Source organism: Gymnoscopelus braueri (genome assembly GCF_963280865.1).
Source record: "Gymnoscopelus braueri genome assembly, chromosome: 15".
In the NCBI taxonomy this organism is placed as follows: Eukaryota; Metazoa; Chordata; class Actinopteri; order Myctophiformes; family Myctophidae; genus Gymnoscopelus; species Gymnoscopelus braueri.
This window is the reverse complement of record NC_137620.1, coordinates 37,541,727-37,597,545: the sequence shown is the minus strand read 5'-3', so window position 1 is coordinate 37,597,545 and position 55,819 is coordinate 37,541,727. Positions and strand designations below refer to the sequence as shown.

The 55,819-nt window shown below is 39.6% G+C and overlaps 3 protein-coding genes across 3 annotated transcripts; 1 reads left to right on the top strand and 2 right to left on the bottom strand.

Annotated features, from left to right (window-relative positions):
• Positions 1-15,430: 15,430 nt before the first annotated feature.
• On the bottom strand, positions 15,431-21,865 carry LOC308101148 (uncharacterized protein). Its single transcript, XM_080450512.1, has 6 exons — positions 21,764-21,865; positions 20,764-21,021; positions 19,737-19,997; positions 17,869-18,012; positions 16,710-16,793; positions 15,431-16,300 (listed from the first exon to the last, which is right to left on the bottom strand). Exons 1-6 carry the CDS (start codon positions 21,792-21,794, stop codon positions 16,101-16,103), a joined length of 978 nt encoding a protein of 325 aa, XP_080306638.1. The 5' UTR covers positions 21,795-21,865; the 3' UTR covers positions 15,431-16,100.
• Positions 21,866-26,569: 4,704 nt separating this feature from the next.
• LOC308101892 (uncharacterized protein) lies at positions 26,570-32,330 on the top strand. Its single transcript, XM_080451426.1, has 5 exons — positions 26,570-26,892; positions 29,876-30,253; positions 31,230-31,313; positions 31,461-31,579; positions 32,056-32,330. The coding sequence occupies exons 1-5, from the start codon at positions 26,802-26,804 to the stop codon at positions 32,164-32,166; spliced, it is 783 nt and encodes a 260-aa protein (XP_080307552.1). The 5' UTR covers positions 26,570-26,801; the 3' UTR covers positions 32,167-32,330.
• A 41-nt stretch (positions 32,331-32,371) lies between these two features.
• On the bottom strand, positions 32,372-49,061 carry LOC308101507 (myosin heavy chain, fast skeletal muscle-like; the record flags this gene model as incomplete). Its single annotated transcript, XM_080450926.1, has 39 exons — positions 49,013-49,061; positions 48,775-48,918; positions 48,331-48,487; positions 48,215-48,242; positions 48,016-48,124; positions 47,792-47,884; positions 47,640-47,703; positions 47,388-47,486; positions 47,201-47,304; positions 46,540-46,678; positions 46,118-46,236; positions 45,394-45,543; positions 45,132-45,302; positions 44,420-44,723; positions 43,892-43,956; positions 43,529-43,616; positions 43,240-43,357; positions 42,990-43,113; positions 42,757-42,893; positions 42,124-42,379; positions 41,428-41,670; positions 40,849-41,025; positions 40,613-40,758; positions 40,421-40,511; positions 39,947-40,336; positions 39,699-39,825; positions 39,481-39,599; positions 39,194-39,390; positions 38,918-39,101; positions 38,663-38,828; positions 38,409-38,533; positions 37,810-38,118; positions 37,507-37,710; positions 37,300-37,425; positions 36,467-36,637; positions 36,282-36,386; positions 36,090-36,185; positions 35,473-35,601; positions 32,372-32,530 (listed from the first exon to the last, which is right to left on the bottom strand). The coding sequence occupies exons 2-39, from the start codon at positions 48,883-48,885 to the stop codon at positions 32,372-32,374; spliced, it is 5,700 nt and encodes a 1,899-aa protein (XP_080307052.1). The 5' UTR covers positions 48,886-48,918; positions 49,013-49,061.
• Positions 49,062-55,819: the final 6,758 nt, after the last annotated feature.

Genomic DNA, 55,819 nt, shown 5'->3' with positions numbered 1-55,819 from the left:
ATTTTCAAATGACACACACATACCATTCATTACAGTACACACAATAAGAATGTGCTGCACACCATTTACAGCACACTGCAGGGCAAAATTGAAAACACAATCATAGAAATGGACCACACCATATGAATGACATTGACAATTTCTTTTGTAAAATGACTCAGTGTATGTGGCCTACTTTTTTCATAGTCAAACATAAAACAAAACACAAATATGCAGCCAAAAATGTTTTATTTCTCTACATGATTTAGGCATCATGCCTCCGGTTCATGTCTGGCCAGAGGGCCTCATTCACATCATAGGCAATGTTCTCCCTGTCCAAGCAGCGTTGGAAGAAACGCCTCGAGTGGCGTAAAGCCCTGACAGGCCTCAACAGTGACTAGGGCTGCAATCGGTTTTCACGATTTTTGTATAATGACATTTTTCAATTTTGAATTGAAAAAAAACAACATATTTTACTGTAATCGAGAATCGTTTGTTTTGAAAAAATCTGAAAAGAATCGGAATTGTGACCCCAAATCGTGAGATAGCAGAAGATTCACACCCTAACAGTGACGTCGCCACAAGCCTCCTCCATGGCCTGGAGCAGTGGGAACCGGCTCTGTGGGTTCCGTTCATACTGTATACCTTCCACCTCCAAGCTCAAAAGAACTCCTCAATGGGATTCAGGAAAGGAGAATAAGGTGGAAGGTACAGAACGGAAAAATGTGGGTGGTCCTGGAACCACTCACGCACTGGAGCAGCCCGGTGGTGCAAATTGCTCACCAGACCTGAATTTTTAGAGATTTGACTATTTGTGTGTTGTAGGTTGATGCTTTGGGATTTTACGTGAGAAGTGTGTGCAACAACTGAACATTGTGTGTAGTGTTTGGACAACATGGTGTGTTGTAGATTGATGCTGTGAGATTTTATTTGAGAAGTGTGTGCAACAACTGAACATTGTGTATAGTGTTTGGACAATAAGGTGATAATGTAATTGACATCAAAGTGTAAAGAAGGAAAGTCAGAGTCTAATGCAGATAAGGGAGTGTGAAGTAGTGCCAAATTGGGTGGAGCGATTAGTACATGAAGTTAAGGTTGTGAAAATTGTGCTGAATTTTCGCTTTTTGTGAGTTAACAATTGTGAAAAACTGTAATGAGTCTTCCAGTTTAGTTGACCTTGTATTGTGAATTTGTACTTCCATGTACTGTGATTCTCATGTCTTTCTAAATAAAAGTACATCAATCAATCAATCAATCAAACGCCTAGAGAGCCAGCTCCCTTGGAGGAGGAAGTTATACAGCCACCTCTTTTGTGGGGTCGCTACACTATGAAGCTATCTATGAAATCTATGAAAAAGTTTAATCGGCAACACAACTATACAATATGTAGCGGGGGTCCCTGTTTCATCTCTCTCTCAGCTAAGGGGTCCTTGGGCTGAAAAACTTTGAATATTTTACTTTGAAGATTTAATTAGCAGTTTTAGCAAACTGCTAATAAAGTATTCAATCAATCAAAAGACCCTGGATATAGACATTGTGACAGTATAGGTCACTGTTACTCTGCTGTGTTATTGTGTTCTAAAAGCGTAATGCATTTCTATATACATTTCTATGACAAATTGCAGTACGGGATGAAGTTGTACCTGTCTGAACTCTGATTTTCTCAGTGTGAACAACCCAATAATTCATTACATTCACAAATTGTGAATCACAATGATAATCTACCAGTAAAGCTGGTATTTCTGTGCGGTTCTACCACTAGAGGTCATTGTTTAATCATACATACCTGAGGTATCCACAAGTCAACACAATAACTGGAGACTTCTCTGTAGCTAATGTAAATGCACATGATTTATAAAAGGTGCTCAATGGTGTAGCCTATTTATTCATATAGTATACATAAGAGAAGTATATCCACATTTATTTGTTTTATATACTGTATGAGTTCCGAGTAATTAAGATCAATCATTTGATCAATCGTGATTTTTCAATGTATTCAAAGAGTTTCATTTCTGACATACAGAATTACAGACAAAGGCATTTTAAATAATGTGGCGTAAAATGCCTTCTCCATAACGGTGAACTTAAAGCTGCTAAAACACTGTAGGCTAACAATGAACAGTAACAGTGTCATGCAACATCTGTGGTCATTTAGAACACCATTACGTAACCATGAACACATTGCCTCAAAGCATTCTGACTCATGAGAGTCATGACCAGTGTGTTTACATGTCAGCCTGTCTGCCTGCTCTGGGTAGATGTTTCTGGGCCTCTCTGCCAGTTAATTTGTCCCAGGTTGAACTGGAGAGCTTCATGTGTTTTAAACAAATACATGTCCCTTGTCGCGTGTCATTGTTCCGACAGCGCATTATTCCGACCCATTACTAACCCTATCCCGACCCATTACCCTATCCCTAACCCTGACCCTATAGGCTAGTGACAATGGCTCCAAATAATTGGGGTACCCCTCCCGGAGGTAGGACCAAACACAACATGTTTTTTCCTCATCTATAAGGCCTCCCATACATGAAATGGATTGTTGTATAAAAATATTTTACTGCAAAAGTGGTGAAATTGATATATAAAGTTATACACCCCAAACTAAAAATAAAGCCTGTCCGTCTGGGCGTTGAGGCATATAAACTCATGTAGATTCACAATGGAAGCTCTAATAGGTTTAAAAATTGGCATACTTGAAGCCAGGACTTCCTTCTACATTCTAGAAAAGACCAAATGTCAATATCTGAATGTAGACATTTACAGTCATTTGAACACATACTTACAATAGTATAAATCTAAATAAATGTTTTCTTTACTTTGTAGTGAATCTGACATGGATTGTCATAGCAAGACATATTATGTTGTGTTGGAAAGGTGTGGTTCTACTGAATCCAGCCATACCAATTATGCAAAAGTAGCTTTAATACTCATGGAGCTATGCCACTAAACATATATGGTGTCCCAAATGGGGAAAACATGAAACTATCTATAATCTACAGTATCACACCGATTAGTTTTATTTATTTGATGCTCAAAGTTATCCTCATAACAGCAAGTCATTCAGTTATGTAGAGTTTATACAATTTAACATATTTGGTTACAGTAAAGTTATATTACAGTATTGGGCTCCACCTGCTCTATCTTATTGCCTACATGGGCTTCTTCATAAACTGACTGGTAAATCATTGCAAATATTTTGGAATGTGAAAAGATGAGAAGGACCTTGCCAAATCAAGTAGTTAAAGGTAGGGTAAGTGATTTGTAATTATTCAAATAATTGCAAAATGGGTCTATGTTCTGATAGTACTCGTTACTATAGAGTGTCCTGTCCATATAAGGAGTCTCCCATGTCTCTCCAGCTCTTTATTAAACAGAAAATGCATTTACAGTGCTCTCTCCTGATTGGCTCAAATGTTGTCACCTACCTGAAAATGTACTATATTATGTTTACTAAAGAGCTGGAGAGGCCCTGTGACCGAACAAACACTCTGTAGCAATGATTACGATCAGAATATAGTACTTTAAACCTTTAACAAAAAAACAAAGAAATTACAAAAAAATATCACTTACCCTATACCTTTAATCAGCTAGCTGAAGAGTGACCTAGCTTAAAGTTTCATTTAGTGTTACAGAGCATGTCATTGACACATGAACATTGACAATAGCAAAACCCTGACTCTGTTTCACAAGAATGGAATAGAGCCTTAATTAGTATCACTGGCAACAATATGGTTACTGTACATAGAGCCTAACAGACAGTAGTGTACGAACATAGATACTGTGCAAAATCTGAAGTGTATCTTTTTAATTTTACCGGAATGGAGTGTGATGTACAAACATTGGATCCAAATCTTTGTATCATCTGTGGTAAACATTTAGAAAAAGGAAAGAAACAAGATCCATATGTCAAAAAGCACACAGCAGAAGGCCTTCAATAATGTTGCTCAACAGAGAGATGATGATGTTCATACAACCCTGTCTCCAAATACAGATGATAAACTTTCCTTCAAAATAATGTATCATGATAGAGCAAACTACTCCAGTAAGACCAACAATAATGAGCAGTTGCAAATGTTGATAGTGAGAGCAAACCTGCACCAGTCTCCTCAAGAAGACTGAGTAGGGTTGATACAACATTGTTTAACATACAAAAAGATTGTTTCATTTGTGGAAAGGCCAGTACAAGACCAGAACATCTGACAACCATTATGACTGGTACAGGTAAGAGTACCAGAGACAAGGTCCATCATGTAGCATCAGAATGATTGATGAAGTTGTACATCATCGGGTGCTCTCGTATGCAGATCTCTTTGAGTATGATACCAGATATCATAAAACCTGCCTTAAACACTGCATCTCTAAACGAAATATAGCAGCTTCCAGATGATAAAAGAAAAAGAACAGTAGACCAGTACAAAGCCTTTATTAAGCTCACTGAAGTCATTGACAAAAATGTTTTCTCTAAAATAATCAACATTGTTTAACATACAAAAAGATTGTTTCATTTGTGGAAAGGCCAGTACAAGACCAGAACATCTGACAACCATTATGACTGGTACAGGTAAGAGTACCAGAGACAAGGTCCATCATGTAGCATCAGAATGATTGATGAAGTTGTACATCATCGGGTGCTCTCGTATGCAGATCTCTTTGAGTATGATACCAGATATCATAAAACCTGCCTTAAACACTGCATCTCTAAACGAAATATAGCAGCTTCCAGATGATAAAAGAAAAAGAACAGTAGACCAGTACAAAGCCTTTATTAAGCTCACTGAAGTCATTGACAAAAATGTTTTCTCTAAAATAATCAAAGTGATGACACTAAACTAAGAGTTATGATGACATACTGAAGACACTGAGGTCTGAGGTAGAAGATGAGATGTGCCAACACACAAAATGAAGATCCTGGCAACTGAAGGAAAAGCTCATACAGCATTACAATTTGTAGAACGAGCTGGAAAGTCTTATGTGGTATGCTCTGTATTTGCCTCTTAAAGAAGCAAATTAATACTACAAGAGCTGCAGATACAGTATATTGAGAAAAAGCATGGACCAGTGTGTTTAGTACGTCATCATAACTCTCAGTCAAGAAGTTTTGTGTCATCACTTTAATTTCTTCAGAGAAAACAGTTTTGTCAATGACTTCAGTGAGCTTAATAAAAACTTTGTCAAAGATACTGGTCTGGTGTTCTGATTATTTTATTAGATTTTCGTCTGGCAGCTGCTATATTTGGTTTAAAGATGTCGTATTTTAAGGCAGCTTTATGATATCTGGCATCATACACAATGAGATACGGGTATGAGAGCAACCGATGATATACAACTTCATCAACCTTTCTGATGCTGCATGACGGACCAATTGTCTCTAGTACTCTTACCTGTACCAGTAATAATAGCTGTCAGATGTTCTGGTCTTGTTCTGGCCTTCCCACACATGAAACAATCTTTCCATATGTTAACAATGTTGTAAGAACCCTACTCAGTCTTCTTGATGAGATGGTGCAGGTATTGTTTGATCTACATGATACATGATAAGATATACTACCTTTATTTTTGAAGGAAAGTATGTAATCTGTATATAAAGACAGGGTTTTATGAACATCATCGTCTGTCTGTTGAGCAACATTTAGTATGAATTGAAGGTCTTCTGCTATGGGCCTTTTGACATTATGGATCTTGCTTCTTTACTTTGTCTAAATGTTTACCACAGATGATACAACAATTTGGATCCAAAGTTTGTTCATCACACTACATTCTGTAGAAACCCTTGCCCAAAAGTTAGAAAAAGGTTACTGTTAGGCTCTACAGTAACCATATTGTTGCCAGTGATACACCATTCGGGTGAAACAAAGTCAGGGTGCTGCTATTGCCAATGTAGGCCACTGGACAGGCTCTGTTACACTAAATGGAACTTTAAATAAATAGTTCACCCACAAAATGACAGTTTTGTGTGTAATTGAGTCCTTTTTTGGGTAACTACTCCTTTAAGCTAGGTCACTCTCCAACTACTCCTTTAAGCCAGGTCACTTTCCAGCTAGCTAATTAGCTACTTGATTTAGCAAGGTCCTTCTCATCTTTCCACATCTCAAAATATTTGCAATGATACCTGGCAGTTTATGAAGAAACCCATAGGCAATAAGATACAGATAGAGCAGTAGTACAGTAGTAAAACTTGACTGTAACCAAATATGTTACATGATATAAACTCTACAGAATTGACGTTATGAGGATAACTTTGAGCATCAAATGGTTGGAGCTTGGCTTTCCTCAGCCAGATTTGCTAAATAATTGTTAGTAGTACTGTAGGCCTGCATTGTTCTCTGCATTGTTGAAGTTGCATATATTTTATAAATATTTTAACAATTTCACATTTTCTCAAGTTTGGGACATTTATACATTTTAGGTACTTCTTCACTAAGTGAATGTGTTAATATTTTTCCACCCTTGATAAGTGAATTGAAAATAAAACTAATCGGTGTGATACTGTCGATTTCATTAGGACTGCTTCATGTTCTAGCCATTTGGGACACCATATACGTTTAGTGGCATAGCTCCATGAGTATTAAAGCTATTTTTTACAATTGGTATTGCTGGATTCAGTAGAACCACACCTTTCCAACAAGACATATGTCCTGCTATGACAATCCATGTCAAAACACTACAAAGTAAAGAAAACACTTCTTTAGATTTACATTTCCGCCTATTGTAAGTATGTGTTCAAATGACTGTATCTCCTAGTTACATTCAGATATTGACATTAGGTCTTTTCTAGAATGTAGAAGGAAGTCCTGGCTTCAAGTGTGCCAAGTTTTAAACCTATTAGAGCTTCCATTGTGAATCTCCATGAGTTTATATGCCTCAACCCCCAGACGGCCAGGCTTTATTTTTAGTTTGGGGTGTATAACTTTATTTCTGTCAGATAACTCACGAATAGATTGAACCAATATTACAGACCAAATATATGAAACAATATTATAGAATGAGAATACAAGAGTGGATGTAATATATTTTATTTTGGCGTTCAGGCTCTGCTACATTTTTCTCCCTGCTCAGCATAATTAAGACAACCATCATTAACCTTTAAGAGCAGGGAGATATATATACAAAACAACCCCCCATGGGGAACAGAACCAATAGCAGAGCCCACTGGTGGTGCTGGGGCGGTGGTGGGAGTAAACGCTGCATGACAACACCTATGAAACACAGAGCAGACAGAACACAGATGAAGGTGAGCTTAAATAACCCGCCCGATTGGACAGCTGACTGCCACGTCAGAGTATGACGTACTGTATGGGTCTGCATGATGCTGTAACAGCCCCATAGAATCTCTCTCGAGTGTATGCTGCCAGAACTAACTCGCAGGCTACGTATAATATGTCAATTTCACCACTTTTGCAGTAAAATATTTTTATACAAATCACCAGGTATCAGGAAAGTCCAAGGCATGCAAATGTAACAATGGAAACAAAGACACACCCTACAAGCTACACTTGATTTGTTTTGATTTATTAGGCATAATAAATACATGTTAAATGCTTCTCACAGAAATGTCAAGGATGAAATGCCAATGGAACACTGGAACAAGGAAACTTGAGAGACAAAAACGATATGTGGGCCTACATGATGAGTGATTAATGAAGGGCATGCCAGGATTTTAATTGAATGCAGTGTCACAATAGTTAAATCTGCAAAGGCAGTAAGGCACCTATAACTTTGATCAGAGGTGAGCTAACTTTTAGGCTGGAACCAGGCTGTGGATGGAGGGTTTCCAAGGATTATGATTGTGGAGTGCTATTATAGTTGTTAATGCCGTTGACTTCAATTCTTTAATTGTCTAACCACACCACACACACTCCATGCATCTGTTGTCTTAAAAAAGAAGAACAATTTTTTTTTCTCCAACAAAGGATTGAAAGCATATTTAGCAAATTTCACAGAATTGAGGCAGCTATTAGCAATCATTTCTTCTAGCTGTCTTGTCTTCACCTGATGCAATCACGTGTACAGGTCAGGTTACTCAGGTACCATGTGCAATACTGCATATCTCCTGCAACATATTAATGAGCATGTTACTTTACGAGTCACCAAAGTTATTCAAACGCATTTTAATATGTTTATATTATAATGAAGAAAATATATAGGCTAGATTTTGAATTTGTTTTCAAAATAAAGAATGTGCAAATACTATATATGAAAAATAAAACAATCCTAAACAATGTCACAGTTGTCAGTAGTATACTAACATATTCACTGCCATCCAGCTCTGTGGTGATTCTTCTCCAGAAATTGAACACTTGTAGAATCCCTCATCAGACTCAGATACAGCAGGAATGATCATCTGTCCATTGGTTTTAGTTTGGACCAGTTCTTCATTTCTATAAAATTCCACGTTGGACAGTGACTTGTCTGTTCTGTGTTGGCACTCAAGAGTGACAGAACTTCCCTTAGTCACAGGGTGAACAGGACTCACCAGGATGACAGAACCAGCTGTAAAACAAGTAAAAAAAAAAAAAAACAGTCCACATGTTAGCACACCCCATGAAGCATTGAATTCATGGAGATTTTTTAGTTTTTATCGCATTCCTGAGCCAATGATTTGATACCTCTATAACTCTTGAACTGTATAGGCCAAAACGTTAATCTGCCTGATACAGCGCCACCATGAGGCTGATTTAAAAAATGTAGGGTGGCATTTCTTCCTTGGCCTAGTGGTGATGTACGTACAAAGTTTCACGAGAATCGGAGGCTGCTTTCATGACTATTTACCAATGGATCGAATGCCCCCGCCCCCCAGTTAAAAATCACTAAAATCACGATAGTTTTACACTCATCTTTTAATTATTATCATTACAAACTAAACATATAACCCTTGTTGTAAAAACAACAAGTTGTCCTTTAACATTTATTTCAACCAAAGGAAATCACTTACCCTCCTTTTAAAAAGCATGTTTTAATGAGTTGATGGAATGCAGCAGTATTGTAAGGTAGTGAATGAAGGAACTGGACTCACAGGCTACTGTGATGTTGACAGCATTGCTGTACACAGAGGTAGACTGACACCAGAACACACTGCTGATGTCATAGGTGCTGCTGACTTTGCATGTGGTCATAGACGTGGTGGGATATGAACACTGCATGGGCCAGGCTCCTTTCTCAGCTATATACTCTACTGTCCATCCAGTAGGGTTTCCCTCACAGATCAGTGAGACAGGCTCATCGATAAAATGTTGACTTCTGTCTGGACTCACTGTGAGAGCAGCTGAAGAATGACGATCTGAAACACAACACAGGGTCAGAGGTCAAACAAAGAGCACTGTTACATTGACACAGTGGCGGACAAAGTACTCAACTCCAGTACTTGAATCAGAGCATAGATGCTCCTGGTCAAATATTATTCAACTGCAAGGGAAAGTTGTTATATTTGTACACGTGAGTACAGTACAGTACAGTATATTAGACATATATGAAAAAAGAAAACAAGTGAAGTATTCAAAAGTAAAACATTACAAAGCACATTTTCCTTTTAATGTCAATATATTTCTGTATTGAAATTTTGAAAAAAGGAAATCTAGAAACTTTCAAAATAGCCAATCTAGTGAGTATTTTCACGATATTTGAAATAGGGCTTAAGTGGTTAATTCATAATGTACTTTTTCCCTTCCTAGAAATGAGTCAGTAAAACATTTGCCTTTATTGTATTTGTTTACTTGAGTACAGTACTCAAGTAAATGTGCTTTGTTACTGTCCACCACTGTTACAATGACTCAATGAACACAACTCGAGAAAAGTGATAAAAAGATCAGAAAACGCGAAATAAATACAAACAGAAAACAATCTAGAAGAATTATGAATGATGAATTATGAGTCACACTCACCACCAGAAAACACAAACTGTTTGTCACTGTAGTCAGTGTAACTGTTTACAGTGGGAGCTGCAGGATTAGTGTACATAACTCTACACGTATATCCTCCTGTGCCTGTAGTCGCTCCATTCATCATCCAGGTACCATCTGAATTCTGAACATCAAATTCATTGATGTAGTTGCCGTCTGGTCCAAGAACAGCCGTGTAGAACTCGTACCAGTTCACAGATGATTCTTTAACTACACAGGCCAGAAACACTTCGCTCCAGGACGCTCCAGGACTCACCCATGTAGGAGACGCATACAGAACAGCCTTGGGTTGCCCTGTTTGAACACATGAAATGTGTGGTCCAGTAGATTATATCTGGCACACAAAACAAATGGTGCTAAATAGCACTATAAGTGGTTGTTTGGTTGTAATCATGCTGTAATCAGGCTACTGTATATATAGCGGTGGTTCTCAATTCTTTTAGCCTAAGACCCAAAAGAGAAATTAGACATTTGCCCGGGACCCAAACTAGTGAAAATAGCAGATCTATAAGCTCACAGTGAAGATCTATAAGCTCACACGAAGTGACGCGCTGTGAGCTTGTACATCGCTGTGAGCTTGTACATCTGCAATTTGTTAACATAAAAAAAGAATCTTGAAAGTATAGGAAAATGTTGAATCATTTTGAATAATCTTCTCTCCTGGGGGGTCCCTGGCACAAAACATTTTCAGATGTGGGTCCGCAACCATATACATGTCAATTTGGGGGTCCTTGACTTGAAAAAGAACCACAGCTTTATGTAGCAACTAGGGGTGTAACGATACATTTTAACAACGATTCGATACGTATCACGATACTTGGTTGTCGATACGATACATGAACGATACAGGTTAATTTAGAACGATACGATATGTTTCGATTCAGTGATTTAGTCGATATGATACATGAACGATACAGGACAGGTTAATTTAGAACGATACGATTCGATTCAATGACTTAAAATCGATATAGTAACTATTTATTAACCGAAAAATTCTGTGTGAAAAATAAATACCTGGATACTGGATATAAACCCCTTTTTCTCTTTTTTTCTTCTTAAAAGTACTTAGTATTGATATAATTGATTATTTGCATTGCAGAACGATTCGATACGATACAAAGTCAAACGATACGATATTTAGCTGTTTGCATATCGATATAGTAGATCGTTGAAAATTCAAAACGATTTTTCGATGCAGTTACTATATCGTTACACCTCTAGTAGCAACAACTACACACAGAGGTGTTCCCGGCTTGAAAGGTATGACAACTTTTAAGTGTACCAGGTCCAAATGAGTTAAAACAGGTGCTATATATGTCACAGGGAAATTGGCATTCCAGGGAAATTGAAAGGGGAGCGCTTGTTTTTAGGCACAGGGCTGCGAGGCAGGACTTTGATGCGAGGACGATCACGACAACATGGATATATATACATACTGGCCTCAGTGGCGCACTTTGATAATCATTGGACTCCCCATCTGCTACCACTGGGAGTCGGGGTTTGACTTCTGCCTGGGACATTACTTTTTCAAACAACCGCAGACTACTTTTTTTCGCCGATAAAGTATAGTTTTGGACCATGACGGAGGCGCGCCGACTCAGCAGACCTTGAGGCCGAGGAGGCGCGCCCGAGCACCTCCAGGCGCGAGTGCCCGCGCCGACCGGCCGATGGTCTGCTAGTCGACTAAGCGCCGTCCGAGTTATGTACCGATAGGCACAGAATCGTAAATGATGTTGTGGGGACTGCCTTTGCCCCAACTGCCACTCACTGCACTAACATAGCCCGTCAGCCCCGCCCCCTCGCCCCCTTGTGCTTCAACTGCATGGAATAAGGCTGTTCGCGAGTGTGTGTGTGTGTGCGCGCGCGTGTGTGCGTGTGCGTGTGTGCGCATGCGTGTGTGCGTGCTCGTTTGAGCGCGTGTGCATGCACGCGTGTGTGGTGTGGGGCTCATGTCTGGCTTGCATTGCCCTCTAGCGTTGGTTCAACAGAATTGCCTGGGGGGCGGTGAAAACAAGCGCTCCCCTTTCAATTTCCCTGGAATGCCAATTTCCCTGTAACATATATATAGCACTGTTTACCAAACAGTGAGTCGGGAGTTAGAGCTAGTAGTAATAATATTGCTATATCAGAGCTATATTAATAATATTGATATATCAGAGCTATAGTAGTAATAATATTGATATATCAGTGCTAGTAATAATAATATTGATATATCGGAGCTATGGGGAGAATGAATTAACTAATACATTAATATCAATTAAACTATACAACATATCTCTTAGCAAAATGGAAGCACACGATGAAGCCGGTTGATCGGACATTTGGCTTGAGTGTGTGCCGCAAAAACTGTGGGAGGAGTAGCGGGCAAGTACTATAGTCTGGTTTCCCACACTAATTAAATGTCTAATTTCAATATAATTCAAATAGCACACACATAATATTGTTTTAAATAACGCTGTACTGTACGTTACCTGTGGTGCCCAACGCCAGCACAGAGCACAGAATCACTGACAGGGTGAAGGTCTGCATGGTGGCCAAGATGGACACTGTCTGGACATAAGTCATACACACACATTATTTTATTTATTTACACATTTCATTACTCTGTAATTGTAACTTAACTGCTGTGCTGCCTCCCCTGCAGATCAATAAAGGTCTATCTAACACAGTGTTTCTCAAACTTTTTCACATCAAGGACCCCCAAATTAATATGTATTTGGCCGCGGAACCCCATCTGGAAATATTTTGTGCCAGGGTCCGACATAAAAGATTTATGTTTAAAACATATGCCAAGATTTTTTGGAAAATAGCCTATGTACTGTATATAGGGTTAAAGTGGTTAAACTGATGTTGATATCATATTTTTAAATTTTGCTGGAGAGTCACTGATGTGAGAGATGTGGTGAACTCACCGAGTTGGTTTGGTTGCTGGCTGGGTCCTGTGATGTCAGGGCAGTGACTGACTGGTGTTCAGCTTTTTATACATTATACACATGTTGTCACGTCAGCAAAAAGCTAATCAAATATGAAGAGTTACACACACACTTGCACACGCATGCAAGTTTGTAACTTGTGAGGACATCAACATTTTAGGATTTCATGAATGTCATTTTTTTTGGTGCCATTTTTAACTATGAAGCATTGTGATTTTTTTTTATTTTTGGTGCGTGACACCGGTGCACAACTAAGCATGAAACGGGCATGACTCCAACTCTAACCCCTAAACCTATAACCTCTAAATGCCAAATCCTAACACTAACCCCAAACTGAATATTTCACTAATTGTAAGCCTAATTCTAAGAATCTTTTTTCATAAAACGACCATCTCTCTTGTGAGAACCACAGTCAGTCTCTCTGTGAGTCTCTCTCTCTCTCTCTCACACACACACACACACACACACACACACACACACACACACACACACACACACACACACACACACACACACACACACACACACCGTATCATTTACCACCTTATCAACTATCTAGATGTTTGTGTGTAAGTGCTGATCGCTGCTGTTTTTACTAATGTTCAGTGTTAGTCATATGTTAAATCAAGGTCATATTACAGGTATGTCAACAACAGTTCCAAGCTTAATCTGCATTATAAGTGCTAGGCAAAGATTTAAGTCAATATTCAGGTTGATAGTATGAAATGGGAGTGGTTTCAGTCAGATAAAACATCTTTAAAGTCAAACTCAGGACATTAAAGCTGTATTGTATTTTGTCCAAATTGTCAAATGTTTAGACTATGGCAGTATGTTGATACAATATAACTTATACAATTGGGGTGGTTGTATTTGGTCTCCCTGCTCTTCTATTGAGACATTTAGATCCAGTGTTTAGGTTGGAGATGACCTTTGACATGATCCTGAGTAAGCAGTCAGTTAGCTCAGTAGTAAAATGTCAGCACTTTTCACAGCGGGCACCTTGGTGTAGTTCTTTGTTGTACCAGTTCCTTGGTTCCTTAATCCTTACAGAGGCATTGGCATCAAAATATACTTAAAGTATATACTTAAGTATCTCAACGCCTCGCACTGCAAGGCGTTGTGAACTTTTTGGCAAAGAGGAGAAAAAGAGCAAACCAAGTACAGAGCCAATGTTTAGTATTGAGGCGGTGGTTAAATGTCTGAGCAACTAATGTGTCCCTGCTTCATCTCTCTCTCAGCTAAGGGGTCCTTGGGCTGAAAAACTTTGAAGATTTTACTTTGAAGATTTTATTAGAAGTTTTTGCAAACTGCTAATAAAGTATTCAATCAATCAAAATACCCTGGATTATAGACATTGTGCCAGTAGAGGTCACTGTTACAATGATAATCTACCAGTAAAGTGATCTAGTATTTCAGCTGGTATTTCTGTGTGGTTGTACCACTAGAGGTCATTGTTTAACCATAAATACCTGAGGTCTCCACAAGTCAACACAATAACTGGAGACTTCTCTGTAGCTAATGTAAATGTACATCATTTATAAAGGTGCTCAATGGTGTAGCCTATTTATTCATATAGTATACATAAGAGAAGTATATCCAAATTTATTTGTTTTATGCATGAGCTTCCAGTAATTAAGATCAATCATTTGATCAATCATGATTTTCAACGTATTCAAAGAGTTTCATTTCTGACATAAAGAATTACAGACAAAGGCATTTTACATCATGTGGTGTAAAATGCCATCTCCATAAAAGTGAACTTAAAGCTGCTAAAACACTGTAGGTTAACAATGAACAGTAACACTAATGTGTGTCATGCAACATCTGTGGTCATTAAGAACACCATTACTTAACCATGAACACATTGCCTCAAAGCATTCTGACTCTTGAGCAACGTGTGTTTACATATCCGCCTGTCTGCCTGATCTGGGTCGATGTTTCTGGGGCTCTTAGCCAGTTAATCTGTCCCTGGGTGAACTGGAGAGCTTCATGTGTTTTAAACAAACACATGTTCCTGGTCACAAACTTGTGACCAGGAACTTCCTCTTCCTGTTCCTTGCTTCAAAGCTTGTGACTGCAGTCATTTTAGTTTGCTGAACATATCGTAACAGCTTGCATAGGCCTATTATGTCCAGTAATCCTGGGGTTTGGTATATGTACAGTGAAGAGTGGTCTGCTGTTCAGCTTCAGTGGCTCTCAAAGTGGGGTCCCCAAATGGACCTGTCCTGGTCTGTAACTCAGAGGGTGTACAAATGGGTCCTTACAGGTCCATTTGGTTTAATTTATACACTCTGAGTCATGGGCAGTCCATACACTCCGAGTTATGGGGGTCCATGGCCTAATCCACATCAAAATGGGGGTCCTTGGAATTAAAAAAGTTTGATAACCACTGATCTAGATGATTAGAGAACTCGTTAATGTATAGAGTGCATGTGTCAACACCAAGGCCAGGCTTTGATGAACGCTACATCTAGATTACACCTTGTTGTATGGCAGGGTGCGTACAAACAGTATTCTTTTCTTAACGTAATTTCATGTGTGTTCAGGTGGTAATAAAAACGTGCTCTTATATCAATACGCTGGTTAATTAACATGCACAGCAGATACAATAGTGATCTTTTATTAGTATCAAAGTACAACAACATTTTGGGTTAATTCTGAATCTTTGGTGGAACAAAATAACCTGCCACCACAGTTAAACGAATGAATGGGAAACAATCTCAGAGGCAACGGTAAATTCTGGCATCTCAGATATGACTTCAGTTGTTTTTATTCTGGAATAGATTAAAGCAGCACTATGTACCTTTTTTTTGTGAATAAAATATAATTTTGCCCAATCTGTATGGTAGAGTATGTTAAACAATATAACTTATACAATTGGGGTGGTTCTATCTTGTCTCCCTGCTCTTCTATTGAGACATTTAGATTGTGTCAAAGGTCATGTCTCACCTAGACACAGGATCCACACAGACACACAAACTTTGACCTGAAGGTCAAGATTAAATTTATCCCCTGAGCAAGCAGGCAGGCTCTGTATTAGCTCAATGGTAAAAGGAAACCGGGTTCAAATCTGGGGTAGAAGAGGATATAGTGCTGCTTTAACTTAAAATCGTAAATGTACAGGATCATGGCGATACATCTTTGTTAAAACTCAATTTGGCACAAATAAAGTTATCACAACAGCCAGGTAACTACATGGTTAGCTATAACTAGCTAGCTAGATAGACAGATTTGCATCTGAAAATTAAACAGCTAATCATTACATAAATACCGATTTATATGACATTAACATTCATACTTGGAGCTGTGTGTTGATTGTGTGTCTGTTTGGCCGTTCGCCTCCAGAACCACATGAGGCCCTGGTGGCCCGGGGTTCCAGTCCCAATGGGGATATGCTCCTTCTGTGTCCCTCCTGCACCGTGGCACCCCCAGTCTCCTTGATGTTCATCTCAATGAAGAGATAATACAGAGGAGAGACCACCGCCCATCCTCCTTCATGGAAAACACAAAACAAACATAAATATCTGAAAATGAAATGAGTTCAACCACTTAAACCTTGTTGATGTCCCCCATGGGTCTGTATTTTGATCCCCTCATACATACAAATATGCAGATCTAGAATCTCACAACACATCGAGACGTGTTGTGAGCTCGTAGATCTGCTACATTCGCCTACTTTCATAAAATGTTCAATTATGACATAAATTGCCCAGTTTGGGACATAATAATAAACTTGACCGTGACCTTGATGACCTGCCTAGAATAGGAATGCTATAGGGTTCATATGGTTTAAAAAAAACTACAAAACTAAAGCTAAGTTAAAAAATGTAAGTTTGCATAATGATGGCTGTTGGCTACACACATACAAACATATTTTATAATGTGTGTTGAATTTCTGTACCCATCGGGGTGGTGGTGGTCTGGACCGGTTCTGTGAAAGTGATGTCAGTGTAGGTCTGAGCTGTGAGGTCAACTTCACCTCGACCTAGAACACAAACACATCCCCAAGAAAATGGGGGTGGGGGGGGGGATACTTTATAGCTGTAGAACAAATTTAGAACACATGAGGCACCAGAAACCACACATAAATCGTAAAGTTATCGAAAGAACACAAGTATAGTGTACTGTATACTAAACATGAATACACGTCCAAAAACTAAAACTATTTACAGGCCCTGTAAAATAATACAGGCGTTTTCAGTTACTGATTACACCTCTATTTTTATAACAGCTATAAATATATATTAGACAACAGTAGCTGTATTCAGGTCAGTGAGATCATCAACCGCACGTTGAATGCGTGATTGACCTTTGAAACTGTGATACACCCATCATTCATCAATGTATTTCTGTGTAATACGTCTGGGCTTACATCCTGATTTGAGTCTGCGACATTACATTGACACTCTTTATTGAGTGTACAGAAGTTCAAGAAACTGACAGTATACAAGTGTACAGGTTCAGCCACTGAGCCCAGATAATATTCATATGGTCCTAGAATGGTCATGCCAGTGCATTTGCCATGCAGTACATACAATTAACAAGTTGAGTTATTATTTAATACTACTACAACAAGTAAATCAAGACAAGGACAGATATAGCCTACTGTAAAAGGAAGTAGAGGGATAGACGTGGGAGGGGAGAATGATTCACAGGGGTTGGGGGGTTGGAAGGGATTTTTTTTTAAATGAATAACAGATATTTTCAATTGGCACGACTGCACATCGCTTTTTAAGGTGTGTTTGAATTGGCATCAAAATATCAAAACAAACAAGATTTCTAAACTTTTGATCTTGGTTCGGTCAAAATGTCTCCATTATGTAAACACAATTTATAACAGTTGGATTAAGAGGGGGAGATTTTAAGATCATTTATTTGTTTGTTTGTTTGTTTGTTTGTTTGTTTGTTTGTTTGTTTGTTTGCTTAGATAGGACATTGAAGAGTACCAGAAGAATTTTAGATTTATCTGCAATAGAGTAAACTGTAAATGATAAGAACGGTATCAGAGTGGTGTTGAATTTATGTCACCTTATTCAAAGCGTTTGTTGGGAAAGTCTCACCTCTGCGTTTTCGGTAGATTTGTGACCACATCAACATCGAGGCAACCAAGAGACCCATGCCTCCCAACACAGGAAGTAGAATGTACAGGAAATGTGACGCCTCCTCATTCGCAGGCGCAACTACTTCAACACCCACATTCCGTCCTGAAAACAAGAACAACAATGCTACTCACATGCGGGGGTGGTTATGTCTGCAAAAGGTCAGGACAGTCACACCACACAGTAGCGATATGACTTCAAATCAATATCACAATTATTTCAATATAAAAATTATTTAAAACTTTTACTTCGATTACGATTAATGAACAATCATTAAAATAAAAGAAAATTGTGAGACTAGCAGATCTACAAGCTCACAACTGCTGCGTTGCAAGCTTGGAGATTGACTATTTTCAATATGTTTACACGCCAAATACAGGGCTTAAATGGTTAATAAATTTAAATTATTTATTTAGCTGATTATGAAAAATCGATTAAAAAAAATCTGTGTCGATTCGCTATTAAAAAAAAAGAAAGTCAATCATCTAAATATTGGTTTCTATATATTTTAGATTGCCCAGCCCTATCTAACCTCACATGATGAGATTCAAGTTAAACTAGAAAAAGTGCTCCTCGGAGCACAGGTCTCCGCCAGGTCAGGTAGGTTATTTTGGGCCAGCAATGTTCAGAATTTGCCAATCAGGATGGAATATAAAAAATCGTACGGAACCATCTTGATCACTTGACTATAGAGATAATGTGTACTGATTTGCATGATGTTTGGACAACATTTTTAGGAGTAATATAAAAAAGATAAATCGGCCTCCTGGTGGCACTATAATAGGGAAATGTTAAAAGGGTGGCGTTTGTTCTTCAAGGTAGTGCGAATGTACGTGCAAAGTTCCACCGCAATCGGACGCTGCGTTCATGATTTGCAGCATTTTGTTCAAAACGGACCACTCCTGCAAACTTTAGATGTCAATGTTAGCCAATCAGGATGGAATATGAAAAATCAAACAGATCCATCTTGATCACATGACTATAGAGATCATGTGTACCAATTTGCGTGACATTTGGATAAAATCTGAAGGCTTAATCTCAAAATATGTATTTTACATAAGTCGGCCTCCTGGTGGCGCTATAAAAGGCTAATGTAAAAAATGCAGGGCAGACGTTTTTCTTTGGCCTCTAGGGAGTATGCGTGCAAAGTTTCACGCAGATCGGTGCAGTTACAGTTAAAAACGCAATTTGGCCTTTTATAGCGCCACCATGAGGCTGATTTGAACATTTTCAAGTGGCATTTCTTCCTCGGCCTAGTGGGAATGTGCGTGTGAAATTTCACGGAAATCACAAGCTGCGTTCATGATTTGAGGCATTTAGTTCAAAATGGACCAATCCTGCAAACTTTGGCCAATCAGGATGGAATATGGAAAATCAGACAGATCCGTGTTGATCACATGACTATAGAGATACTGTGTAATGATTTGCGTGATGTTTGGATAAAATCTGTAGGAGTAATATCAAAAAATGGATTTCGCACAAATCGGTGGCGCTATAACAGGCCAATCTGAAAAATTTGGGCCAGAGGTTCTGAATTGGCATCCAGGGAGTATGTGTGCACAGTTTCGCAGCGGCCGGGCCAACGGTGCCGGAGATTAGCCGCTCGCAGACAGATGGACACACGGACACACGGACGGACGGACGGACGGACACACACACGGACGGACGGACAGGGGGTAAAACATACTCTCTCGCCATGCCTTTCGGCCTGGCGGAGACAATTAAAAACTAAATCGATGAATGCAATATTGAAAGGACTATCACCTCAAAACATTCAAATTAGATTTATTTGCGAACTTAAAAATACAAAGAATAGAGTGCTGTGTCACCTGTCACTTCCAACCAGCTCTCTGGTGACTCTCCAAGGTCAGAGATGTTACACTTGTAGAATCCTTCATCAGACTTGGAGACATCGTGGATGGTCATCTGTCCTGTAGACTCATTCCTGATGAGGGATCCATCTTTATAGAAATCAGCCGGGAGGTCAGAGGACAGATTACCAGTTGTCCTCTCTTTGTACCAGCATCGGAACGTGACATCACTTCCCTTTGTCACAGGAAGTGCAGGGCTGTCTAGGATCACATTTACATCTGCAAAACAGTTACACTCTGTTAGTCTCTCAATCAACATCTTTCTCCACTGAAAAGCTAAACATTTTAAAACATAAAAGGCAAAGTTGTTACAGAATAAAAGATAGATAGTTAGATAAGTAAGCTTTTGTTTTTAGATGGCTGGGTCAAATCACCAGCAAGCAAAGTCAATAAGTAAAATGTTCCCTCAGTCAAAAACAATTAGTGGACCCTTGAGCAAGGCAGTCAGCAGCCGTCTGCAGAGTACTACAGAGCCAGAGGGTGGTGCAGACGGCCCAGCACATCATCGGCGGTGAGCTTCCCTCGCTCCAGGAGAGAGAAACAAGTAAGTAGCCATGGCTGAGTGGGACACTAACCAGTAACCACCCCAGCCACAATCTATTCACACATCAGGCAGGTGATACTGCAGTATCAAGTGCACAGCTCATAATCTGTTTTGTATAGTTTCTTTATATCCACAGGAATACCCTTACATTGCTTGTATACACACATTTATATGTATACCAAATTGTATATTTCATCTTCATACTTTTTTATGTACATTTTATTTGACAATTATAATAGACTGAATACTACTTAATTGTATGGCATTCTTATATGCCTGTATATACCTTTATGAATATTTTTCTCATTTATTTATTTCTTTTTAACATTCTAACTGCAGTCGTAGGAAGTTTGCTGAAAATTATTTAACCCACTCTTTTAAAACCATGTGATGTGATGATAAAGTCGATTTTTGTAAAGAGTGATTTTAAATAGACCCTACCAGTCACAGTGATGTTGACAGCATCGCTGCGTGTGCCCTGTGCAGATTCACACCAGTACACTCCAGTATCTTCAAGGTACAGGTCTTCGATGACACATTGGGATGTGATTATTTGTCCCCAGTCTGTGGAACACTCAGAAACTTTCCCGGTGAAAAAAGCATTCCTCTTTAGGGTGTAGTTACATTGGACTTCACAGCTCAGTCTGAGAGACTCATACTGAAACATCTGAGATCTGTTTGAAGTGATAGTCAGAAAAGCTGAAGAGACAGAAATGGGGAGACATGAATGTCTGAAACCTCACAAGTGCAAGCAAGCATAGATTTTAAAATACAATATTTATTCATGTCAAACAGATATTGAATTCTAGCTGTATGTCCATACAGTAGATTAAACACTTGAAGCTGCACTATGTAACTTTCCTCTTCTACCCCGGATTTGAAACCGGTTTCCTGCGCAAGTGCTGAAGTTTTTACCATTGAGCTTATAAAGCCTGCCTGCTTGCTCAGGGGTAAAATGTAATCTTGACCAGGTCAAAATTCATTTCAGATCCTGTGTCAAGGTGAGACAGGACCTTTGACATGATCTAAATGTCTCAATAGAAGAGCAGGGAGACAAAATACGACCAACCCAAGTGTATAAGTTATATTGTATTAATTTACTCTACCATACAGATTGGACAAAATTACATTTTATTAATTAGAAAAAGGTTACATAGTGGGCTCATCCCGAGTCATTAAATTAATCCATGCAAAGAAGAAGAAGGTCACTCTACAGGTAGAAGCAGTACAATGCAAGTGTGGTATGCTCCGCAATAATGTGTAACATCCACAACAATGACAATAATAAAGCTAAAGATAATCAAATAAAGATAAGCCCCCTAAGGAATTTCTTGCAGTAAGGGGGGAATAAATGAACAAATACACAAACTCTCTCTTTCTTTCTCTCTCTCACACGCACGCACGCACGCACACACACACACACTACACATATATTACTCACATGCTATAGTGCACAACACTGCTGTCTCCATGTTGCATGTTTGGGGTCTAGAGGTGAAAACACAACTTCCTGTGATGTTGGGTAGAATGAGCAGCCAGGATATGTCACTGCATGTTATATCCTTTATCTCCTCCTGCTGTTTCAACCTGCACACAAAAACACAACACATATAGATTCTCACACTTGTCATTGCCTGAGTTTATCCAACAGGATGAATGCCAGAGGAGTCATCATATAGCCTTTTTAATTTGTAAAGGCAATGAGAAATATGATCAACTGGATAAGCTGACCCTTTTTATTTATTCATATTAAACGTTTTACATCTGATTATCTGATTACAATGAAATTAACTGCTTCAAAAAGACACACAAAATAGCAAATTAGAATAAAATACTTTTTTTTTAAAGTGAATTTCAGATATTGTGTATATAGATTGGACACACAAAATAGCAAAATAGAATAAAATACTTTTTTTGTGTTACGAATTGTGTTAGAACCGTGCAAATCTTATAACACAAAGAGAAAGTGTTCAACTGTCCCTGTCCCAGGCAGCCTCCAGCAATGACATTTAAAGTGACCCCTGACACTTGTCACTGGCACGTGCTACAAATCAAAGTTGAGCTGGAGTCAATTCAGCACTCCAATGATGTAGTTCATAATTTCCACTTCCCTCTCGCCCTACAATTGCTGCTCTGTTCTATAAATGGAAAAGCCCATTCTTGCCGTTAACCAGTTCCTGTGGGTTAACCCTTTTCATTTATACTGTTTAGCTTGAGCAACACTTCAACGGTGACTCGGCAGAAAGGTAGCTGGCCACCCACGCTTGGTCATTTTTTAGCTTTGTCACCACTATGTGACTTACTTGACTTAAACCCTTTTGCTCTTTGGGGAGCATAGGTCATTTATGAATTTCCTCCAGCTAGGTCGGTGTTAGGCGATCTTCTCTGCTTCCTTAAGATACCACTATGTGAACACAGCATAAACCCTGGAGGTACTGCATTTCTTTGCTTCTTACCACACATGTGGCTATCAGTGGGACACTTCAATATTAACAAAAGACCGTCACCTTTCTGAGGAAGGTAAGAAAGAACTAGAAAAGTGCGCTCCTCAGAGCACAGGTCTCCCGAAACATCATAGTCACATGAGTCCAGAGACAATGTGTAATCGATTTGTGTGAGTTTTGGACAACATTTATGGGAGTAGTAGCAAAAAGTGTAGAAGAAAACGCAAATTGGGGGGAAATCTTGGCCGGGACCTACTGTACAACCTATAGAGCGTCGCAGTTCCCGCCCACTTCCTGTTTTTTTTGGTGCCGGAAGAAAAAACTCAATGCATTTTTCCATTGACATTTCCAAAAATATTTATATCTATTAATTTAAGCCTCGAATCAAGCCATCACGAGATGACATGAATCATGACCATAAAACGTTTTTTTCTGTGATTTTTTTTTATTTTATATTTAATTATATGATATACTATATTTAATAAATACCCTTTGTTTTGCCGTTTTCAACAAAAAAAAAATCACAGAATCAAACGTTTATGGTCATGATTCATGTCATGTCATGATGGCTTGATTCGAGGCTTAAATTAATAGATATAAATATTTTTGGAAATGTCAATGGAAAAATGCATTGAGTTTTTTCTTCCGGCACCAAAAAAAACAGGAAGTGGGCGGGAACTGCGACGCTCTATACATTCAAGACGTATTGGCCAAAACGTGAAGCCGGCTGTTATAGCGCCACCAGGAGGTGGATTTGAAAGATTTTGGATGGAGGTTCTTCCTTGGCCTATTGGGAGTGTGTGTGTAAAGTAGTTCCACGGCAATCGAACGCTGCGTTCAAGATTTGTGCCATTTCGTGCAAAAAGGGCCCCTCACACAAATTTGAAAGCTTAAATCTGTAGGAGTAGTTGCAAAAACTGTGTTTCGCTAAATGTGATAATCTGATTTGGTGAAAATGGCCATGGAGAGTTGCATCATGAGCCATGGAATCCAAGGGGAACATTTTTTTTATTGTTTGACCTACGGTTCAAGAGTTACAAGCCAAAACATGAAGCAGCCTGTTAAGGCGCCACCATTAGTCCGATTTGAACAGGGTCGATAGGACAGGGTCGAAAACATAGTCTCTGGCCTTCGGCCGTCCGGCCTGGCGGAGACCAAAAAAAAAAGTTTGTGTGCAAAATAAATCTGCAAAAGATGCAAAAGTGAGGAAAACAATATTGCTTAATACTTATAATGAAAAAATAAGTATTCAGTCATAATTAATATTAGTTTATATAAACAAAAATATTATTATTATATTTTTATCGGCTTACTTATTTAATTGTATTGATAGTTAGGTCTAGCCTGGCTCCACCCCCTGAATCCTTTGCCTAGCATTCAGGGTCTGGTGACGCTTTCGAAGGCGGGTGTTTCTCGGTTGAAAATCTGTACGACGAATCGGGATCGGGACAATCCAGTATGAACCAATCGCGTTGGTTCATAGTGGAGTCCCACTTTGGCCACGCCCCCATCTCAGAACTCCGCTGCATAGACCATATTCACACGGCGGCCATATTGGAATTTAACATTGAAAGTGCTGCCACCCGGGGTGGCTACTTTCATTGACTTCATAGAAACATGGCCGCCATGTGAATATGGTCTATGGAGAGGGCTTTCAGACTGAATAATGGAGTGAAACGAAATGAAAATTCAGGCTGAGTGTCAGGCTAAGTTAGGTCTATTCTGTCTGCAAAAGATAATTGTTCTCATCTAAAGTGAGTTTAGTTAAGATTTGATATTTGAATAGTCCTATATAAAGTTATATAGAAGTTTTGGAAACATTATCAACATTATTTTTGGCATAAACCTCAAAACCACCTGTAATCAAAGAGCAGGTGATTATCTAGCCTCCACTGTAGCCAGTTGGCTACAGCCTAATTAAAGGGATACTTCACTTTCGGCGGGGGGAAACATTTAAAAAATATATTAAAAATAAATGAAAAAAGTAATGGAAAATTCATGGCCCCCTCACGCATTAGAGTGTCCTACTAATGTGTGAGGGGGCCTTTATTTTGCCATAACTTCTTTCATTTTTTTTAAATATATATTTTTAATGTTTATTTTATGTGAAAGTGAAGTATCCCTTTAAGTACATTTTCTGGGGTACTATAGGCCTACTTTTTGGAGGTTTTGGGAGCTCACTCTGCTACATTTCGAGGAAGGTACTCGACTTGGTTCCCAAACTACAAACAATATATAATCAATTAACCACTTAATCCCATGATTTCAAATAGTGAATATAGTTGAGCTACTCCTTTTGAACTGGTAGATTTGCTATTTTCATTATGATTCCCCCCCGTTTTGGAGGAAATGCTCTAAATTTCAATTCGAGCATACATTGATATGAAAAATAAAATATACTTCGTATTTGTACTTTTGAATACCTGTGTAGCCATTTTAGGCTATTTGCCCACACTGCTGAATAGACAGGGCTTGTCAGACAGTCAGTGATCATTGATCACTCATACAACTGTTGAGTCAGCATGTCATTTGATTTTGATCACTGATCAAAATCAAATGACATGCTGACTCACAAGTTATATGAGTCATACACACATAGTATGTGTGATACAGCATGTCATGTGATATTATTTTTATTTTTTAACTCTATGCATGTGATACTATAAGGTTGTACGTTTGTATTCAATACAAATAGGCTACAATCTGTTACCATGGTGTGTGTTATCACAACCTACTATCCTAAGCTATTATTACCGTTGTAATGGAAAACTCCGCCCAATTGACGTAATTGTTACGCTCAGTGTAACGTGACAACGTTTTTTTCTTCGGGAGTATTCTAGAATTTACGGTGTCGAATAAAGGTGGCTCCCAGCAGTGTTGCCATGTCCGCTCATTATAAGCGACTTTGGGCTTGTTTTTCTGTGTATACACAGAAAAACAATAGTTGCTTGAAAATATTGGTAGTTGCGGGTTGCAGTTTTTTGGCCTGGTTTCTTAAGTGTAGTTGCTTATTTGTTTTATTATTACTATTTAAACCAGTGGGTTCTCAAATATTTTCATGTCATGGACCCCAAAATGTTTTGTCCCTAAACCCCATCTGAAAATATTTTGTGCGAGGGAGCCCCGACTGCCCCGTACCAGATTTGTGTTGTTAGAATGTTTTAAAAACCTTCCAATATATTCCACGCTTTATTTCAAGATTTGTTTTAAATAGCAGGTCTACAACAAGTTCGTTGTGAGCTTTTAGATTGGCTATTTTCAAATATCCTATGCATGAAATAGGGCTGTAGTGGTTAATGTATGTTTGATTGATAATACAATAATTTATATCTGCAAAGTAACTAGTAACTTTGAAGTGCATGGCCTATGTGCCTTATAGACCCCTTACAGACGACGTCACACTGGTTGCAAGCGTCATACTGGTTGCAAATGAAACCCATTCTGTCAGGTCTCGCTAGGACGCGCCTCACTATAGCCAACACACAAGAGTGGGTTGGGGTGTGCTGAAACCAGCGCACCCCGAAACAACAGGTTGAGAATTGATTGCATGAAACAATCAACGGTGCATCCAGTCTCAATGTTGGTAAAATGATTGGTCTATAAGTTGCTTTTTTGGGCTTGTTTTCATAGAACTGGTTGCTTATTTCACTCACAAAATCTGGCAACACTGGAACCCCGGCAACACAACAGTGGGCGGCAGCAATACGCCCACGGGTTGGGCGCATGTTTTGGGCGTCTAGACCATAGATATATATATATCTGTGGTCTAGACTAAAGCCAACATTAGAAAAAGAAGAAGAACACTGAAACCGAGTCATTTAAAAAGAAGACAAGATCAAGAGGCAGACAAGAAGACGAAGTCTGACTGACAAAGACAAGACAAGAGGAAGGCAACAGCTCAGCTGGACAAACAGTCGATTCTTCTTCTTCAAAGGAATCAATCACTATAGTTTGTTTCTCCAACTACAGGGACGTTATTCAACCTTGCATATAAAGTTGAACGTGTGTTTGGTGATTTTTCACCTATACATCATCATGGACGTGGATTCAACCTGGGATTTATTTACACAGAAGAACTTTAGTAAAGTTTGGATCCTTTCTCTGCTGGTTCTGAAGCTCGTTGACGGTAAGAACTCACTGAACGAGTTTTTACTAAGTTATTTAGTGGTGGAAAGTAACTCATACTTTTACTCAAGTAAATTCCTAGCCCTGAAACATGACTGTCATACAAGCGTCATGTGAACCATGGCTAGTAAATTCCGGACTTTTACTTGTAACAGAGTATTTCTACATTGCAGTATTGTGCTTATTCTGCTTAAGTTAAAAAATAAATTTAAAAAAAAGTACTTTTTCCACCACTGCATTAGTCTCAGACCCGCTCGGGAAAATCTCTTTTGAATAAAGCAGCAGTAACGTAAGCATTCAAAATAACATTAGTCAGTTCAACTACGATTAATCAATCATTATATATTTTTGTATATGGTTATATAATGTATAGTTCCACGGTCTGTGTCAACAGTAACTTATATTTAGGTCAGACATTTTACGGTTTCAAATTTCAAAACACCGACGTCGACGTTATTGTGACGCGGCTACGTTGACGAGTTGTAAACAAAAGGTTTTGCTTGGATACCGTTTCCATGACGACGACAACTCTTTCCCACATAAACGGCGTTCTGTTGTAAAAGAGTAGGATGGGAGTTCGAGTGTCACTGTCTATTGATTGATTGATCTTTGACATTCTTTATTGAAAACTAAATGATAAACTAGGCTATAAATAAATAATATAGGCCAGCGGTCTTCAACGTTTTTCAGTCCAAGGACGGATCCCTTAGGTGAAAGAGAGATGAAGCAGGGACCTCCACTATATTGAATAAAATTATGCTATGGGTTCACACAAACATTTGCTGCCCCCCCCCCTGTAGTAACTCCGAGGACCCCCTAGGGGTCATGGACCCCCTGTTGAAGTCCCCTGATATAGGCTATGTACAGCCGCCCTCACCAGCAGCAGCAGGCACATATCTGATTGTCAAAAGGATAACCACACTATTATCTTGGCTACATGTAATTACAATGACATGTTGAAGATTATAATTCAGGGCTGCAGGGTTAGATGTCATCATGGAGTTTCCCTATCTACAGTTCATAATTTAAATGTATCCAAATACTATAATTTAAAATGTCTCAGTGGTTTAGTTCCTCTTGTTAACTTTTGTTGTCTGTCTTTCCACCTCTCTGACCTCATTAAATTTACCGGGAAGTTTTCCAGTTTGATCCCCGGCTTCTCCTGTCATGATGTCATTGTCATGGTGGAAAGTCCTTGAGCAAGGCACTGAACCCCTACTGTGCCTGATGAGCAGGTTGGTGCATGCAATTGGTTTGTTGGATGTGTGTGAATGGGGGAAATGTGACACACATTGTACATTGCTAAAGGCACAGTAGACATGCACCATCTGCCATTTGGACAAAATACATATTTTATTGAATATAAAATTAGCAATATATTTATTTTGGTTTGGCGATTGAATCTGCCTTTAGATACTCTGAGAAGGCACATTACATCTCCCTACCAATAGGGACTCAGAATCCCCAGTACATAAAAGCAGATCCAAAACGACAGGTGGTAGCTGGGGTGGTGGACAGGGCCGGATTAACCTTAGGCCGTTGGGGGCGAGTGCCCTGGGGCACCAGCCAATGGGGGCACAAAAAAATAAGAATTAAATAACATAACCTTAACATAACCCTAACCCTAAAGCTTCGCGCGCGGGGGGCACTTCAACTTGAGGTCGCCCTGGGGCACCACATAGTGCTAATCCGGCCCTGGTGGTGGAGGGTGAGCAGCAAGTTTTTAAATCTGCAGCAGCACAGACAGCAGTAGGTAGCAGCAAAAGGCAAGCAAGGAGTAGAGACCTCCCGCTGCTTAACACGGCAACTCCCCGCTCGCCATCACCTACACCTGCCTTCTCTCATCAGCCAGCCAATCCCCTGTCACAATCACCACAGTAGAAAGAGCATAAATACACCTGCGAGCCGCCGCTCGTTTGTTCCTACTACTTACGCGGTCTCGAACGTTCCCCCCGTCCTTAAAACTACCCCATTTAAATGGGGTGCTCTATTATGTGGTTGTTTGAGAATAGAAGCATGGAGCTGAGGCCGACCAATGGTCGACCAGCAGCAACTGCACTGAGTTCCCTGACAGAACTTGCTCTGCGCATGTCTGTACCAAGCGCGACGCTCACTTACTCTCCGGTCTAGACTGGGATCAATTTGCTTTGCTGGTTGCTGATCCGGTCTGGGTCTAGACTAGAGCGGATACGGAAAACGGTGTGCATGTGTATGTGTGTGTGTGCAAATTACTGAATACAGTAGGCGGGCTCTAGACCGGATCAGAGCAGCAAACATTAAATGAAATAAAAAAACAGGCTTATCACCGGTACTGCAGAAAGCCTGGTGATATGAGGTTAGTCTATAAATAAAAGACAAAATGATTGACTTTGTTCATCAACAGGAGAAGACTTTATCGTGGTCACTTTATCGTGGTCACCACCAACATACTTTTCAACAGATATAATATCAGCGTAGAAATAGCTCAGTCCACAGACCCTGATTTAAATAAATTGAAACACATTATTTCACACAATTAAAAGGTCAATACAGTCACAACAAATGACACAAAGACGACAACAGAGCCTCAATTACATAGTGTTTCATCTAATTTAATTTCAAGGACGGACCCCCAGTTTGATATGCATTAGGCCATTTTTATCAACAACTCTGAGTTGTAGACCTGTAATTGGGTCCATTTGGTTCCTAACTATCATTTAGATGGGGACTCCCTGGAAGCCCTTCTAGGACCCCCCCCCCCCATAAGTTAATTACTCTATAATATAAAAGTTGCTAATTGTTCATGTTCATGTTCTGGGCATTCTGTATCGTCTAAATGTGTGGCATCGAACACCACTCCAGATTATATCCTTAATAGTACACCTGCACATTTTATCTACATCTACAATACTAAAATACTAGTGAATGTGCCTGTTGTACTCTATAATACATCTAAAATACTATATAATGAATGTACCATTTATACAATATTTTTCTCCACTCAGGACAGTCTCTTGTCGCTGGTCCGTCCCAGCCAATCGTGGCTGTGATCGGGGATGACATCGTCCTACCTTGTTACCTGGTGCCTGCGCGTGACGTAGCTGACCTAACGGTGGAGTGGTCCCGACCCGACCTGAAACCCAACCCCAAGGATGGCCTGAACCGAAAGTATGTGTACCTGTACAGGGACGGCAGGGAGATGACCGCAATGAAGAACCCTTTGTACTTTGGGAGGACCGTGCTCCCCAAACATGGACTGACGAACGGCAACGTGTCGCTGAAACTGACTAATGTGACGCTCTCTGACAACGGCAGCTACCGATGTTTCATCCCCAAGTTACGCAGTCAAATGAAAGAGCATACCATCCGTATCATTGTTGTTGGTAAGTCTGGGAGGCCACTCAAACCTGCACCTATTAACCACATGAACCCTAGCGTCCCTATTCTGGGGTGAACATTTGGCAAAATTTGCAACGAATGTTGTAAGCTTGTAGACTGCTATTTTCTGCGAAGAGATTTGGTGCGGAGAGAAGAAAGGAGGGCTGGCCCTAGGGGGACTCCGGTCAATGAAGTGGTTTTCACTTCAAAACTCCATAAATGGACAGGTACCTTCAGGGAAGGTACCTTTTTAAATTGGTAGGGCTAAAGTGTGGACACCCTTTTAACCCTGGCTAACTTTTGAAAACATCTGTCCAAACATCAGCCATTTGACATAGCGGGGCTCCCCAGTCACATCGCTTTTCAATATTCTCAGTAGTCCAGCGTCACGTGACTAACAAAGGAATAAATACATGTGTTCTCACTCTCAACTCGTAATCGCTTGACCTTGACCCAACAATAAAAGCAGTTAAAACGAGGCAAGCGTGCCATCAGAAGCAGACTTGAGCCCTGTGAGGCACGCCCGAGTTAGTCGCTAGCCGAGGGAGTGCCCACGCGAAGCAGTGCGGCGTCTGCAATTGTTGACATTCCAGTTGCATACCAATATGCTTGGCATTATAAATAGTTTCATCCCTGTTGACGGCATAGTACGGTTGTGTGAATGTCAGCGTTGTCTCTACACACCAACATGCAGTAGTCTCAAAGTAACGAGTCAGAAGACCATTTTCTGGTTGTTGATAATCATCAGACATGTGCCGCTCTGCTCATCAGAGTCTGTAGTACATCACACACCCTATACACAGAGTAGAGTGTTCTTTGTCATGTAGTGTTTAGAAGACCATACATAGCTATTAGATCTAAGAAACAATGATGCCATCATCACATGATGACAAGTTATTGTGAGACAGAACTTTTTATTTAATTCCCACTTAACTAAAATGTTTAACTTTTTGTAACAAAACCCTTTTATATTTTGTTCAGAAGCACAACCAACCACCACATCCAGCAATGTGAGGACAGAGGCACCACATACAACACTGAATCCACATAACACTGACCTGCAAGGTAACAAGCTTTTACACTACTCAGTTAACTATTTATTGTACCTCTGATAGTATTATTAGACAACTAAATGTGTTTTTAAGGGAGCTGTCATGTTGGTTCATTAATGCTTTTCATCACAGAATAATGTGAACTGCTTCTAATTTCCAGGTGTGTCATCTGGTGCTGTGATAGCTGCTGTTGTTATCACTTCAGTATTGGTGATAATATTGCTGATAATCATGCGATTCATCTGCATGCGAAATAGAAGGAAACACAAACAACAAAATGTGAGTCACCTGCTACTAGTCACGTGTCACTTTTTAACCACTTAAACAACAGCATGAAGTGGTCTGAAGTGGTTAAAATTCTGTCAAATAACAAAAGAAGAATGTCCTCATCTTGTTTCTCTGTTAAACTGTCGCTTGTCTTTCTGACAAAGTTGATTGATAATAGCCTTATGATTGGCTAGGGCTAGTATATGTTTAAAACTCAAATATATTCATACCAAACACATGAGGTTTGGAAGTCAGATCAGTCATGTATGAAGGTTTATGGATGCTGTGGTTAAGTGCATGTTGTCACTGTAAAACACAACACAACACCGTCACAATACCTAAAGCACCTGATATCAATAAATATATTACTGGCATAATAAATGATTTTGATACTTGAAGACATGCTGTTATTTAGTATATTAAACAACTTCATATTATTCAAAATATGATCTCATCCTCATCAATTGTTTTGTTTCTTGCTCCAATAGCCAACAGATTCCAGGAAGATGAACGGGATGCTGGAGTCAAGTTCAAAGCAAACAGATACAGTGTTGGAAGAGAAACTTCTGACCTCATCATCACTGGACAGTAAATGTTGATGGAAATGAGACACTAGTACACTTGAATTGGAGGCAGAGCATGAAAAGGGAGATGTTTAATTCTACTGGCCAACACAGTATCACTAACTTACTGTCTGGAAACCTAACGACACTTCCTTAAGAATGTCAGTCACTCACATCTGAACTTGTGACTGGAGCTAAAGTTATAAAGAAAGAAACACAATAGAATTTAGAGTATCACCGTCTACTGAGCAGAGCTGTGCAACAGATGGACTGTAGGGGTAGGACAGGGCCAGGACGGTGTCCCTGGAAAGTCCTGCCTGCTACCTGGTGGCTCTTGTTCCAACTGCCTGGGCGTTGTCCGGGACAGCCGGCTGTCCTTCAAGGCAGCAATCACTTGGTCCTGTAGTTTTACACTTTACAACATCTGGAGGATCAGACCCTTCCTCACTAAAGGAGTCTGTCCAGCTCTTTATCCAGGCCTCAGTCAATCTCCAGGCTTGGCTATTGCAACTCCCGCCTTAACCGGTCTCCCGGCATTCTCGCTGAAGCCCTTCCAAATGATCCAGAATGCTGGCATTCTGTATGTTGTTTACTTATTATTATTTTGTTTGACCACAAATGTTAAAGCGGCACTATGTAACTTTATTTTAATGAATAAAATGCAATTTTGTCCAGTATGTAGAGGATGTTAATACAATATAACTTGAACAATTGCGGTGGTTGTATTTTGTCAAAGGTCATGTCTCACCTAGACACAGGATCTGACACATATTTTGACCTGAAGGTCAAGATTCAATGTATCCCCTGAGCAAGTAGGCAGGCTCTATTAGCTCAATGATGGTAAAAAATTTCAGCGCTTGTGCAAAAAAACGGGGTTCAAATCCGGGGGAAAGAGGAAAGTTACATAGTGCAGCTTTAAGCATGTTATTTACAATGTTGTTTCGACAGATGCTAGTTTTGATGTAGACCTGGTATCCTAGTATAACTACAAGCACTACATGCTTTGCACTGTTGCATGATTTACCCTGTCATTTGTTGACTAGGGTTCATGTCAATCTGATTTCACACTTCTAAGTCGCTCTGGATAAGAGTGTCTAAGTGCCTAAATATAATTTGTACAAATCACATAATTACCTTATCTGCTATACCTAAGCAAACACTGTGAACATGATTTTTTTTTATTTTTGTTTTATGTATATATCCCCAGGATATGTTTACTGTGTGACAGGTTGGCACAGGAGCTGTACAAATTAGACACATTTTATGAAAAGGAAATGTTCAAACTTTTTTTTATATATATATGTAGGCCTACACTAAACTTATGCAATGAAATAATATTGAATGTTCTTGTCCAGGATTGTAGAGATGATTTAAATTGTTGCAAAACTTTTAGTGGTGCACGTGCACGTGCACATGCTAAGAATTTTGACCAGTTTTTTTAATAACATTAAGTTATCTGTTATTAATGTTATTTCATTACACTCAAGGCAGCTACTGTAAATGGTGACAGTGTCATTCTTTTGGGAGGAGGGATGCCTGTGCTGGTTCCGGGCAGGCTGGGGGGGTAGTGGGTAACCAAGGTTTGAATGCATAAGGGGCTGAGCTCGAAGTATTTCGGGGCTGAGCCACGAAGGGACAGATCAAATTTGGTTGCATCTTGGACACTATTATCTGAATTTTATTTTACATTATATGACTACTGCAATCATTATATGCAAAAATTTGGTTTTAATAATATTGCTGAAAGTACATCCAGGGCAACTGAGAATCCCCAAATCAATGACGCTTGCTATTTAAAATTGTATTGACATTTTTAGCAGTTTACAAATGTAATGGATCATAAGTGTAAAGGTCATCTCGAAATGAAACTTGTCAACTGTAAAACCATTTTAATCTATTATAACAAATATTTCACAAAGCAGGATTATCAAGTTAGTGAGATGACTTAAAGTTATTAGCAATCAACATGACTAAATCATATTCATAAACCTAGCATTCAAGTTTTTCCACATTTTACCACTCCCCGAGTAGGCCTATCCTACATCATTAGCTCATGTAATCTATACATGTAATCTATACATCTGAGAATTATATTGTTCCTATAGCATGCTGTATGTAGTTACTTCAGGAATAGTAACAGAATGTGCATCTTTGTTTTACACTGTCTTGGGAAGATTCAAATTGATTCCAAAATGTAATTGAACAAAACACTGGCTGGTAATGCAGTTGTATGAAAGCACATACATTAAATAAATAACAAAACATTGTTTTTTACAGCTGGCTACTTTCAAATTTAACATAATAATAAATGACCAATTTGTATATTATCACCATGTTACTCACTTTCTTGTGTTTATGTGATTTTTCAGTGGCAGCTATATCTATCGTAATATGTTTAAATCTTTATTTTCATACTCATGACATGAACACCATTATTGTTTTTTTTTACTTCAGATCTATGAAATTGGTTTGAGCATATGTTGTTGTCATATTCTCCATGTTATTTAACGCTATCAATGTTAACGCAAGTAGCACAATGCATTAAAAAACAAATGACTATCAACTGATGGAATGTGAAGAATTTATTTTCCTTCTACATGGTAGAGGTTTGTGAGAGAACAGAAATCAAATCATGATCACTTTAACAGGCTCTTCAAATAATGTTCTGGGATTGAACTGTCAATCCAGGAATTTATGATGATATCTGTACATCAATGTCATGTGACCTAGTGCTCTTGAGCAAAACAATAAAGCCATTCTTGTTTTTCTTGCTGTAATCTGCTGTGGATGCTTCAGCTCAATGTTGGAGTGTGAAGGGAGTTTGTCAGCCACTAGATGGTGCTCTAGGATTCAGTGGTGGAAAAAGTACCTCACAATAAAAAGGTATTGACAAGACAAAGTAATGAATACAAGAAACGACAAAATACTTTTGTTTCCACATTTATTGAATACATGGGTCATATTTTATGACTTTGTATGGTGACTAACATTCAACAATATTCATTAACAAATAGTAACTTTTGGCACTTCTTATATTTATTTTTATTTATAACTTTTTTTTGCACTATGATGTTGGTTTGCACTGTCTTGTCCTGTCTTGCACCAGTCCTGTTGTAAACTGCGCTCCACTGTACCAAACCAAATTCCTAACATGTTTACATGTCATGGCAATAAAGTCTTCTGATTCTGATTCTGATTCTGACTTGAATTGGAGAACTTATTCAGCAGCTTCTTTTCCCTGTAACAATAGGAATATAATTTTAGATATTCAACATGAATCTTAAGTTAAATCTTAGTTAAAGATAGTCAACATAATGAATCTTCATATTGCGCATTTATTACCTTGGAGTCACGACCTTTAGCTCTCATCTTGTTGACCTGGGATTCAGCGATGTCGGCACGCTCTTCAGCCTGCTCCAGCTCATGCTGAACCTTTCTGCACTTGGACAGGTGAGCGTTGGCTGCTTCCTCCTACAATATGACAGAAATGGTTCAAAGCCTCTATATTTGAAAGGAGCATCTTAACAATTATAGTCCAAACAAGACAATTTCAGGAAATTGTAATGTGTGGTTGTGGGTAATGCAGTGGCCCATGCAGCAAGCAGCATGTTCATGAGTGCCTTCATGGGACTACATCAATTAGCCTTGACAGGTTCTCATTGGAACGGCACAATCATGGCTGTCTTATTCTTCTTGTTCGGCACCCCAAGCCAAAAATTGCAGCTTATAGGAAACAAAATCTATTGCTTTCTGTAGTCCATTTTGCCTGAATATGCCTGAAACACACTGCAGCATGCGTGCATTGTGTAGTAGCTTGCTCTTCCTTTCAGCACCCATGTTACAGTTACAGGTCAACACCCATATGTGCAATGCATTTTTTTACATAATCTTTATTATTCCTTAGTTACACTAGGACAACAACACTGTGCCCATGGCAACCAAATGTATATTTGTCTTACCGCTTCCTCAGCCTGCTTCTTGTAGCCCTTCACCTTCATCTGCAGCTTGTCTACCAGATCCTGAAGCCTGGCTAGATTCTTCTTGTCCTCTTCAGTCTGAAGTGAGAGTGAATTTATAACATGAGTTGTATGTTTATGCAATCTATTCATTTTGTCAATGGCATGATGGTCATTAAAGTGAACATGATTTACCTGGTATGTCAGCTCCTTCACCCTCCTCTCGTACTTGCGGACACCTTTAACAGCGTCTGTTCCGCCTTTCTGTGCAGCCTCAACCTCTCCCTCCAGTTCACGCACCTTCACAATTGAATGATACATTATGAAATGATTTCTTATTTTATTGACTATAAGCTGTGTTGAAGTAAACTACGCCTTACCCTGCCCTCCAGTTTCTGGAGTTGCTTCTTGCCTCCCTTCATAGCCAGGTTTTCAGCCTCATCCAGACGGTGCTGCAGGTCCTTGACTGTGACCTCCAGGTTCTTCTTCATCCTCTCCAGGTGAGAACTAGTGTCCTGCTCCTTCTTCAGCTCCTCGGCCATCATAGCAGCCTGGAAAGTAAATTTTTGTATAAGATAAATTATACTTAATTGTCCCACAAGGAGAAAATGTCTTGGTCTCCAATGCCGCTGCATCACACAACACACTTGCCAAGAAAATCACAATATACAAACATAGTACCTAGATTATACTTAACCACACTATAAGTGTGCTTAAATTCACATGTTGACTGTGAGACAATAGCTCATTAAAATTATAAAAGGTAATAAACAGATAATGGTGTCATAAGACCAGAAGGAATCAAACCAGGCAGTAGGTAATAAAATCTCAATATCTTAGTACATATTCATTAGTACCACTAATAAATATCTTGATGGAGGATGAATGAATAGATTCAGTTCAGTCTGCACTATAGCATTCTGAACCATCTACCTGAAGCTAGCACCTCGGAATGCTGGGTTCAGAATTGTCTTTGTCTCCCTGAGCATTTTTTTTTTAAGGACTGAAAATTGTTTATTTTTACCCTATGATTCATGGCTGTTTGAATATGACATGCAAGTTTAGTATTTAGTGTAAGCCTTCTAAAATACAGTACATCCTCTGTTGTAGCAAAGGTTTTCAACATGCGCATGCCATGAGCGAGCTGTATTGTATTATATGTTTATATTAAGCATGCCATAAGGATGTCTAATTGTCTAACATCTTAACTTACGTCAGTGATGGCTTTCTTGGCCTTCTCCTCAGCATTCCTTGCTTCTTGAACACTGTCATCCACTTCACCTTGGACCTGGATCAGGTCAGCTTCAAGTTTCTTCTTGGTGTTCAAAAGGCTTGTGTTCTAAAATAAAGATTCAGTTTAGCAATGCAAGTATGCATGACTTGTATGTTAAATATGTTGAGAGCTTTTCCATTGACTTACCTGGGAGTGCAACAGGCCAGCGCGTTCACTGGCATCCGCTAGTTCTTGTTCAGACAGTTTGCGGCCTCTCTCTGTCTGTTCCAGAGCCATTCTCAGCTCCTCGATCTCAGAAACCATGAGGCCATTCCTACGCTCCACCATAGCACCTTGCTCCTTCACATCTTCTTGGCCTCTGAGAGCATCGTCAAGGTGCAGTTGGGCATCCTGAAACAAATCACATTTGAGGTGGTCATGTTAAGAGAAACATCAGAATGTGACTTGTTCAGAGCAGTTACATTGTTGAATATGTGTCTATATTTGCACCTTGTACTGTCCCTGGATGTTCCTCAGCTGCTTCTGGGCCTCAGCAGCCTGGCGGTTGCTGTGGCTCAGCTGAACCTCCATTTCGTTCAGGTCTCCCTCCATCTTCTTCTTGATCCTCAGGGCATCGTTTCTGCTCCTGACCTCAGAGTCCAGCTGGCTCTGCATGGATTCAATCACCCTCTGACTGTTCCTCTTAATCTGCTCCATCTCTTCATCCTTCTCTGCCAACTTCCTGTCGATATCACCCTTGATCTGGTTGAGCTCTAGCTGGACACGAAGAATCTTGGACTCCTCGTGCTCCAGAGTACCCTAAAATGTAATACAGGAATGTATAGGTTGTAGGACCTTTTAACCCATTCCCTGCCAAGGACGTAATGGACGTGGCTTACGTCCAAACGCCCAGGGGGTCACAGTGAATATTCCATGATTTTTTAAACGTACAGTAAAATCGCTGTTTTCGCTGGCAAGGGGACGGTAGACTGATGAATTAATTCATTCATTCCTGGCAGTGAATGAGTTAATGTAACATCGATCATATACTGCGTTTGAATATAAAACGTACTGAAAGAATATAGACATCTAGAACTTAAAAGTTTTACCTCAGCTTCCTCCAGGGCTGTCTGGATCTCTGACTTCTCTGTCTCCATCTGTTTCCTGGATTTTTCCAGCTCATGCATGCTCTTTCCAGTCTCACCAATCTGTTCAGTCAGGTCTGAGATCTCCTCTGCAGTTGATTGAAATTAATGAATGAGGAACTTTCCAATCAGAACTATTTTGTATTTGCATTTGAATAAAGACGTAGCCTGATCAACAATTGTACTGTTATTAAAAGAATGATGTAAAGAAAACTTACGTTGCAGGTTCTTGTTTTCACGCTTCATGGTCTCCAGTTGGTCCAGAGACTCCTCGTAGGAATTCTTCATCTTAAACGAATCAGTGCTGAGAGAACGAGCCTCTTTCTGAGCTCCCTCCAGCTCGGCCTGGCCCTCTTCAAATTTCTGCTTCCATTCTGCAAGGACCTGCACAGCATTTGTAATGAAAAGTGTCATTTACCCCACTTTAAGGAGGCAATCATTATTTTGTTTTAAAATAATGTATGTCAAAGCACCTTATCAAAGTTCCTCTGTTTCTTGTCAAGGTTGGCAGCCAAACCATTGGCCCTCTCCACATCAATCATGAGGTCTTCCACCTCACCCTGGAGTCTCTGTTTGGTTTTCTCCAGAGAGGCGCACTTGGAATTCACAGCCTCGATTTGCTCCTCAGTTTCCTGAAGACGCTGGGCGAGCTTCTTCCTGTTGATCAGTTTGGAATGGAATCAAATTATTATAAGCAATATTTTGTATAGTGAGTGGTACCTGATGGTGTAAAAACACTGATCACTTACTTTGCTTCCTCCAGTTCCTCAGTGCGTTGGACAGCATCAGTCTCGTACTTGCTCCTCCACTGACACACCTCCGCATTGGCCTTGGACATACCACGCTGCAGCTCCGCCTTGGCCTCCTGCTCCTCCTCAAACTGCTCCCTCAAAAGGTCACAGTCATGGCGAGCTGATTGCACACCATGAGCAAGGGCATTCTTTGCCTGTCAAAAGAAAATGGCCAAATAAATTCAGCTGGTTAAAATTACAGAAAGATAGAATTACGCCTATTCGCTAAAAAAGCTGTTCTTTACCTTAACCTCCTCTTCAACGTGTCTCTTCAACTCCTCAATCTGTTGGGTGAAGGCCTGCTTGCCTCTGGTGAGCTGAGTGACGAGACCTTCTTTCTCCTCAAGTTGACGACCAAACTCACCTAGTTAGAAATTTTAATATTAGTTTCAAACATTTAAATAATCTTTTTTTAACCATTGACAAACCATGTAAGCTTATAGACTGTACGATGAACATTTACCGTTTTCCGTCAACAGTCTTGCTCTCTGAGTCCCAATATCATTTATCTGGCGAACATTCTCATCACTCTTGGCCTTGATTTCACTGAGTTGGTCCTCAAGGGTGCGGCACATCTTCTCAAGATTTCCCTGTTGATTAACATGGACATATCCAATCACTGAAGTAACCTACAATGTATTCCCTTGTTTTTTTCTGATTGGTTCATTAAACAAGTATTTTGTCAAAAATTACACAAGCATTCTATTCTACCTTTGCCTTAGCAACAGCTTCCATGTTGCTGGACAGGTCATCGATCTCCATCTTGTATTCACTCTTCTCTTTCTCCAGTTTCTGCTTGACACGCTGGAGGTTGTCAATCTGCTCGCCCAGCTCTGCAACGCTGTCCGCCTGTTTCTTACGGAGAGCAGAAGCAGTGGCTTCATGCTGCAGGGTGGACTCTTCGAGGTCACGACGCAGCTTCTGGAACTCAGCCTCACGCTTCTTATTCATCTCGATCTGAGCAGCTGTGGCTCCGCCAGCCTCCTCCAGCCTCTCGCTGATCTCCTCAAGTTCCCTGGAGAGGTCAGCTCTCTGCTTCTCAACCTTGGCACGAGCAGCACGCTCAGCCTCGATCTCCTCCTCCAGTTCTTCAATACGAGCCTTTCAAAGTAATGAACATATTAAAATCCTAATATACACTTAATTATTATCAATTATTTCAAAGAAGATGAAAAAAAGCAGTACCTGGAGTTCTTTGATCTTCTTCTGCAGCTGGGCCCCTAAAGATTGCTCATCCTCAATCTTACTCAGAAGCTGGCTTACTTCAAAGTCCTTCCTGTGGAATACAGTACATCATATTTTAGTTGTAGTTTTTTCTCATGGCATTTCATATTGTTATTATTATTAATTAATTATTCATATTGTGGTCCACATTACTTCTTTATCTTCTCGTCAGACTGCTGCTTGTCATTTTCCAGATCCATGATGGATTCCTGGGCTTGTTTCAGATCACCCTCAAGCTTTCTCTTGGTTCTCTCAAGGTCCATGCGGATCTTCTTCTCTTGCTCCAGAGAACCCTCCAACTGCACAACAATATATTTTTCTTATCATTCAGTACAACAATAAACATACAGTATTAAGTTCAAAACATCCAATTGACTTGATGAACTCACATCGTCAACTTGCTGCTCCAGCTTGGCCTTGGCCTTGGACAGAGTGTTGACTTTGTCTTCCTCTGCCTGCAGGTCATCCAGGGTCTGCTGATGTGCCTCTTGGAGGGCTTTCTTTTCCTTGGTCAGCTTAGCAAGTCCTTCATCCTGAGTGGACATCTCCTCAGTCAGGTTCTTCACCTAAATAAGCAGAACAGAATTAGTTGTCATGAATGGATCATTGTTGTTCTATAACTTGACAAGACCGCTACGCTAGAGTGTATAATCATGAATGGATCATTATTGTCCTATAACTTGATAAGACGCTAATCGTGAATGGATCATTATTGTTCTATAACTTGGTAAGACGCTAGAGTGTAAAATCATGAATGGATCATTATTGTTCTATAACTTGATAAGACGCTAGAGTGTATAATCGTGAATGGATCATTATTGTTCTATAACTTGATAAGACGCTAGAGTGTATAATCGTGAATGGATCATTATTGTTCTATAACTTGATAAGACGCTAGAGTGTATAATTGTGAATGGATCATTTTGTTCTATAACTTGATAAGACGGCTAGAGTGTATAATGTTGAACCTTGTTTTCAGTGGCGTGTTTCTCCTTCTCCACTTTGGCCAAGGTGAGCTCCAGGTCATCAATGTCCTTCTTGAGCTCAGAGCATTCATCTTCCAGCTTCCTCTTCTTGGCAGTCAGTTCAGCATTGATCTCCTCCTCGTCCTCCAGTCTCTCAGTCGTCTCTTTGAGCTTTGCCTCCATCTGGACCTTACTTTTGATAAGACCCTCACATCTCTCCTCAGCATCGTTCAGACTGTCTTCTCCCTGGTTGGGGGAAGGGGGGGGTACATTAACACAAGAGATATTAGCAGACTGAACAAGCTGATGAAAAAAGGCAGGCTCTATCATTGTTAGAGCCTGGATGGTACGGAGGCGGTGGTGGAGGTGAGAACAAGGAAGAAGCTGGAGGCTGTCATGGCTAACCCTTCCCACCTCCTCCAAAATGACATACTAAAGTAGCACGTCCGTGGGTGGGTGAGTAGCAGTGGAATATTATGCAGATTCACCCTCCCCACAGAAGAACGACAAATTGGGTCAGGCCTTTGTGATGGTAGCCATGTAGCATTGTAGTATACAATGATGCTAACAGCCGTTCGACCATCAGGCATTCTCTGTCATTGTCAACATCTACATTCTACATTAGATAAAAGATTTAAGATAGGATGATAAACAATATGAAATATTAGCAACATTTCCTGTACAAGTGCAGCTACTTACTGATGACGCTGCCAGCATCAGATTATTCTTCTCCTGCACCACAGCCACCAGTTTCTCTTCCATTGTCTTCTTTGAGGCCAGTGCAGCAGCCAGGTCAGTCTTCATCTTTTCGTAGTTCTCCTTCATATTGGCTAGCTCCTTCTCAGTCTCGGCGCTCTGCAGAAGAGGCTTGATCTTGTAGTAGACCTTCATCCATGGCCAGTGTTTCACATTGACGAATGAGCGGAGGTTGAACTGGATGGTGTAAATGGCCTCTCTGGAAAACAGTTTCAGTGGATCATGATTGAGGACCCCCCGAGCTGCAGATCGAGGGTTTCCATGTAATACGACTGCAGGCTGTTATTATAGCTGCTATTATTGTGTCATAATTGTTGCTATTGTTTTCGTTATTATTGCTGTTAGAGTGTTGGTATTATTGTTGTTTATCCCCGGCAAGGTAAATGCAGTTGGCCGCCCACCCTAGAGCTTAGTTCTGCTCGAGGTTTCGAGAGTTTTTTCCGTGCCACCATCACCAAAAGCTTGCTCTGCAATTGTTGCTATTTTATAACAGTGATTTGACATTTACATTTCTTTTGCAATTGCAACGTTTACTTACAAATTGTACTTAATATTGAATTGATGTTTTCAAAGTACCTTCTCTCCGTCATCTTGACGTACTCTTTCCTCATGAGGTAAGCTCGTGCGAGAGCCTGAGTCATGGTGACCAGAGTAAACAGCTTTTCATCTCGCATCTCCTCCAGCGTACCCAGCAGACCAGCTTTGAAGAACACCTGAATACAATGTTACAAACACTGCACTAAAGCAACCGTAAACTCTACTGTCAGTCCTCTCTGGATAATGTTAAACCAGATTGGGAGTGTGTTTACCTTGGTGTGTCCAAACTTGTACTCATCAATAGGTACGTCAATGGACCCAAGCAGCTTCTCAGAAGATTTCTTGTTGTCCATGAACGCGCCCTCTGGACATGCGCTGGCATTCAGTACTTTGTACCTGTTTTGTAAAAGTTCATGGTCATTTTGCCTTGGCATTCAGTACATTGTTGTACCTGTTTTGTAAAAGTGGGTCATTTTGCGTTAATAGGTGGAACTAAAAGCTGCTGGAAAAGGGAATGAATACCTCTGCTTGAAGTCAGCATAGGGGATTCTGCTGGGGAAGCCCTTTCTACAAATCCTGATGCCCTCCAGCACACCGTTACACCTCAGCTGGTGGATCACCAGGAAGTTCTCCATCAGGCCTGTAAAGATATATATATTTTTTTATTTATTCATTATTATTAGGACATGTAGTTACATTGTTTAGATGTTTATTTTCTGTGTTTACCTGGAGTCTTGGACACGTTGGGAATCATATATATATATAAAAAATATATATATATATATACTTATATAGTTTTTTCTGTGTTTACCTGGACACTTGGACTCGTTGGGAATCAGGCAACGCACAAAGTGAGGATGAGTGCTCCTCAGGTTGGTCATCAGCATCCCCAAGTTCGCCTATTGAGAAATTGAAATTAAAAGAGCCAATAAGGCTTATTATTAGTCAAAAGTGATACAATATTGTACTTTTTCCTATACTACAATTATTTGAACTCTTTAGATACTAGTTACTTTACAGATTTAGATTTTTCTTAAACATACATTAACCACTTAAGCCCTATTTTTAACTTCAGCCATTCAAAGGTAGCTGATCTGATACAGAAATTGTTTAATTCCAACATGAAAAGACATTTCTTACATGGATGTTGATAATAATGAATAAATATTCTTACCCTGAAAGCACTAGACACAGTCTGCATGGAACCACCCTTCTTCTTGCCTCCCTTCTTTGTGTTATCTGTTTATATTTGTTAGAATCATCAATCATGAGTGGACAGTTTCTCCCCCCCCCCCCCCCCCTTCTTCATTTGTTAAAGTCAACAGACATATTGTATTTTTTAGTTATACAGAATTAAAATGCCTCCCCTCTTGTCAGATTCTGCGTGTTTATAGTATTAATATAACAATACCTTCAGGCTCAGGTGGGGGATAGAACACATTATATTATATTATTATATGAATAAACATACCTTCAGGCTCAGGAGGAGGATAGAACACATTGTATTATATTATTATATTAATAAACATACCTTCAGACTCAAGAGGAGGATAGAACACATATCATATTATTATATTAATAAACATACCTTCAGACTCAGGAGGAGGATAGAACACATATCATATTATTATATTAATAAACATACCTTCAGACTCAGGAGGAGGATAGAACACATATCATATTATTATATTAATAAACATACCTTCAGGCTCAGCCGGAGGATAGAACACAGCCAGCAGTTTACATGAAGACTTCTGGAACAGCCCAATGACAGAGTCATTCAGGGGGTCCTTGTTCTTCTCAAGCCAGCCTGTGATGCTGTAGTCCACCGTTCCAGCGTAGTGAACCAGGGAGAAGTGGGCCTCACCCTTGCCTTTGGCAGGCTTGGGCTTCTCAAAGGCCTTGTTCTTCCCAAGATGCTGGTCAATCAACTTGTCAGAGAAAGTTTTGTCTGAAGACTTTGGGAACATGCACTGCTCTTCAAGGATGGAGAAGATGCCCAAGGGCTTTGTAAAGGACAAAAGAGACAATGACAAAAACAATATTAACATCATGTCGATTAAAGCACAAAATAATTGTATACCTTCTCAATGAGCTCAATGCAGATAGCCAAGTCCATGATAATATATAATATAATATAATGATATACCTTCTCAATGAGCTCAATGCAGACAGCCAAGTCCATGATAATATATAATAATATACTAATATAATATAATAATAATTGTATACCTTCTCAATGAGCTCAATGCAGACAGCCAAGTCCATGATAATATATAATAATATATTAATATAATATAATGATAATTGTATACCTTCTCAATGAGCTCAATGCAGACAGCCAGGTCTATGACAATATATAATACTATAGTATAATAATAATAGTATACCTTCTCTCAAGTCCATTTACATACCTTCTCAATGAGCTCAATGCAGATAGCCAGGTCCATGCCAAAGTCAATGAGATCCCAGGGGATGCCTTCTTTTTTGTACTCTTCTTGTTCCAGAACAAACATGGTGTGGTTGAAAAACTGTTGCAGTTTCTCATTGGTGAAGTTGATGCACAGCTGCTCCAGGGTGTTGAACTGTGTGAGTGGAAATATTATCATTAGCCCAATCTCTTGTAATTGTGGCAAAAATAATTAGTCTCCCACTTTAAAAAAAGTGCATGCTTACATCAAAGATTTCAAAACCAGCGATGTCCAGCACACCAATGTAGAAGTTTCTCTGCTGCTTGGTGTCCAGCATCGCGTTGATCCTAATGACCATCCAGAAGAACTGCTTCTCATAGAGGGACTTGGCCATGGCACCAACTGAGTTCATTACCTAGGGACATACAGTAGGTAGGGGTGTGAATTACACAATAGTACACAATGTGTAGTGTTCTTTTTTCTTTTTTACAGGTATAACAATACTGTTAAAATAATATGTCAGAGGTGCATGGAACTGCACATGTTTCTGCAGAGTGGTATATTTTGTATGCTCTTCATATGTTCAATAAATACATTGAATTAGAATATATAATTAATAATTTGAATATTGTTGGAGGATCATTTCAATTACAGAAGATGATTTAAGACAGTCTGGACACAACTCAAAAAGATATTAGAGTTCTGATGGTATTCTGTGTTGAATATAGGGGCAGCCATAGCTGAGTGGTTAGTGAGCCCGCCTAGGGAGCCAGAGGCCCTGGTTGCCCCAGGTACGATTCCAGGCCACGCCAGCATATATGTCGATGAAATAACATTTGTCCCTGAGCAAGACTCTTAACCCCTAATTGCTCACAGGCCCTCATTGGAAACAAGCCCGCAAGGACTTTCATGAACGTCCTGTTAAAAAGGAATTATCTTATATAAGATGTGTATGAAATCAGAACATGGAAATAATGTAATTTACTCACCTGTGGCACAGTCTGTCCCTTAGTGACATACTCGCTTCCAACTTTCACTCTGGGGTAGCAATACGCCTTAAGCATCTCTGCTGAGTTTATACCCAACAGATAGCCAATCTTGTCAGCCTCTGAAACGTTCATACAATTTGCAATTTACAATTTAGGCATTTAGCAGACGCTCTTAATCCAGAGAGCGACTTACAGTAAGCAAGGTAAACACGAGGTAATACGTCAAATGCATAGACATAGTAATCTAGGATCATAGGTTAACCAAATAACCATCGGTCTAAACAGTGTAATATCAAAAAATAAATAATGGAAATATATTGAAAATATATTTAGCTTTGTTCATTTAGAATATAAGTAAAATAATACAATACTCGTGACAAAGTATCCATTATTTTCATTCCTTAGTTGAAGATGCAGCTCACCCTCCGTGCCATCAGGCTCAGCCTGTTCCTCACGCTGCTTCTGTTTGAACTTCATGACGCCATGATGCATCACTGCACCGGTGAACTTGTAGATGTACTGTTTCTGCTCAGCGTCGAAGCCCAGGATGTCAATAGCATCCTGATGTCAATAAGCAGAGATGTATCAAAAGATTGAGATTAAGCATTAGATTAACAAACATCCTTTAAAACTATGTACAACTCAACAGTAAACAAACCAACATGCAGTATAAGTGTATACAGGGCATCTGCAGAATTTCTGAAGTGACAATTTAAGGACTTTTAAGACCTTTTAAAAATAAAACAAGTAAGACCATTACTGCGTCAAAAGTAATCAACAAACTATACTATAAAAATGGTCAAATTGACAAATATTACCAAAGAACAATTTGAAAACATGTACAGTAGATCGGCTATTTTAACAATATTTATCCGTGAAACCGAGTCAAACTAAATGTAATGCCTCAACTGCTACCATTCCAAGTGCTTGTCAGGGTGGGGGGTCCTCAGTTCAATTTGGGGGGGGGGGGGGTGGTCAAGGCTTGAAAACTTTGAGAACCACTGCTTTAGAAAATACATTTTGCAGAGCAACTGACTGCAGTGCACAGTGAGTATTAGACAGATTAAAATAATGTTCACTGACATCAGTAGCGTCCAGCTCCTCTTTGTCGTTAATGCTGGCCACAGTGATCACACCCATGCTGATCAACGGGAAGTCGTAGGGGTTGGAGGTGATCAGACACATTTCTTAAAAGGGATTAGAAAAGGGTGATCATGTGTTTTTATTCATTAATTTATGTTCTCGCTGCATCATCAGTAATTCCACTTACCAATAATCTCAGGTTTGTGGTTGGTCATCATCTGGAAAAAGATGTGGTAACCTCTCTCTGCAGCAAGCTGGTAGGTCACTCTGGACTTCTCCAGCAGATCTATATGGGTTGTACATAACTCATTATAATAATAATCTATATTGGTTGTACATAACTCATAATAATGATAATCTAAATGGGTTGTACATAACTCAAAATGTAATCCTCAAATGAAGGCATATATAAATTATCATCTGTGAACTTCATACTTACATGTCTCAATATCAGCACTGGCCAGTTTACCCGTTGTGCCGAAATGGATTCTGATGAATTTACCCTGTTTGATACAGCACAATTTGTTGCATCCCTCTACATTGTGGAATTATTGCAGGTTTTCTCATAAAATTACGTTATTTTTCACTTACAAAGCGAGAGGAGTTGTCATTCCTCAAAGTCTTGGCATTACCATAGGCCTCCAGCAAGGGATTGGCTGCAATAATCTGATCCTCCAGTGACCCCTAGAATGTTTCAGACATCGCCCAGTTTAAAATTTCAGAATTATTTTAAATCGAATTGCTATATTGCAAATAAATGCTTTATGTTCAAAAACATGTACTGTATGTGTTAAAGTTAAAAACATGTCATGTACCTTGATTTTACCGCTATCGGCTGCTGATTTGTCTCCACCAGAACTAGCTGTTGCAAAGTACTGGATGACACGCTTGGTGTTCACAGTCTTTCCAGCACCGGATTCTCCACTGGTTATAAATGCATACATTCAGAGAAATGCAGTTAGTGAATGTGTGTACGATGTTCTTTTTTTAATGCCTAGTAGATGGGAAACTTACGTGATCAGGACAGACTGGTTCTCTTGATCTGTAAAATGTAAAGCAAACTTTTAGTCATCGATACAGGACAAAACCATTAGTTAAATATGTTTTACATCGTCCTGATTAGTACGTACCCATCAGCATGAACTGATAGGCATTGTCAGAGACAGAGAAGATGTGGGGTGGAGCCTCAATACGCTTCTTGCCTCTGTAGGCACTTACAACCTCCTGGTCGTACACTGGGAGCCACTTGTAGGGGTTCACAGTTGCACAAAACAAGCCAGAGTAGGTCTGAAGGGGAGAAGAGAGAGAACAGAGAACATTAACATCATACAATATATAACAACATAGCACTGTGCATGCCACATATCTGGGACAACGATCACTAGAGGTGAGATTACAGACACGAGTTGCAAGTGGCATCAACTAATGAGCAAGTTAACTTCAGAACCATGAATTAGCTTGAATTAGTTTTTCTATGGTTTTCACTTGATGACATAACTTGTACTCTGTATTTTTCTTTCTTTGCTATCGACAGGTGCAATACTGTACTGTTCTCAGCATGTAGAAAACCTTACATAGATCATCCATGCTGCATAACGCTCTTTGAGGTTATACAGGACAGTGGCTTCAGTGAGGTGGGTCATCATGGCCATGTCCTCAATTTTGTCATACTTGGGAGGGTTCATTGGGGTGACATCAGCCTCAGGCACAGTTCTTTCCTAAAATAACCCCCCAAAAAACAACAACTTCAGAATGTATTATGATTACAATTGTACTGTGCCACTATTTGATTTTAAATACACCTCTACCTACCTCCTTCGTGTCAAGCGTTTCCACGGTGACTTTGCCACCATCCTTCTTTAGAATTTTACACTTGACATACAGCTCCTTAGCATCAACCACAAATGCTGCAGTTTTGGCATCAAAGGGAGCAGATTGAGCCATAAGTCTCTCCTTCTCTGGCTTGCGGAGATATATGGCAGCCTTGCCATACTGCTCCATCTCTGCGTCCGTACTCATGGTGGCGGCTTTCTGTAGACGGACACATAGATGGCGTTGATGCCTTTGCTGACTTGAGATCTGAGCAGATAATTGTAGGACTATTCTTATGGTTATAGCTTATTGTAGGTTTAATAAAAAATTATGAACACTCACTTTTCCTTTCTACCAGTAGCAGTGGAATCGTGTGTGCAACCCCTAAGTGTGGAAAAAGCACATCATTTTGAGGACATTAACATGAGTTGAATGATTTTATACAATTTATAATCATGAATTAAATTGGATTATATGAATCCTAATGTTCATTCTTGCCACATACCACTTTGTAAGAGAGACGTTTTTAAATGTCTCATTAACAAAAGAGTTATCCATTTCAATATTATTTACATGCAAGGAAATGAAATTATAATTTTTCTCCTCTTTTTTGTATTGCTTATTCTTAATTTTTCTAAAACTAGATATTGTTTCTTACACTTTAATTCCATTGTATTTATTGAGGTTACATTCAGAGCTGGGTAGACTAGCCAAACTGTACTCAAGTAAAAAATATTGTTACTTTAAAATAATAACTAGATGTAATAATAGTAGATGTAAAAGTATACTCTTCCAAATAATGACTTGATTACGAGTAAGAAAGTATCTGGTAAAAGCACATACAATGCAAATTATTATTTAAATAATCATAACATAATTGAAATGTCTAAATAGAATGATGAATGAACAAAAGCAAATTCCAATCTGACCTAAACCATATCACTATAAATAAAATAATACACAATCAATCATTTAAATCTGTACAATATAACATAAATGTTTCTGTCCACTCATTCTTCTGTGTGTGTAACCTCGGATCATGTCTGTAGCTATGTGGCACTATGTACGCGGAGTCATTTTAAAAATGAATAACTAACGTGTCTAATAGATGTATATGACTATGAATAGCTAACATCACTCAAACAGTAATATGACGGACAGATGAAAGTCTCACTCACCACCAAATGGAACTCCAAACTCCTCTGCAATGGGTTCCATGTCAACCATCCCAGCATGCATATATACAGTATTACAGTAGGTGTTAATTGCAGCCTATGCAGAAAGTAAAAGTAGTAGTTGCCTTTCAAGGTCCTTTCATGTTGACATAATTGATAGAGTATCCATTTACCCATTAGGAAAAGCAACAACATTTCAAAGCTATTCATAAACTTGTAAAATTATACTTCACACTCATACACTTGTTTGTGCTTCTATGGTATAAAAATAGTATAATTGGCAGCAGGTCGGGGTGCTGGGTTTCTTCATTTGGCAAAGTCATTACATTACTGCACCTCTTGTCAGATACATTACTAGCTGATGATGGTCTGGTTAAGATGTCTCCCCAACCCATGCTTAACATTTTATCATTTTATTCTAGCATTCTTTTTTTTTTTTCTTTCTTAAAGGGATAGTTCTATAGATTAGTCACCCCATGTAGACTTGAATTCATGGATTTTCTTTTGTTTTTGTCGCATTACTAAGCCAATAATTTGATGACCAGCGAATCGGTAATCTGTGGTTCCGGTAGGAGACACAAAGAGTCTCCTTTGAGTCTCCTTTGAGTCTCCTACCGGAACCGCTGCCGGTCATCAAATTATTGGCTTAGGAATGCGACAAAAACTAAAAAATATCCATGAATTCAAGTCTCCATGGGGTGACTAATCAATAGAAAAAAAGCATATTCTTTGGGTGAACTATCCCTTTAATAAAGTTGGTTCCTTCCTTTTCTTTATGTAAAGCAATTTTGGGTACATGTTAACATTCGGTGAGGAAGGTAAACACGTACTGTAAGTACTCAAATACTGTAATTTTGAGAAAGTTGTAATTTTACTTGAGTATTTCCATTGTACTCCACTCAACTTTCAGGAGGAAACCTTTCCTGAAATTGCATTTCAGGAAACTACATTTGACAGCTTTACACTTTGATGTTTTTGTAGGTCATAGTTCGGATGTTTATGAGCTGTTAACAGCTCCAACAAATAGTCTAGCACTGGCTTATTGGCTTCACTGTATGGGCACTGTCACTTAATCCTTTACTGGCCCATAACGTTATTTCCATTCCTTGCACTCGTCACAGATCATTTCAGCATTACATTTCACCGTATTGTTGTACATGCATTCATTGACAGAGTAGACAGACATATAATTGCACACACAGCCTCACACAGCTGATACAGTCCAAGGTTATTGTCACAGCTTGCCTTTATCAAATCAAGCAGATACAAAGTAGCCTAAACCCAAATCTAGTGGGTTTAATGAATAGACCATAGTCAGGGCTGAGCACAGAACTAGCTGGGCCCCTAAAAAGGATGAAAAGTGAATGATCCCTACCACCAAGGGGTAGTTATTCTTATTTGTTTTAATCAATTACTCACCCCGTGAAGCCTTGAATTCATGGAGGTTGTGTTTTGGTCACATTCCTGATCCAATATTCCAATATTTAATTAATTGAAGTAAATATGAGGCCAAGGCAGAACTATATATAAACTAGAAAAAGTGCTCCTTGGAGCACAGGTCTCCGCCAGGTCAGGTAGGTTATTGTGGCCTCCTGGTGGCGCTAAAATAGGCCAATGTGAAAAGGGTGCCATTTCTTCCTCGGCCTAGTGGGAATGTGTGTGCATTCATGATTTGAGGCATTTTGTTGCAAAAATGTGTTTTGCTAAATTAGACCTGCTGGTGGCGCTATAACAGGGCAATGTGAAAAGGGTGGCATTTCTTCCTCGGCCTAGTTGGAATGTGCGTGCAAATTTTCACGGAAATCGCACGCTGCGTTCATGATTTGAGACATTTTGTTCAAAACGGACCAATCCTGCGAACTTTGGAAGCCAACCTTAACCAATCAGGATGGAATATTAAATATCGGACAGATCCGTCTTGATCACATGACTATAGAGATAATGTGTACCGATTTGCGTGATGTTTGGATAAAATCTGTAGGAATAATATCCAAAAATGGGTTTTGCACAAATCGGCCTCCTGGTGGCGCTATAACAGGCCCATGTGAAAGATTTGGGGCAGAGGTTCTGAATTGGCATCCAGGGAGTGTGTGTGCACAGTTTCGCAGCGACCGGGCCAACGGTGCCGGAGATTAGCTGCTAACGGACGGACAGGACACACGGACGGACGGACGGACACCCACACACGGACGGACGGACAGGGGGTAAAACATATTCTCTCGCCATGCCTTTCGGCCTGGCGGAGACAACAACTCTCAGTGTAAACACTGGGAGATCTTTTAAAGAAGCAAATCTTTTAAATATAGAATTGCTCTTGTCAATATCGGCCTCCTATTTACTTTGAATTATGAAAAATATTGGAATATACAGTAGGATCAGGAATGTTTGCCTCTGAGATGTAGTGGAGTAGAAGTAAAAGTACTGAAAATTGGAAATGCTCCAGTAAAGTAAAAAAAAATACCTCAAAATGGTACTAAACAGTACTTGAGTAAACGAATGTAGTTACTTTACACCTCTGCTTCAATCTCGGGACTTCACCTATATAAATAAAGGCAAAAATAATAATAATCATCTACAGGGTTTTACTAAGATTTTCAGGCTTGCCGGAGCAACGCAAGCTGAGCACCTTGATGTGCTGTCATCACATGCAGATGCGGAAGCAGATGTAAATAACGCACCGATGCGCACACACACACACACACACACACACACACACACACACACACACACGCTCCTTAAAGAGCCATGGTGTAGAAATGTCATCCTGTGTGCGTGTGCGTGTGCGTGTGCGTGTGCGTGTGCGTGTGCGTGTGCGTGTGCGTGTGCGTGCACGTGCGCATGCGTGTGTGTGAGAAGACCCCTGCTCTATAGGGTTCTCTGGGGGTTCAGGGGTAAAAGACTAGGGTTTCAAAGCCTCCAGCTGGACCTGGCGCTCCAACACATTTCTTTGTGCAGGAAGGCAGGTGGGGAGGGTTATCTCTGCACTAGTCCTCCAGGTTGGCCAGGGGGCCTGTTCAGTTCTCATGCTGTCATTTTGCCAGTAGAACTTGTAATTGGTATTAGCCTATAAGTCTTAAGAACTTATGGCTTGCATGTGAGGGCCTGTCTTGCATTTTGGCGCCTATAATGACATGCCCAAAATAGTGACACCAAGGGTCATGTGCTTAACCCAGGGCAGAAAACTAGGCCAAACATCTTTGTCCAAGAGCCACAGCATTAACTAAGTATAATCCCGCATTTCACCAGAAATGCAACCGCTTTAACCAGGCAACTTCACTTTGGAGTTGGAATGCCATGATGGGTTTTTCCACTTACCAAAGAAACTAGTACACAGAAAAATGAGTCTGGGGGGGCCTGTTCAGTTGGTTGTGGAACTAGGAGGAGTGAGAAACTACACACTAGGTTAATAAGTTATTTGTTAATAAGTCAGTGACGAATAAAACCTTCTTGATTGATTCTTCTTAATTCTACTTGATTCTTCTTGATTCTACACATGCATCACGTCCTCTTTGGGAAACTCCTCACCGCTGGGTGAAAATAAGCAGCCTTGATGACATGCGTATTGGAGGAGACACGCGATTGTCTGTGCTCTATCCCTTAAATGAATTGAATTGACCAAGGATTTTGGTCTGTTTTGCTTGTTCTGTCAAACATCAACATTGATGATGATACTTTATAGTAACCCATACTCTTTCAAACAATAGTTAGGAATTGTGAAAATATGTTGTTTGAATATAACAATTTCATAATATTTTTCTGAGGGAAAACATTCCAACAACCCTGTTGTTAGTAAGTATAAAACATTGTACCTGAGTAGTACTGACATTACATGTGTTGTCAACAATAAATGTATACCCAACGGTTATAGTTGAGATCCAATGAGATTCTACTGGAACTGCATTTCAGTTAGACACTTTCACCAGGATTAAACATTTATTGCAATGCTATTGCATTCAGTTTGGCAGAGTGACTCCGAATAAGCATCCATTTAAGAATTAAGCCCTACAAAGGCATAAGTTTAAGATACACAGATATAACATCATAAAATCCACATAATCATACATTTAACTTAGATGGCACAGGAAGAGGCAGCAGACAGCTGCAGGAACAGAGCTGTGGCCAATGCTGAGCATGAAGAGTGAACTGTGTTCTGATTAGAAAGATGTACCACGGTCAGGGGTGCAATGCTCACTGGACGGCCTTGCACGCCGTGCCGGAACCTATTTGACCAGGAGCACACGCAGGCACACGCATAGATTTAAAGGTATAGTTGGCAACATTAAGCCTATATTTGAAAAATACCTCTATATATATATTTTGCATTTTTTCCCCTCTATCAGCCACTATATAATGATGCTGGGGTGTTTTCCTGCATTGAAAAACACTCCTCTTTCTGAAATCCGTATTTTCCCTACTATTTAGGTTACACATCCGGGTATCCGGTCCGTAAATTAACGCACGCATGTGCGCATCCGTGCGCGTCCGTGTCCGTGTGGACTTTTTACTTTCGGTTTTAAAATGCTCTCAAACTTCGTTTTTGATGCACATAATTTACTTTTCAGACAGCGTTTGGATAGAATTTAGTTGTTTAACTTCATATATGTGGTCAATTTGTCATGAAAGAGCCTATTTAAAAATAGAAATTCAGAGAACCGGCAGGGGCGGGCAATTCCGCGAATTGTATCCGAATAAAGTAACCTATATTCGGCATGGACGGTTTAGAAGTCTCCTTAACTCTATGGAAGTCCTCCGTGCGACACCCCCTGGTGGTCGGGGAAACGAACTGCTGGATTTTTTTTCTTTGTTTATCTCTGAATCGCCTACAATCCCTTTAAAACTACTTTAAATTCGCACCTCAACAAAGTTTTCAAAGGCTCCCGACTCACACCTAGCGAATTAACATAGGAATAAGCCTATAGATGCATATCAATTGTCCATTGTGTGACTTGCTGTGTAGGTGTTAAGCGACGTGCGCGTCTCGTCATTGAAATAGAGTGCAAGAACATACCAAATGAGCATTGCATGCCTGACCATGGTCCATTAGCGAATGGGAATGAGGGGAGCCGAGTGAGGTTGAACTAGCACTTAGCACTTGCCCTAGCCTTGACGACCTTGCAGGATTATGGAAAGGCTAAAATGTAACTTAGATAGATAGCATGTTATGTCGACAGATGCCAGGTCATTGTTGGCCTGGCATCCCATAGTGTGTATAGTTTCAATGTAGGCTGATGATAGGTTCTTGGTTTACGTATGTATTAGTTATTATTAGATTTGTGGTTTACTATGTATTACTTTATTATTAGATTACTATTTTTATGCATTTGATGTATTATGTGTATTATGATGTATTATGATGTATTATCTTGTGTCCTTGCTTACTGTAAATCGCTATGGATCAAGAGCGTCTGCTAAAAGCCTAAACTGTAAACTGTTGAACGTGGAGAGACCGCCGTGGGTGTATATACTGTATGAATTAACTTGTTAGTGAATGAGAATGAAGGAAGAGTGAGGTGAGCATGATTGCTGTGCCTACCTGAACTATTGCGATGCTTGGTGCATTTGGGCTTTGGGTAATAATGCAAAAACTAAAATATCTTAAAATGTATCAAAGGTAGATTAAAAATGCAATTGT

Bases quoted from the DNA above. Each gene is read 5' to 3' on its own strand.
- LOC308101148 (XM_080450512.1), bottom strand. From the start codon at position 21,794: ATGGAGACAGCAGTGTTGTGCACTATAGCAT. The intron at 19,998-20,763 runs GTAGGGTCTATT...ACTGTTTTGCAG, and splicing joins TGTCAACATCACTGTGACTG to ATGTAAATGTGATCCTAGAC. The intron at 16,301-16,709 runs GTACAGAAATTC...TTTTCCATGAAG, and splicing joins GACCACCACCACCCCGATGG to GAGGATGGGCGGTGGTCTCT.
- LOC308101892 (XM_080451426.1), top strand. From the start codon at position 26,802: ATGGACGTGGATTCAACCTGGGATTTATTTACACAGAAGAACTTTAGT. The intron at 26,893-29,875 runs GTAAGAACTCAC...TTCTCCACTCAG, and splicing joins GGTTCTGAAGCTCGTTGACG to GACAGTCTCTTGTCGCTGGT. The intron at 31,314-31,460 runs GTAACAAGCTTT...TCTAATTTCCAG, and splicing joins ACATAACACTGACCTGCAAG to GTGTGTCATCTGGTGCTGTG.